At 37.5% G+C, this 72,089-nt stretch overlaps 4 protein-coding genes across 8 annotated transcripts in view; 3 read left to right on the forward strand and 1 right to left on the reverse strand.

Annotated features, from left to right (window-relative positions):
• Positions 1-2,442: 2,442 nt before the first annotated feature.
• On the forward strand, positions 2,443-15,091 carry LOC127424939 (guanine nucleotide-binding protein G(I)/G(S)/G(T) subunit beta-3-like). Of its 4 annotated transcripts, none has more exons than XM_051670508.1 (9): positions 2,443-2,536; positions 4,649-4,741; positions 5,049-5,194; positions 5,940-6,003; positions 8,100-8,256; positions 8,367-8,433; positions 10,572-10,773; positions 11,303-11,519; positions 14,219-15,091. In XM_051670508.1, the coding sequence occupies exons 2-9, from the start codon at positions 4,685-4,687 to the stop codon at positions 14,323-14,325; spliced, it is 1,017 nt and encodes a 338-aa protein (XP_051526468.1). In that variant the 5' UTR covers positions 2,443-2,536; positions 4,649-4,684; the 3' UTR covers positions 14,326-15,091. The 4 variants fall into 4 exon arrangements, with proteins under 4 accessions (XP_051526468.1, XP_051526469.1, XP_051526467.1 ...); XM_051670509.1 differs by having other exon boundaries at positions 2,467-2,536; positions 4,652-4,741; XM_051670507.1 differs by lacking the exon at positions 2,443-2,536 and adding an exon at positions 2,543-2,693.
• A 2,217-nt stretch (positions 15,092-17,308) lies between these two features.
• LOC127424941 (triosephosphate isomerase A) lies at positions 17,309-23,719 on the forward strand. Its single transcript, XM_051670511.1, has 7 exons — positions 17,309-17,499; positions 18,215-18,338; positions 18,429-18,513; positions 18,669-18,801; positions 19,773-19,858; positions 20,219-20,306; positions 23,305-23,719. The coding sequence occupies exons 1-7, from the start codon at positions 17,388-17,390 to the stop codon at positions 23,421-23,423; spliced, it is 747 nt and encodes a 248-aa protein (XP_051526471.1). The 5' UTR covers positions 17,309-17,387; the 3' UTR covers positions 23,424-23,719.
• Positions 23,720-27,024: 3,305 nt separating this feature from the next.
• On the reverse strand, positions 27,025-43,530 carry LOC127424938 (gamma-enolase-like). The gene is made up of 12 exons (XM_051670506.1): positions 43,457-43,530; positions 39,526-39,611; positions 39,233-39,328; positions 38,996-39,054; positions 36,010-36,079; positions 33,269-33,402; positions 32,890-33,112; positions 32,545-32,742; positions 30,497-30,698; positions 29,195-29,303; positions 29,040-29,098; positions 27,025-28,630 (listed from the first exon to the last, which is right to left on the reverse strand). Exons 2-12 carry the CDS (start codon positions 39,608-39,610, stop codon positions 28,561-28,563), a joined length of 1,305 nt encoding a protein of 434 aa, XP_051526466.1. The 5' UTR covers position 39,611; positions 43,457-43,530; the 3' UTR covers positions 27,025-28,560.
• Positions 43,531-55,220: 11,690 nt separating this feature from the next.
• LOC127424937 (chromodomain-helicase-DNA-binding protein 4-like) overlaps positions 55,221-72,089 on the forward strand; it is a 43,215-nt gene continuing 26,346 nt past the window's right edge. Inside the window, exons 1-10 of one of the 2 annotated variants that reach the window (XM_051670504.1) lie at positions 55,221-55,454; positions 55,851-55,979; positions 61,062-61,183; positions 62,136-62,363; positions 62,551-62,669; positions 65,870-66,132; positions 69,957-70,081; positions 70,332-70,467; positions 70,817-70,986; positions 71,792-72,028. In XM_051670504.1, coding sequence (XP_051526464.1) covers positions 55,925-55,979; positions 61,062-61,183; positions 62,136-62,363; positions 62,551-62,669; positions 65,870-66,132; positions 69,957-70,081; positions 70,332-70,467; positions 70,817-70,986; positions 71,792-72,028 — 1,455 coding nt within the window. In that variant the 5' untranslated portion in view covers positions 55,221-55,454; positions 55,851-55,924. The remainder of the gene's footprint in view (positions 55,455-55,850; positions 55,980-61,061; positions 61,184-62,135; positions 62,364-62,550; positions 62,670-65,869; positions 66,133-69,956; positions 70,082-70,331; positions 70,468-70,816; positions 70,987-71,791; positions 72,029-72,089) is intronic. The other variant, XM_051670505.1, reaches the window with a different exon arrangement.

Raw genomic sequence — 72,089 nt, forward strand, 5'->3', positions numbered from 1 at the left:
ATAAATGTAACATTGAATGAAAATTGTGTCCTAAATGACTATCTAGTGTTATTCTGTAGGTCATGTAGAGGAGGAAAATAAAGGGAGACAGATCAGATTAGTTCCTTAAGGTGCACTTGTGTTGTTCACTGTCATCTCTGACACAATTTCCTCAAGTATCATGAGCTCATACTTTTTTAGAAAAGTAGTGCATAATCAGTAAGCACAGGAAGGTCACTAATTAAAGCTGGTAAATCTTTCGCTAAAGGCCTAAATCAGGCTGCAGCCACGGTTATGAGCCCATTTAGTTAGCAAAAGGTTGTTGATGTGTAAAACTTGTCATAAACTTTGAATGAATGTTATATTCATATGTGTGCATGCTTGTGTGAAGTTGAATATTCATTTCCTGTTTTACACTTTACAGCAATTTTTGAAAGTTATTAAGAGCGTTGTCTTTTTAATTCAATGTTTAGATGTAGGCTAAAAGGCTAAGCTACTTAACCTTTTATAAAATCTCAGGCATAGAAGAAAAATCTGCAGATTTTAAGGTAAGACGGCCCTGGTGCCATAGACTAGCAGCTACCTAGAGCACGAGAAGATAAGCCCTTCTTGGCATGTTTACCTTGTGAATTTGATCCATCAGCTCTTCAGAGAATGGGCGTAAATGTTTGCATGAGCTATAGATAAAAAATTTAAAAAATCACAGGGTTTTACTGTAATTTTCAACATTGGTTCCTTTGGTTGTCAAATTTGGTTGAAGACATTTAGGATGTTCAAAATTACACTGAACACTTGTGTTTGCCCTGTACTGGGATCAGTCAGAACACTGAAAGGGTTCAGTTGGTTAAGGGTGTAAAAGATAACACATTAACAGTCCAAACCATCCCAAAATATTATATTTTATTCTCCTTTCCTTTAGCAATTGATCTGAACAGTGTGTTAATTGGTCTACTGTGAGTCCATGCTTCTGACTTTCCCCTAACAAAGCAAGTTTAGGTCTGTGCCCTAAATCCATTTATTTTAATTTTATTCTCCATATCATTATGAATTGTAAGCTAAACACTGACATACATGGAAAGTTTCCATTTATGCATTTGACCAAGGATGTACCAAAATATTAAAGATTCGTGGGGAAGAAATGTAAGAATGTAAGAATCAGTCATTGAAAAACCTTTATTGATCAACCACTATTCATAATATTGGGGGCATCACCTTCAGTGTCCTTTGCGATTACGGCTGTGCTCTAGGAGATCCAATAGAATATCACATTGGATCACTAACTTCACTTAAAAAGCATGCCTAGACAGTTCAGTTTTGCTTAAATTGCAATGTGAGATGTTAAAGACATTACTCAAGCCATTACTCAAAACAAAGACTGAGCCAAGACATACTGTTGTTAGCTCGGTGATAGAACGAACACTGACAACCCCAATTTGGCAGATGCTTTTACCCAAATCTTTCAGTATGTGTTGACCCTGAGAATCTGATCCATGACCTTGCTGTTGCTAGCACCATGCTTTACCATGGAACATAATTATAACACCACCATCTTATCTTTGGAACTTTCATCGGTTTCAACACTTTCATTCCTCTGTTCTCGGTGTCACCTGTGACGTCTGCTCCATGGATTCACCTGCTCTAATTCCTTAACGGGATTGCAGATTCCCCGGATATCCACTTAGAGTCTGATTAAGCGAGCTCAAATCATTAGCTCTGACAAACCAATTCAAACCCCCTCAAACCCAATGCCAAAACACAGGCCCCTTCTCCTTTAGCATGTATCAAACCACACCTTTAGCTTTGAAAAGTGATACTATTGGTCAAATGTGAACTTTGTCAGTTAGATGAAACATTGAATGGATTGCCACCTTAAAGTAATATATATGCCAAAATAAGGTTGATTTGCAAGAATGCTTCAATGTGAAGACCTTTCTCAAGCCACTAGCGAAAATTCTTCTATTTTGCATTTTTCAAACGTAATACATTTTTTAAATTACAAATTATATTGTCATCATATCAATTTGGTATGTTACCCTTTTACTTCAGTGACAGTATGCAGTCAAGCTGGCATAGACTTCGCAAGTTGCAGAAGGTGTGCAAAACCGATGTTTTGAGAATGTTCCAAAGAGCATCTTGTGTGCTTCAACGAAAGCAAAGAAATGTGACCATTGGTCAAAACATAGTCAATGTCACAAATTTGCTTACATTTGAGTTGTGACATAGAAATGGTGAAGAATCTTAAATATTCCTTCTGCATTTCACGTAACAACTGTGTTTTAAATGTTTAAAAATCCTAAAACTTTCCGTTGCTTTCTGCACTCACTCTTGTCGTTCGACACCATAACCTGATTTTCCATTCCAATTGGTTTACCTGTTCCTCTCTCTCTCTCTCTCTCTCTCTCTCTCTCTCTCTCTCTCTCTCTCTCTCTCTCTCTCTCACCCCTTTACCCTTTCTCTGTCCATCTTTGAGCTTATCCTTTCATCCCTGATATCCTTCATCCCCTGCAATCCTCATCTGTTCCTCTCTCGCGGAAGAAGAAAGAGAGAGTTTTCACAGGTAAGTTGCATCCAGTCTGTTGGGGGAGCGTGTGAGAGGCACAGAGAGATTGGAGAGTTGTCTTGTGGACTAAGAAATATAAAGACAGAAAAAAAAGGATTGTTTAGAGTGACTTCAGAGTTATAGAGAAGAAAAAAAAAACTTTCTGGTTAGAGAGGTGAGTTTTTTCCTGATCATCGATTGTAGTTTTTTGTTTGCATAAAAATTGTGAAATGCATTTCAAATAACCAACAAATACATACCTAAATGTTTGGTTTATTTATGCATTTCCGTGCATTCTGCATTCATAGAAAGTGAAAATACATTTTATGGACATCGCCACACCTTTATGGTAATGTACTTTTATTGATCAACTTGTAGCTTTTGTACCACACTACTATGAAAGGTTACTCTGCACCAACTTTTTAAGAGTTTAAATGCTCATTTTGATTTAAATGTTGGTATTTGAACCCTGGACAATCACACAACCAGTGCGTTCAGGAGGGCATGTTGAGGAATTGGAGGTCATTTCAGCTATTCTTTGATGCAGTCCTTTGGTCTTTATTTTCTGAACTGTTCTTATATTCTTTGTCAGATTAACAAATCCTTAAGCTGCTTTTTGGTGTGTAATCAAACAGACCTTCAAAATCTAGCATTCTTCAGGTCTCATCGTACATGTAGGTGTACATGTATCTTGAACACTTTCTTACCACAGAAAAGCTGTCACGTCAGAACATCCCCCAAGACACCCACCACATGTATGCCCTTTCCCTGTGTTTTTGTCTTTGATCTCTCTACCCCAGATCTCACCTGATCCTGCAGTAAAAGCAGTCGGTAATCGGATGTCAGGAGATTTTATACGCCTCCCCCATCAGCTCCTGCAGGGGCTTAGACTTCTAGCCCTCCTCTACATATATAACAAAGCAGTTGAATGAATGGAGATTACATAATATCTTGCAATGATTATATGACTAATTGATCATCAATTGCAAAATGAAAGGCTCGATTTTGAACACTACAAGTAAATTACTACAGAGAAGTAGGCAGTAGCAAGTTAACTGTGAATTAGGTTCATTTGGATCTCAGTAGCATGACAAGGGTGATAATTCCTTGTCATCTCCTCTGTCCTCCCATTGTGAGAGCAGCATTACTCAGATTTCAGGTTAATTAGACAAGGCCAGGCCTTGATTGGAGTCATTGTCAAGACTCAAGACTTTACCTAATGAGAGTTAGGTTTAGAGGTTGTTACCTTTCTTTATTTTATTAAATTGATGGATTTTCCAATTATGGGTGTTTTAAAATCATAAACTAAAGGCCACATCCACACTAATCCATTGTTTTCCAAAGTATGCAGTTATGGAGAGCGTTTTTGAAGGTTTCGTGTGTGGATGAGAGGCGTAAACATGGAAAATTGTTGCGATTTCAATCTAAAATGTGTTAGTGGCCGAAATGATACGTTTAGGTGCCATTTGAGACTTTATGTAGTCAAATACATGCTTCAGTAAATGCCTCTCAGCAATAGTTGGTTCATAAAATACTGTACTGATATACCCAAGCTATGTTGCTTACAGATAGCATGTTTAGCAGTTTCTAGCAAACATTATTGCACTGATTCTTTAGGGCATGGCTTATATAATTGCTTACTCATCTTTCCAATTTTCTAAACGAACAATGTTGTTGTTGGTTGTATAGTTTATTTTCGCTCTACAGCTTTTGCACAGTGCAAATTTGTATTTGATATAACAGTCTAACTGGTAAGCATGAATAACTTGAGATATCACTAAATTCACACTCAATGGATGGCCAATGAGTTGTTTACAATGGGCTAGAAGATTGGTTCAGTATAAAGTCAAAAGACGATTCATAAAAGTTGTAATTGCATTAAAGTTGTGTCTCAACTACTTTAATATCTGTACATCTTCAATATTATGACTTGAGTCTTGATTCCACATGTCTGATGATGTAATAGTCACACATATGGCCTAGTTCATGGCCTGTATCAGTCTGCCAGGTACTAATCCTTATCATATTTACAATTTATTCACGTAAATTGTATTCGATTATTCAACATTTTTCATTTTGCCTTTTTTTATTTTTATTTATTTGTCATTTTTATCTTCTGATTGCTTCCAGCAGTTGTGTTTGTAAGCAGCCCGATCAACAGCCGCCATGGGTGAAATGGAACAGATGAAAAAGGAGGCCGAAGCCTTGAAGACACAGATCGAGGTAAAGTTCTTATATACTGTATACTGGTGTAAAGTGCTTTTATACACTGAAACCAATAGTAAAAATTAATTAGATGCAATATGGGGTTCTGTAGCTCATCTGGTAGAGCTTGGCAACACCTTGGTCATGAGTTAAAATCCCTTCAGTGCATACCTTCAATGCATTATAAGTCACTTAGGATAAAAACATCTACCAAATGTACAAATGTAAATCTGATTGCAAATGCAATCACAATCTGTTACATTTGACCAGAGTAATAACATTAATTATAGTTAAAACTAATATAAAATATTTGTTCCCTCTCTAGGCTGCTCGCAAAGCAGTCCATGACACAGATATGGCTGCTGCCGCTGCTGGGGTGGCTCCTGCCCCTCGGGTCCAACTCAAGACCAGGAGAACACTGAAGGGACACCTGGCCAAAATCTACGCCATGCACTGGGCTACAGACAACAGGTAAGAATATCTTACCAGTTCGCTGTGCTTGGTCATGCTACACTGTGGATGTAATCAGTACTTTTTTGCCTCCAAAAGTCCTACCAAGTGAGAGTTACATTGTGAATACTAAGAAATTAAAACTATGATATAGTTGATGAGAAAGTGTAATACATGTATACTGGCTTTGTCATCAAAACATGATCTGCTAAACCAGGTTAAGAGCTCTTATACAGAAGTCAAACGCACCTTGTGGTCACCTTGAATTAGCTAATTCTTAGTTAGATCAATTAACAGAGTCAGTGGCCTGACTTAAGCCTCGCCATTTTCAAAAAGGTAGCCTACTCATCCATGTCTGGGATACACTAAGATTCAACTGCATTTGCAGTAATGTATTTATTAGATGTTAGCTTGGGAATAGCAACTTCTAAAAAGATTGACAGCACTGTGTGAATTATTTGTTGTGCCCAAAGTAGCTGACTATAATACATTGTGGCATGCATTAGAAATTGAAAGCCATCTATTAAAATACATGGATGACATTTTTGTTACAGTCCAAAAAATGTAAATAACTATAACAAGCGTATATACCTGAATTTTTGATTTCTAATGCAATGGTTGCAAACAAAACCAAGAAAATTATATACATTCGTTGTTGTATAATGTTGTACACATGCAGTTGTTATTTGTACAGCTTTATATCTAAAATCAGCTCACTAGATTTAGGTTTATTTTTGGCTAACCGTTTTTTCTTTGATGTCTTTAGGCTAATGGTCAGTGCATCACAGGATGGCAAACTCATTATCTGGGACTCTCACTCTGGTAACAAGGTGAGACTGACTGACTCAGATTCACTTTCAAGGGAAGATTTCAGGAATCATCATAATATACACTGGGGGCCAAAAAGGAAATTGGTACTTTTATTTACCAAAGTGGCATTCAATTGATCACAATGTATAATCAGGACATTAATAATGTGAAAAATTACTATTACAATTTGAAAAAATGTTCAGAACTTCTGAAACTACTTCAAAGTGTTCTCATCAAAAAATCCTCCACATGCAGCAATGACAGCTTTGCAGATCTTTGGCATTCTAGCTGTCAGTTTGTCCAGATACTCAGGTGACATTTCACCCCACACTTCCTGTAGCACTTGCCATAGATGCGGCTGTCTTGTCGGGCACTTCTCACGCACCTTACAGTCTAGCTGATCCCACAAATGCTCAATGGGGTTAAGATCCATAACACTCTTTTCCAATTATCTGTTGTCCAATGTCTGTGTTTCTTTGCCCAATCTAACCTTTTCTTTTTGTTTTTCTGTTTCAAAAGTGGCTTTTTCTTTGCAATTCTTCCCATAAGGCCTGCACCCCTGAGTCTTCTCTTTACTGTTGTTCATGAAACTGGTGTTGAGCGGGTAGAATTCAATGAAGCTGTCAGCTGAGGACATGTGAGGCATCTATTTCTCAGACTTGAGACTCTGATGTACTTATCCTCTTGTTTAGTTGTACATCTGGCCTTCCACATCTCATTCTGTCCTTGTTAGAGCCTGTTGTCTTTTGTCTTTGAAGATTGTAGTGTACACCTTTGTATGAAATCTTCAGTTTTTTGGCAGTTTCAAGCATTGTATAGTCTTCATTCTTCAAAACAATGATTGACTGATGAGTTTCTAGAGAAAGCTGTTTCTTATTTTGCCATTTTTGACCTAATATTGACCTTAAGACATGCCAGTCTATTGCATACTGTGGCAACTCAAAAACAAACACAAAGACAATGTTAAGCTTCATTTAACGAACCAAATAGCTTTCAACTGTGTTTGATATAATTTCTCAAGGATAAGGTGTTGGAGTGATGGCTGCTGGAAATGGTATTGATGCTGGCTACCACCCCTGGAGTCGCGAGTTCGAATCCAGTGTGTGCTGAGTGACTCCAGCCAGGTCTCCTAAGCAACCAAATTGGCCCAGTTGCTAGGGAAAGTAGAGTCACATGGAGTAACATCCTCGTGGTCACGATTAGTGGTTCTCACTCTAAATGGGGCGCGTGGTAAGTTGTGCATGGATTGCGGAGAGTAGCATGAGCCTCCCCTTCCTGTGAGTCTCCGCGGTGTCGTGCACAGCGAGCCACGTGATAATATGCGCGGATTGATGGTCTCAGAAGCGGAGGCAACTGAGACTTGTCCTCTGCCACCCGGATTGAGGTGAGTAACTGCACCACCACGAGGACCTACTAAGTAGTGGGAATAGGGCATTCCAAATTGGGAGAAAAGGGGATAAAAAAATTAAATTAAAATAAAAAAGTACTTTTTTCAAATAGTGATGGTGCTGTTTTTTACATCAGTAATGTCCTGATAATACTTTGTGATCAGTTGAATGCCACTTTGGTGAAATAAAGTACCAATTTCCTTCCGAAACAGCAAAATCTGTACATTATTCCAAACTTTTGGCCGCCAGTGAATGTATGCTATGCTATGCTAGCTAGGTAATTAGCTATAGCTATTTTTAGCTTTACATCACACTATCGCCTACTAAATTTGTAATCCACCTAATGAATGATTCCTATTTTAAGCTCCTCCAGTGATGTATTTGATTTGAATGTTTTTTTAGATATCCCTGTTTTATATAACTCCCTACTATACACCAAGATGATATCAAATATTCAAGATTGGGGGATTTAATGTTAAAGTTTACGATTTGGTCATTGAAAAACCCATATTGATTGACCACTATTCTGAATATGAATATTCTGAATATCTTCTCTATAGTTCTCTGTTCTCCTCTGTATATACAGGTAATGTAACCATCAATATATCATTTTTCGCTCTATTATCAAGATAAAATCCTCCATTTTAACAACATCATCTTAGCTAACTTCTAATCAAACACTTCCTGTTTACCTTCAAGGAAGCAATGAAATGTCCCTCTTTCTTCAGATCAATGCTATTCCTCTCAAGTCCTCATGGGTGATGACCTGCGCATACGCTCCTTCTGGAAACCTTGTGGCCAGTGGTGGTCTCGACAACATGTGTACTGTCTACAACTTGAAGACACCCGTAGTCAAGACTGTGAAAGAATTGGATGCTCACACAGGTTTAATATACAAGTCTTTAGAGAATTTTACTTTATTTTCTTGCATGCTTTGTAAGTAGTACTCTTGAAGATCTCTGTTATGTAATTAAGTTGCTCTCTATATTTTGTAGGTTACTTGTCCTGTGCACGCTTCCTAAGTGACAGTGATATTATCACTTCTTCTGGTGATACCACATGGTAAGTAGTAAAGCAACCCTTAGCATGTGACAAGTAGCATAGAACAGTGGTTTTCAACTGGTTGGTCGAGACCCAAAACACTACGGAATCCCTGAACCGCAAGGTGGAAAAAAAAATCACTACGTGAAACAAATTTCTTTGGTGTGTTAATGACTTCCTGAGCCTACTAAAAATGTCATACAAAAAACACAAATAAAATATCCGCAAAAAAAAAATCTCTAATTTTCTTTCTCTGAAATTGTTTTCTCCTTAAGAAGCAACACATGAGAAATAATTTTTTTCTTGCTAGCTAACAATTAGCATGTGGTACCAACCTCAGCCACAAGGTGCCACTATCAGTAAGCATGAAATCTTTTTCTGACAAGGTGACAGAATGTAGTGAATGTGGTGAAAGAGAGAAAAATCAGAGAAAAAATAAAGAAAAATACAATTTTCAGAGAAAAAAAAAAACATTTTAGAGAGGAAAAAAGTAGCCAGAGGAAAATAAAAATGGCAGATAATTTATTTTTTGTTTTAGGACATAAGGCACTAATACACCTAAAAACAAATGTGGAGTGTTTATTTGCACCCCGGTAAACAGCATCTGCCAAACATAGCAGCTATTTGCACCCCAATAGTCTAGTGGAACCGCTTTGCGCTTTGTCCCACTCTTTTTCCCATCCGATTTTCTGTTTCCATTCGTAATATTTCCTTTAATACTACTTAAAATAAGATAAAAAATTAATATAAATGTTGATTTCATCACAGTGATTTGGTCACGGTGAATGTAGGGGAGTGCAGAGAAGAGTTTGATCTGGAGGCGTGGCCTGTCGATCGTACTCGTTCCCACGGCTCGGCATCGCTTGTGTGTAGATTGCATTACTGTATTACTAATATTGTAGTAACCATGTTTTTTGGCAGAAACCATTATTTTAATGCAGTAATTAAAGTAATACAGTAATATGGTGGTAATATAGTAACCATTGTTAATTTTGTGTTTACTGTAAATTTACAAAAAATACCATGGCGAAACCATGGTTACTGTAGTAAAACCAAGGTTATTTTTTCTAAGGTACGGTTTAGGTTAGGTTTAGGGGTAGAGGTTTATGTAGTGTGTCTGTGGGACTCTAAATATACACAATAAACACACTGCGGTAATGCCCATAATGTATTTTGGTATTGAAATATGGGTGCAAATAGTATCTGACACTATTTGCACCTGGGTTGGGGTGCAAATAATATCTGCCATTATTTGCACTGGGGTGTAAATAGCAGATACCATTATTTGCACCAGGGTGCAAATAGCATCTGCCAAAAACAAAATCCCCTAGTGAACTTTTTTTTTTTTACCTTGCATTTCAGGGCTTCCGTAAAAAACTATGCTAAATGCTAAGCATGAAATGTAACTAATTATATAATCATGCATAGTTAGGTTAGTAAAATATACAGACTTATCAACTTTTAAATGGTGGGAAAAAGGCTGCCCATTTTTGTTGTTGATGCCAAAGACGTTGGCGTAAATTCATCTGTCACTTGGTAGAAGCTAGTCAGATTAGGCAGATGTCAACATGGCAAGGTTGCGTGGCCTGCACCCAATCAAACTTTTGGCACACTTTCATCTCTCATCTGACTGTAATATGGCTAATACTAATACAGTTTTTAGCCTAATGGTTGTTTCCATGTGTTAGGCTGGTAAATCACCCTTTTGCTATTACGAAATTGTCAATTTTCCTATTCAGTCGATGTTAATTCTTTTGTTAACTATTTTCCATATTGTTGGGCCAGTGTAGTTCATGGAAATTGAATAATTTCAGTGTTTGAGTTTAAGGACAGTTTTGTTTACTTTTGTATGATTAGCCATTTTGGTAGTGTTACCACTTGACAAAACCAGTTAAGATCCACTGGCACAGAATATGACTTGCATTGCAGTCTGTTTCTTAGCGTAACATACTGATTGCAATTTTTGGCTTTGCATTTAGCCAAGCAATTAAAGGGATAGTCAACCCAAAAATTTAAATTCTGAATGTTTATTCACACTATAAAAAAATCTAGTTTTATTTTTTATTTTTTTATTTTTTCAACATAACTCAGGTTCTGTCTTCTTTCTTATCCCCATCTTTCTCTCCTTGTTTATTTGTCTTTTCCCTCCTCTCTTCCAGTGCTCTGTGGGATATAGAGACTGGCAAGCAGAAAACAGTGTTCTTGAACCATATTGGTGACTGCATGTGTCTTTCACTGTCTCCGGACAATAATGCATTCATTTCTGGTGCTTGTGACTCTCTGGCCAAGCTGTGGGACATCAGAGACGGCCAGTGCAAGCAAACCTTCCAGGGTCACACCAGTGACATCAATGCCATTTCAGTGAGTTCATCAAATACATCTGTTTGATGTAATACAGAGAAACTGCAGAAGAGGGCATCACAGTTATTGTTATCTTTGGCTTTCCCTGAGGAGATTTAGGTTGCTTAGAGGTTGCTTAGAGGTCAGAAGACATAATGGAGTTGTAATTTATGTTTAAGTATCAACTTTGTCTCAGATGTTTCTCCTTAAATTTCTTAAGGGAGGTCAAAATACTGTGGATAGCATCAGATAATTTGTTCTGGGAAGAATTTGATGAGAAATAATGAAATCTCTGAGTTTTGATGGCAGATTTTAGTATCTTCTGATAGTCTCTCAATTTGAGATATTGTTAAGATCTTTTCTGAAGCTCTAGAGGAGACACCTGTGAGATTACTAGAGTGTTTTTCTCAGGAGTTACAATCTGAGAAACATGAGAATTAAGTAAAAGTCTTCATTTGCTTTCTATTTAATCTCACTATGTCTAGGTGAAACATTCATTGATAATGATATTAAAAAGATCTAATTTATGATGTTTATCCTTTTTCTTCAGTTCTTACCCAATGGTAATGCAGTTGTTACTGGCTCAGATGACTGCACATGCAAGATGTATGATATTCGCTCCGATCAGGAAGTGATCAGCTACCAGGATGCTCAGCTGAACAGCGGCGTTACATCACTGGCTCTGTCCATCTCCGGCCGTCTCATCTTTGCTGGTTATGATGACTTCAACTGCAATATCTGGGACTCGCTAAAGGGCGAGAAAGTGGGTGAGTTGGAAAAAAACAGAGCACGAAAAGTGGGATAGAGTGTTGATTAATCAAGCTAAAACAGAGTCTCTTTAAGGCTAGTCCATATACTTGGCAGCCATCTTGGCAACAGCCATATGTAGCCATAGAATATGTATGTAATAGATCGTATTCATATGACGTCACGACAAGCGCAATCGCCATCTTGTCTGGATGTTTCTCCCATTTGTATGTGTTCTTCTGTTCCATCTTGGCCCTTTTTCTTCTTTTTTTATTTTTTATTTTATCCCCTTTTCTCCCCAATTTGGCATGCCCACTTCCCACTGCTGACTAGGTCCTTGTGGTGGTGCGGTTACTCACCTCAATCCGGGTGGCGGAGGACAAGTTGCCTCCACTTCTGAGATAGTCAATCCGCGCATCTTATCACATGGCTCATTGTGCATGACACCGCGGAGACTCACAGCATGTGGAGGCTCATGCTATTCTCCACGATCCACGCACAACTTACCACGTGCCCCATTGAGAGTGAGGATCACTTAATCGCAACACCCCATGTGACTCTAATTTGGTTGCTTATGAGACCTGGCTGGAGTCACTCAGCACACCCTGGATTCGAACTCACGACTCCAGTGGTGGTAGTCAGCGTCAATATTCACTGAGCTACCCAGGCCCCCAATGAATTGATTCTTGAATTTACAACACTAGCATTCTGTACTTTGTTTACATAGAGCAGTCTGGACATGTAAGCTTGTTTTTAGGCTCTTATTTATTTAATACTCCAAAACTATTAAGTGTTTGACCATGTCTCATTTATTACATTTGTTTTCAAGTAGACAATGTTACATTCAAAGTAATACAAAACTTGGCTTGGTCTCATTTTTTAAGTCCGGAGTAAACACTCTCAGGTATTGTAAATAAAGCACCATGTATCAGCGAAAACAAAGCTATGAAACTATGAATAAAGTGACCCTTCTTGATTTATAAATATGATATGCTATGAAAGCATAAAATGACAACAAATATAAAAGTAATAATTACACAAGAAGTTTATTTAAGCCCGTTTTTCTTACAAATTGGAAGGATCCAATCCACAGTTAAGTTTATCTTCAATGTAACACCTTGGTGAAATATTATCCAGCATTTCTGTATAAACTTAAATGTTTTTGCAGTCACAATGTTTCAAAATTCTTTATCTTGTTGCTAACGGAGAAACACAGTGCTTTTATTTAGCAGTGTCTCCATCCATCATAGTTTGATGACCATGTTTGATGATGTAATCAAATACTATCTATAGACATGTAAAAGTACACCTCCTATTCACTAAAATGGGTGAAGACCGAAATATCCTAAACTGTTTTTAAAAATTACATTTACAAAATTACAATACAAAAAAAAATTATATTTACAGTCCTGATGACAATTTGTCGACAAGTACGTGTACGCAAATGCGAGTGCTTGGCCAACGCGCCGTCTGGTTGAACATGCCTAAAGTGCATTTTTGCGTTACTGTGGTAGTAACAAACCTCAAGGGGGTGATAGAGTTACGTTTCAAACGTCTGCGCCATTAAACTGGATGTGTTATTATGCAGGTAAATTAATATATTGACTCTGACTTACTTGCTCAGCAATATTCTCTACAAAGTGTTACTCCGCCATGACAGTAGTTGAATTAAAAGAGATAACTCACTATATAATCGGACAGTTCACACTAATGTCGGCTATAGCGCCCCTTGTGTCAACATTAAGACTGCAGCATGTAATTGCGTTGTGTTATGAATTGTGGTTTGACACATTTTGAAACGCAACAGTGCACAAAATTGAGCTTGCATAGCTTGAAGCATATTCGTTTACGTAGAGTATGTTTCAGCCTTCATTCACCATGGGTTCCCTCATGAATTTCCTTTTTTGAAGCTATTGTGTGCTTTTAAACCATAAGTTACTAAAAAGTACTGCATAAGTACTATAATGGTTCTCTGATTCACCATGCATGTAAGCACACAACACCTTTTGGAAGTTGTGGAACCCTTAAATGCCTAAAATGTGAATATTTAAACAGTGCCACTCTAGGTGAATATAGCAGAACAGGTTCTGATGGGTCACAGACTGGACTATTATTTTTTAAATTTTTTAGGGAATCAGAGGCGCTGGAATGCCGTTCCAAAGTCCTGGAAAGCCATTCCGAACTGTTCCGCCCCAGTTTAACTCCCGGTTATATTCCTTGTTTAGCAACTTAAAAAAACAACAAGAAACAGCTGTTTTCTGAATCCACATTTGAAGTTTGACTGTGTGTAATATGTGTTGTAGAACGCCTGTGAAGTAATGTTAACCACAGACCTTATTTTACTCATGAATTGAAAACTACTTAAAAACACTTTTGGAAAAATGTTGAAAATGTTGAATCCATTGGTTGAATATGCTAATTCTGCTCTGAGTTTAACAGCTGATGGTATCATAAATTTAGACTTTTTTAAAACTCAACGCAAAAGAAGTATTTTTCAGCTAATGCGCATTTTTTTTAAATAGAAGAAAAAATAAAAGAAAGAAAAATGCATGTGATGTCTGTCGAAAAGACTAGTGGCTTTTTTAACAGTAAAGTTAGACTTTCACTCCTACAGCCACCATATTGAGTGATGCAGTTTTTCAAGTCTACTTATAAATGTGCAAGCAGTAATTGGGCTATTAAAGTTCACATTCTTATTTATTCTATTTCTGTTTTTTAGGAGTGTTGTCTGGCCATGACAACAGGGTGAGCTGCACTGGAGTACCAGCTGACGGCATGTGCGTTTGCACTGGCTCATGGGACAGCTTCCTGAAGATCTGGAACTGAGCCGAACCTGGAGCAAAGATCAGGAGAGAATGAGAGAGAAAGAACTGGTAAAGACTGAGTGAGAGAAGATGGAATGAAATGGGGAAATTCCAAGCAACAATGAATCTCTTTATCTCACACAAATACATAAACATCCACCTGTATATGTGTGTGATTTCTGGACGACTGGATTTTATTAGAGTATATAAATGGAATATGTAATTGGACAAATATAACACAGGAAGACTGCATAAATGCGATCATAACATGTAATCACATAAATTAGTAACAAAGTCACACTGGAAATCAGTAAGTTGACTTGCAATAGGGGTTTATTGACAACATAAAAAAAATGAAATAAAAAAAACAAGAATTTAAAATATAGTATTTATTTGTCTGTTAAAACCCTCTACTATTAGATTTGTGTGTAGATTTCCATTTTCTAGATGCTATAATAGAATGCAGAGTAACTGTACAGTGATTTTTTGCAACACCCACACTGTCTTGACTGTCTGAGATCCAGTATTATGGCTCTTTGATGATGTTGGCAACAGTAACATGGCATACAGTGAAAATAAATTGATTTCTACGGACTTCCCTTTACCAAACTTCACAAAGCTCTCAATTTGACAAAATGAGGTTATACTAAGAGATACAATGTCTTTGAATCTGTATTTACTTCTTTCATCATTTAATAGGACTTTTACATAAACGAAAGTTCATGTTGAATATTGCAGTGGCTACTTGATACCTTTCTAATAAACATAGTGTTCTGCATTAAACAATATTTCTTGGTTTGTTGTGTTTTTATGCTGAGCTGTTGTTACTACAATAAATAGTGTTCAATAAATCAAAATGATTTTATACTGCATCAATAGCACTATTGATTGTTATTTCCCTTTAACAGTTAAGAATATATGAAGAATAGAAAGAGTTTGTGAAAAATCCAGTGGTTAAAATGAGAAATAGGCCCCCAAATTATGTTTTTTGTTAAGTTCAACAATGAATTTGATCTGGTTTTACTAATACTGAATTAGAATATCTCTATAAAGGTGCATTGCAACAACAGTCCAGCACTAGAGCGAATCTGTGTGAATATTTTTTAGTTATCCAGAATTTAATGTGTGGTCATGAAATGATAGTAGTATTCATCATAGTCTAAATGTAGCAACTTACAGGGCCTCAAATCACAGGCTTTTTAGCCTATGATTGTGAAGTCACATTGTAAACTTAATGCTGTTAAAGGAATATTTTGGGTTCGATTAAAGTCAGTTTCATGGACAGCATTTGTGGCATAATGTTGATTACCATAAAAATTAATTTTGACTTGTCTCTCCTTTTCTTAAAAATGAATAAATATAAATCAAGGTTACAGTGAGGCACTTACAACTTAAGTGAATGAGGCCAATCCGTAAACGTTAAAATACGGTTCAAAATTATAGCCACAAGACATAAACTATATGTGTGTTAAGATGATTTTATTGTTATAAAATTGCTAATTAAAGGTGCACTCAGTAACTTTAGTCTTTGTGTCATCTTGGACTTACACTGACACCTAGTGGCTTGGATGCAGCATCATTTAAAATCAATAGTTTTCAGTTTCAGATGCCATTGTAGAAATGTAGTATTCACAGTCAGCCATGATTACTTTAATCAATGAGTGAAAGTGTCAAATAACAGGACGGTTACTGAGATTAAGCGAGTAGTATTCGGCTGGTCATGTGATGCTAACATGGCAGCCCCCCTGTGTGGACCCTCTCCATGTGGAATAAAACAGCTTTTATAAGTTTACTGATATGACTGGAGTCTTCATTTTTTCTTCTCATGATTTCCTACATATATTGCAAATACACTGCAATTCATGTCTTTAGGAGTTTGGCTTTTTTTAATGAGGAAAAAATTACTGAGTGCACTTTTAACCTTTTCTGTGTAAAGATATTTCCAATTTTACAACTTTGTTGGTATGAAAACATAACTCCGTAAACCCTGTAATCCCACAAAAACGATGATTTAAACAATTTTACAGCTTAAATAATACACATGTTTTAACAGAATTATTCTAAGTGCTTTTCTAAGATTATAAGCTTCACATTTCTGCCTTTTTTCTTTTTTTCACTTAAGAAGGAGGACGTACACACTTACTCTAATCCACTTTCAATGGAGCTTTTCCAAGAGAAATGTCAACCAGACCTGAAGAATTGAAGACTGGTTATTGACTGTTAATGGCAAATGCCTGAGATTACCCTGCTTTGATATAGGACTGTTCACATAAGGTACAAAAAGCAGCTTTGGAACAATATGTGATATAATATTGAATTGAATAATATAAGCATCATAATACAAACATTCATGGTGAATTCCACAAGAAATTGTGTTAAATGTATTGATAAAACACTTCACACTGAAGTGTAAAAATGTATTAATATGATATTAATTTATGTTAATTCTAAGTCTTGGATTTCATATATAGAGAAGGTTTAATGCTGTAGAGTGATATTATGGACAAAAAAAGTAAGTAAATAATAGTAATATGTAGTTATGTGTATAGATATATCTATTTAACTATTGATTGATTGACAGAATATTTATATAAATATATTTATTTAAAAAAATTAAATATTTATTTCATTATTTATTTTTTTATTAACAGTCAGATCCGTGAGCCCATAGCAAAGCGATTCTAGTTAGTTTTATCTCATGAATATTAATTAGGCCATGGTGACGTTCTTCGGATTCCTTCTGCTTAGTTTTTGAATATTAAATAGGTTGTCCTGACGTTCCATGAAAATCGTCCTATGGTGAAAGCTCAAATCTTAAATATGAATTAGGCCGTGGTGACGTCCTTCGGATTCCTTCCGCTTAGTTTTTGAATATTAAATAGATTGTCCTGACGTTCCATGAAAATCGTCCTATAGTGAAAGCTCAAATCTTAAATATTAATTAGATTCTGCGACGTTCCGATGACGAAGGCTTGACTCATGAATATTAAGTTACAAGCCTTCGCCATAGTAGGTTTCGTAATTTCGCTATTAACGCAGTCTGTTTGTTTCCATCGTTTGGTTTGTCGCTCTGCAGCCGCAAAAATGTCACCAAGAAAATTCTTCGTCGGGGGAAACTGGAAAATGAACGGCGATAAAGAGACACTTGGCGAAATAATTATGACCTTGAACACGGCCAGTCTGAACGATGAAACAGGTCAATAGCATTTGTAATATAGTGATGGTTTGTTTGTTTGTTTGTTTGTTTGAGAGCGTGTTAAAGCAGACATTATTTTAGTCTTTCAATTTAACCGAGTGAAATGCTTGTCTAATGCATTGTGATATAATCGAGAAATAATAGACATTGTTGAGTCTCGATGCATCACGTGACATTTTAAATGGACGCAAGCTCGTGGTCATGAATGACTTTAATGTTTAATTTTTCTACATAGCATGTGACATTGTAAGACACTTGTATATGACACACACTGAAAACAAGGACATATCTTCAATTGGATTTTAATTTATTATTGCATGTCATCACAGTCATTTATTTTTTGCCAGAAGAAAGACAGATATACAGTATATTGAATATATAATATCCAAATAAAAATATGTAAAAAATATATATATATAATCAATATATATCATTATATAATATATTTACAATGAATTAGTCCCAAATATTGGGACTTTGCTGAATGCAAATATCTAATAAATTCAGAGGAAGGTAAAAAAATAACAAAGTACAGTAACAGTTTGCCCTAAAATGGACATTCTGTTATCATTTACTCACCCTCATGTTGTTCCAAACCTGTATGACTTCCATGGAACACAAAAGCTGATGTTCGGTAGAATGAGAGAGGGTGAGTAAATTATGACAAAATCATATCATATATCATCATAACAGTAGCTTGGTCTTCATTGTTTAGAGGTGGTGTGTGGAGCACCATCCATCTACCTTGATTATGTGAGATCTAAACTGGACCGGAGGATTGATGTGGCCGCCCAGAACTGCTATAAGGTACCCAAAGGAGCCTTCACTGGGGAGATCAGGTATTTTAGATGTCCTTCTTGCTGTATTTTATGAAGAATGATTTTTCACTGTCAAAATTAATTCTCTCATTTTGTCTTTCTCTGCTCTAGCCCAGCAATGATTAAAGACTGTGGAGTCGAATGGGTGATTCTGGGGCATTCCGAAAGACGTCATGTTTTTGGCGAGAGTGATGAGGTTCAGAATGAATTTTATTTGAATATAATCTAGGAATCAAAACCTTTTACCTTTGCTTTTTCGTATTCTGCATTCTACTGATTTTACTAGACAGAAATCTGCATTCAGCTGTGTCCTGTTTCTCTCTGATGGTTGTTTTGTGATGTCCTTTGCAGCTGATTGGTCAGAAAGTGGCTCATTGCCTAGAGAGTGATTTGGGCGTGATTGCCTGCATTGGGGAGAAACTGGAGGAGAGAGAGGCTGAAACCACTGAGGATGTGGTGTTTGCACAGACCAAAGTCATTGCAGGTCATTTACAGAAACACAAACCTAGACTGTTACGTCTATTAGTTTGTGGAGTCATCATGGTGCATTGTCAAAAGATATACTGAGCTACTTTATTTAGCAAATTTTTTTGTTGATGATTATCTGGAATGGTGGATTATTATTATTCATAACTAAAGAAGAGAATTCTGTGTTTTACATTGGTCTGTACATTGGTAAAAGTCACATTTGTAATGTTAAAGGAATAGTTCACCCAAAAATTTTAATTCTCTTTTAATATACTCACCCTCATGCCATCCCAGATGTGTATGACTTACTTTCATCTGCAGAACACAAACGAAGATTATTAGAAGAATATCTCAGCTCTGTAGGTCCATGCAATGCAAGTGAATGGTGATCAGAACTTTGAAGGTCTAAAAAGCATATAAAGACAGCATAAAAGTAATGCAAAATACTCCAGTGGTTAAATCAATGTCTTCAGAAGTGATATGACAGGTGTGGGTGAGAATCAGATCAATATTTAAGTCCTTTTTACTATAAATCCTCTCCTTGCCCAGTAGGTGGCGATATTCACAAAGAATGCCAATCGGCAAAAATAAAAGAAGAAAGTGAAAGTGGAGATTTATAGTAAAAAAGGACTTAAATATTGATCTGTTTCTCACCTACACTTATCATATCGATTCTGAAGACATGGATTTAACCACTGGAGTCGTATGGATTGCTTTTATGCTGCTTTTGTGCTTTTTGGAGCTTCAAAGTTGTGGCCACCATTCACTTACACTGTATGAACCAACAGAGCTGACATGTTCTTCTAAAAGTCTTTGTTTGTGTTCAGCAGAAGAAAGTCATACACTTCTGGGATGGCATAAGGGTGAGTAAATGATGAGAGAATTATACCGTTAAGTAAACCAATCTTTTTTATTAGGACATGCTCACTTCATATGATATAACCTATAAAATGCTTAATCTCAAGATGAATGTTTGGTTTGCTATAGACAATGTGAAGGACTGGGCTCGTGTGGTTCTAGCATATGAACCAGTGTGGGCCATTGGCACTGGCAGAACTGCCACACCTGATCAGGTAATACTGTGCTCAGAAAATCTAAACTACATTAATGGATTTTAAATCTGTCGTGATAACATCTCGGCTCCATTTCTTAGGTATGAAAAGTATCTGCAGCAAAGCATAAGTAATGATATGCAGACAAATCTAGATATTTATAGAAATATCATGCACAGACTTTTTATTTGTCATGGTTAAATGTCATGTCAAAGTATAAAAAGCAAACACATAATGGACTTTAGGTCATGCTGAGTTACATGTGTTTTATTTGGTATTGCAACAGGCTAATGGCAAACAATTACAAATCTGCATCAGTATTTTAATTTTAAAAAGTTCCTGTATGTGTTCAAATATATTAGTTTGGACTGTTTGCTGTAGGCCCAGGAGGTTCATGAGAAACTGAGAGGATGGCTGAGAGCGAATGTGTCAGAAGCAGTAGCAGACTCTGTGCGCATCATCTATGGAGGTTAGTGTGATCAGAGAGAACATCCTTTTGTCTATTTAGTTTCACCAGATAGAGATCATCTACTTTTTTGCCATAAGTACCTCTTCATCGATACAAACCAAAGATGTGTACCAAGATGTGTAAAGATGTAACATTATGTAACGTTATCATTAGGACTGTCAATTTAATGCATTCATTTAGTGTGATTAATTCTAGAAAAAATAACACATAACAAAAATGTACGCAATTAATAATGTCCCAGGACCATAATATAGAATATTCCTACCATTGGAGCAATTCAAGCTTGAAGTACCATCTGTTTTCAGCAGGGGGCATTAAGTGAAACTCCAGCTGTATAGGCAACGTGCAGCTGTACAGAGAACAAATCTGCAGTCTTGCCTGACACTAGCGATAGTACAAGATGAGAACACATCGTTCAAAAACTCTGAATTCCAAATGCATGGATCTCGAGATGTGAGAGACTCGTGTTTTTCAAAGTTTCCAAGACACAACAACCTAAAAACTCTGTGTTTATGCCACAACGCAACCAAAGTGAGACACACCATCAGTGTCCGTTTGACGCATGTGAACATTGAGGTGTCTTTAGGAAAGCCCTTATAATAAATCTATCTCGGGCTGTCGGCCAGTGATAGGCTTATCCTTAATCATGTGGAAATAAACAGTATATTGCCTTCTAAAGCCATTTTTTGTATCGTCTGATCAATGCTTTACTCGTATGCCATAATAATTTAATGCATTTTAATTATCTGAATTATTATATTTATACATATCATAATTGTAATTATTTAAATATAACTATAATCATTTAATCATTATATATTGAATGATTGCTATTTTTGGGCCTTTCTCAGAATATATTTATATATTTAATTAATTTAAGTGATTAATTGAATCGATTCAATTCCGATTCATTTGGGTGTATTTCATATATAATGTCTGTTTTGATTAGATACGAAAGAAATTCTCCCAGCTAAAGCTGTTAATTATACATGGGACTTTCTACATTGGTCTATTAAGAGATTCATTCTTAAAAATGTATTTCATTATTATTTTTTATTTTTTTAGCTTTTAGCTATTTTAGCTTAAAAATGTACAAATTCCATTTATTCTGTTAGTAAATATGATGTCTTGAAATTGCATATATTATATTGCATATATATTTATATATATACTGTATTGTTACATGTTTATTGTTTACATGCGTAATTTGTACTATTTACAAGCATTTACACTGGCGGGCAAAAGTTTTGAATAATGTACAGATTTTGCTGTTTCAGAAGGAAATTGGTACTTTAATTCACCAAAGTGGCATTCAACGGATCACAAAGTATAGTCAGGACATTACTGATGTAAAAAACAGCAACATCACTATTTGAAAAAAGTCATTTTGATCAAATCTAGACAGCAGTCATCACTCCAACACCTTATCCTTGAGTAATCATGCTAAATTGCTAATTTGGTGCTAGAAAATCACTTGCCATTATATCAAACACAGTTAAAAGCTATTTGGTTCATTAAATGAAGCTTAACATTGTCTTTGTGTTTGATTTTGAGTTGCCACAGTATGCAATAGACTGGCATGTCTTAAGGTCAATATTAGGTCAAAAATGGCAAAAAAGAAACAGCTTTCTGTAGAAACTCATCAGTCAATCATTGTTTTGAGGAATGAAGGCTATACAATGCTTGAAATTGCCAAAAAAACTGAAGATTTCATACAAAGGTGTACACTACAGTCTTCGAAGTCAAAGGACAACTGGCTCTAACAAGGACAGAAAGAGATGTGGAAGGCCAGATGTACAACTAAACAAGAGGATAAGTACATCAGAGTCTCTAGTTTGAGAAATAGACATCTCACATGTCCTCATGGGAAGAATTGCAAAGAAAAAGCCACTTTTGAAACAGAAAATCAAAAAGAAAAGGTTAGAGTGGGCAAAGAAACACAGACATTGGACAACAGATAATTGGAAAAGAGTGTTATGGATCTTAATCCCATTGAGCTTTTGTGGGATCAGCTAGACTGTAAGGTGCGTGAGAAGTGCCCGACAAGACAGCCACATCTATGGCAAGTGCTACAGGAAGTGTGGGGTGAAATGTCACCTGAGTATCTGGACAAACTGACAGCTAGAATGCCAAAGATCTGCAAAGCTTTTATTGCTGCACATGGATGATTTTTTGATGAGAACTCTTTGAAGTAGAACATTTTTTTTCAAATCGTAATAGTAATTTTTCACATTATTAATGTTCTGACTATACATTGTGATCAGTTGAATGCCACTTTGGTGAATAAAAGTACCAATTTCTTTCCATAAGAGCAAAATCTGTACATTATTCCAAACTTTTGGCCACCAGTGTATATTGAAGTTTTAAAGCGGTACTGTCTATGGCGGCAAGTGTTTTAATTGTGTGTACTCAGAGGCTCAAATTAACGAAAGTGGAGTGGCACGGATTCTTTACTACATCAGTGCACTTTGTGATTAGAATTATGTGTCTTTTTTGTTGTTTTCAACAACTGACTGTAAAGAACAGAAAGGATATTTAAAGAGACATTATTCAATGATAAATGGATTGTGTCTTTGGACATACATGGAACGAGTCAAACCAAACCACTCGTTATACAATAGGAGCATCTCGGTGCTTAAAGATCCATCTTGGGATTTAAAAAACTGAGATCAGGATTGTTCAAATGAAGATCGTGATTAAAATTTGTACCCATCCCTAATCCCTATTATTTTTATTTAAAGCCATACATTTTGTTTTATAGGTTCAACATAATGTAGCAAAATCCCTCCGGTTGGGAATCACTGATCTAGATTAATGGTGTCGATCAGTGATCAACTAATATACCAAGAAAATGATTTCTTTATCATGTAAATGAGTCATAAATCGTAATGGGTACCTCATATTTATATTGACTATTTTTTTAAGTTAAGATAAAAATACCTTGCTTTTAAATGTGATTCTTGCCGTTATCCAACTGATTTATCTTCACATTTCATAGGCTCTGTTACTGGGGGAAACTGCAAAGAGCTTGCAGCCCAGGCTGATGTTGATGGCTTCCTGGTTGGAGGTGCTTCCCTCAAGCCTGAGTTTGTTGACATCATTAATGCCTGTTCATAGAGATATTCAACCACTTCGATTGTCCAACTATTGCTGCCGCTCTGCACAATCAATATTTACCAGCTTCCACTTTTTGTCATTCCAAAAGGTTTGAAAGATCTTGTTACAAAAGTGTGTGGTTTTACTGCTTTTACTCACCTACTTGGCAAATGCTTGTGTTGGTTGGGTTGTTGGACTGGAATATGAAAGGGATAGTTCACCCAATAATGAAAATTCTCTCATTATTCACTTACCCTGATGCCATCCCAGATGTGTATGACTGTCTGTCTTCAGCAGAACACAAATGAAGATTTTTAGAAGAAAATAGAGCTCTGTCAGGTCCTTATAATGGAAGTTCATGGGTGCCAGCACTTTGACGGTCCAAAAGTAACATTTAGTCAGCATAAAAGTAATCCACACGACTCCAGTCGATCAATGAATGGCTTCTGAAGCGAATTGATAGGTTTAAGAAACAAGTCAATAATTAAAAGGTTTTAACTTTACATCGGCGCTTCCATCCAGGGTTCTGATGCTGTTTGAAATGGCCGAACTCTCGCGTGACTTTCGTTCTGCTGTTGTAAATAAGTGCCGCTTCTGAATTCTCTTACGTCACGCTTCGCGTCAGCTGCTGGCAGGAAGCACTTTTTAAAAGTTAATAACCTTTTAATGATTGATTTATTTTTTACACAAACATATCGATTTGCTTCAGAAGACATTCATTGATCGACTGGAGTTGCTTGGATTACTTTTATGCTGACTAAATATGACTTTTGGACCGTCAAAGTGCTGGCACCCATTTACTTCCATTATAAGGACCTGACAGAGCTCTATCTTCTTCTAAAAATCTTAATTTGTGTTCTGCTGAAGAAAGACAGTCCTACACATCTGGGATGGTATCAGGGTATGTAAATAATGAAAGAATTTTCACTTGGGTGAACTATTCCTTTAACATCCTCTCCTTTCCAACTTAATATGTGGTAGTATAAAGAACGTTTGGGCTGTTTAGTTCTTATTTGCTGCTGTATTTGAGCAATCTACCATGTATTGTCTTATGCACTTACAAAAGCACTTATTGTAGTCTAATGAACTAAATATTCCACCTTGATTAACATAAAAGACCAGCATTGTATGCTTTACTGAGTTTGTAGTGACTAGTTTGTAAGACTACCTTGCTAGAAAATGCAAACTTATTTGTACCATCCAGTGGCTTTTCTCCTGCAATAAAGACGGCTGTTATTCTGCTTTTCTCGCTGAAATAAATGTGTATACCTGGAATACCTGGAAGTCTAGATAATCACCTAAATGTAAGTTTAAGTCATTATTCAAGTAATATTTCAAAACCTTTTTGCATCACCACTGATCTATTTGCAATTTCTGTTTTCAGTCTAAACATTGTAAAACAGGAAACAAAATGTACCATGTTGACTAATGCATATGAGATATTAGTATATTACAAAAATATGTTGGTACCTCTACTAGTGAGGATATTTCAGTAGTTTGTTATACGTTTGTACAGGTTTACTGTTTGGCGGAAACTCATGAAAATGTGTGGCAAATTTCACCCCAAAAACAAAAGAGTACATATAGTATCCGTATATATATATACATATATATATATATATATATATTATATACATACAGTATATTGCATAAAGCAAAAACAAAAATGTCATTGCGTGTATAAAATTGGAAGGTATTTAGTCATGCACGTATGCATGTATATTTATTGTTAAAATATATATAAAGAATATTTCATTGTATCCATGTGTAACTTATTTTTATGGTTTTGGGGTGAACTATGAGCTGGACATGATCCTATTCATGAGATTCACATAGGTGCAGATAACATTTCATTTCAACTTGTATGAAAGATTGATTTCATTGGCTAAAAAGCATTTCTATCATACTTTTCTGAGGTAATTGACCAAATAAGAATTAGTAAAACCCATTAAAACACTCAAATCTTATACCTTAATCTTTAATAATTGAGCATCTGTTCTCTAATTGGCGAAAAGCCCATTTAAACGTCATTCACTGTCTTTAAAGAACAGAAAAGACACACCGGGACTCGACATTGACTAAAGTAATGAGAGCTTTATTTTCATAACATTATTTAATGGTAGGCTTGTCAGATATTTCTTTTTTATCTGCATCTTTCTTTCTTTTCCTTTTTCCCCCACCACAATAATGAAGAAAATGGTGAGGAGATAGTCACGTGAGGGGAACATTTCAGGTAAGAGGGAACAAGCCAAGTCATAACCATAAGAAGGGAAAAGAGGTGATGGAGAGAGTGAGACAGATGAAAATGACAAGAAAGGAAGAAATACAGAATTTAAGTCCATGGTGGCAGAGAATAAGGAGTCGTGTGCGTTGGGGTTGAGACTTTGCTACACAAATGTGAATAAGTGAGTGTGTTTGTCTCTGTTGGTGTAAGAATGTCTGTCTATCTGTCTAGTTTTTGAGTGAGATGTGTCATTGTGAGTTTATTTATATCTCTTCAGTGGTGCTTAAAGCTGTTCCTGAAGACTAAATATGTATTTTTGCACCCACTATTTCTTTCTAACTCTTCAGTCTCTTTTTCTTTCACTAGTGGATTTATTTATTCAAATGTGAATGGTAAAATGTGTCATTCCTGCACCCCTAGTGGTGGCAAACAGAATTGCAAAAATAATGTTTGTTTCCACACAGTTTTCACAGAACTCTTTTTTGCTTCAAATCAAAGATTGTAATGTTGTGATTCACCTTGGAGCTGGTTGGTTTGGTTCATGGCTTACAGCTCTTTTATAAAGGTTTTTATGAGAACCCTAAGGAAAAAATGAATGGGAAAAATACTTCCAGAACCCAGATGGCTGAAAAGGTGGGTGGGCACTATTGCGCTCTATTCATCGGACAAACAGCTAGTCCCGCCCCCAAACTCACACTATTGGTTGAGCCAGAAGTTTACGGGTCGCTCATAAAATAGCTACTTATGGCTTACTTAAAGTTGTCTTGTGTCTGCAAATTAAACTAGGATACAAGTATTTTTAACATTAAAAAATTACACACTTCAGTTTTAATGGAATAGTTCACCCAAAACTGAAAATTCTTTCATCATTTACTCACCCTCATGACATCCCAGATGTATATGACTATTTCTTCTGCTGAAGACAAACAAAGATTTTTAGAGGACAATCTCAGCTCTTTAGGTTCATACAATGCAAGTGAATGGTGGACAGAGCTTTGAAGGTCCAAAAAGCATATAAAAGCAGCATAAAAGTAATCCATACTCCAGTGGTTAAATCTAAATCTTCAGAAGCGATATGATAGGTGTGGATGAGAAACAGATCAATATTTCAATAAGTCTTTTTTTACTATAAATCTCCACTTTCACGTTCACTTCCACATTCTTCTTTTGATTTTGTTGATCCACATTCATCGTGCTTATCGCCACCTACTGGGCAGGGAGGAGAATTTATAGTAAAAAGGAATTAAATATTAATCAGTTTCTCACCCACACATGTCATATCACTTCTGAAGACATGGATTTATCCACTGGAGTCTTATGGATTACTTTTATGCTGCTTTTATGCGCTTTTTGGACCTTCAAAGTTCTGGCCACCATTCACTTGCATTGTATGGACCTACAGAGCTGAAATATTATTTTAAAAATCTTCGTTTGTGTTCAGCAGAAGAAAGAAAGTCATACACATCTGAAATGGCATGCGGGTGAGTAAATGATGAGAGAAATTTCATTTTTGAGTGAACTATCCCTTTAAGATAGAGATCCAGGGAGAAAGAAATGAGATTTTAAGATTTTAAGAGCCATTGCATGAGAAAATCAGGCAGATTTATGAAGATGGGGATTTAGCACAATCTATTCATATTTAGTTATTAGAATCTATGGGAATTTATGTTTAATCCTTCAGAACAATATTTTTTATTTATCTGGCCAATAAGGACCTATTTTGGATCCTCCATCAAATTAGATATATAATAATTTATGAACATGATGAACGTTCAGTGTGTCTGGTTTTGCTTAAAATATCAAATCACCTTTATGGAGAGAAAACATCTACACATACTGATCTGAGAAATTTCATTTTGAATATTCTAATAGGAGTAAAACTTTACATTTTTAGCAACTCTGCCCTTATGTTCCCTTGATATTTTGTATCTTTGTAGCATCTAAAAAGCTGTTGCCTATGTTTTTTATTTTATTTGGCCAAATTTGGATTTGCTTCTTTTGAGCTTTGAAAAAAGGCTCCTTTTTCTCAGCATGTTTTTAGGTCAGAGAGAGACCCCAATAACAGCAATTGAGAGAGAGCATTCTTACAGAAAAAAAGCATCTAATGCCCTGGGCAAATTACTTAGTAAACGGAGTAAAACGCTGGACCCTCATATAGCCAACAAGACTGTCAGTGTTACTAACCACCTCATAATTTTCCATATTACACTCCCACTGATGCTTCACCTTGCATATGTGCATAAATAATAAGTATGCAAATGTTCCACACCAAATGGCCCCAAATCAAAATATCTGCATATTTTTCTACTTTCCATTTTCCATAATCTATATATTTTTGCCTAATTCTCATGCAATGAACCGTAAAAATGTCCTTTAGTTTCTTTAGTGTGGCGAGTCAACTTAGACATTTTTTTTTTTTTCATTTATGTACATATATTTCACAATCTAAATTTAAGCTTAAACTGGATTTTAAGATGTTTACACCTGATTTAAATAAATCTCTCTCTGCTTGTACTCCATTTATGTCAATTCTCTTTTTAGACATCAAAGTCATTGCCTTGCTAAATTCAAGGTCTATTTTCCCCTAAAGTCCCTGTATCCATGTAATCATACGCATGCATGTTCACCCTGTGCACATGGTTTGCTCGTCAAGGAATTCAGTATCTCTTGTGCATCATGTCGGTCTGTCCAGGATCCACTGTGCATAATATTGGTCTTTTAAAGCCTGTCCTCAGTCCAGGTCAGTTTACATATATGTTTTAAGTGTTTGAGTAAGTCATTATATGTATACCAGTGCAAATAGTGCCATTTTGATGCATTCTAGGTTATCTCGCAGGAAGTCGGGGGTATTCAGTCAGTCAGTTCAGTGCAGTACATACTCTGTTTGTCAGTTATTGTTTTGATTTTTGTGATTTCTGTGCAGTAATGTCAGTCTCACAGAGCACTAGGGTTTCTGAAATTGTGCCCAGCAAATCGAGCCTGATCTCCCAGTTCCTCTTCAATCCTACGAGGCAGAAAAGAGACAGATTGGCAGAGATGGACATGGATTAATAACCGAGCTCAGAAGGGGAGAGGAAGAATGATAGACAGAGAGCAAGAAGACTGTAATTAGCAATGGTAATCTTGTCTCATTATTGGTTCCTTGAAACTGGGATTTTTCTGTACAACAGTTATTGTGCAAGCAGAATGCACTTACAATGTAAGTGTAAGGGGCAAGGCAGGTTTCAAAGCAGTAATATGGAGCTCATATTTATTTTAAAGCACCTACATTAATTAGTCTGTTTCAATATGTGTGTTATTTGAGCTGTGAAGCTGTCAGATTTGTAAGCACAGCAAGTGCCACTTTGTGGATTCATTAGTTTTATTTTTATCAATGTATTGATAATGAATAGCATGTTTGATTGCTCTCTTGCCTCATAAGTTGATTGTATTTGGCGAGGCGCTCAGATCTACAAGGAGCTCCCGTCTTTATCTGGAAAAAAAGAGAGACAGAGGGAGTTACAGTTTGACCAAATGAATAAATAAATTCACAGCTTTAGGCAGTGTGTGTGTGTTTGAGTTTGTGTACCTGTCCAGTGCAGAGCCCCACCACTAGGTCAGCGATGAAAGTGTCCTCAGTCTCCCCTGAGCGATGGCTCACCATTACACCCCATCCATTGGCCTGTGCGAGCTTACATCTACGAAACATATGTATAAGCTGTATAAAATGAAATGCTTCTAGAACTTTAATTTTCACAGAAAACTCTTGCCAATGGACCTTAGTCAGGGTAGATGCTGAATTTTACGCAACATTTGACGCATATGATAATGAGGCTGTGAGGGATAGAAGCACAGTCTGTTTGAAACGCTGTACTTTTGTGTACCTTGGTGTCGATCATTTAATTAAAGGTGCGCTAGGTAAATTTTTTTCAATGCAAGTGAATAGTGATCAGGCCTTTAAAGATCCAAAAGGGAGATGAAGTCAGCATAAAAGTAATCCATCAGACTCCAGTGGTTCAATCCATGTCTTCTGAAGCGATCCAGTTGGTTTGGGGTGAGAACAGACCAAAATATAACTCCTTTCTCACTGTACATCTTGACAGCGTTTTCCTTGGTGATCGTGATTTCAAGCTCAATTACACTTTCTATATCTGTCGTTCGGAGATCAGTTTGTGCCTAGAGACTGCAATGTCAAGACAGTCTCAGCAGTGAGTTATATTTCGGTCTGTCCTCACCCAAAACCAACTGGATAGCTTCAGAAGACATTGATTAAACCACTGGAGTTGTGTGGATTACACTTGAATTGTATGGAGCTGCAGTGCTGAAATATACTTCTAAAAATCTTTGTTTGTGTTCAGCATAAGAAAGAAAGTCATACACACCTGGGATGGCATGAGTGTGAGTAAATGATGAGAGAATTCTCATTTTGGGGTGAACTATCCCTTCAATGCTTTTTTCTAGTGTGCAAAATACACAGAAAAACATGGATTATAAGATTGAACTGTAGGTCTATCTCTTACAGCCTCATTTTCGTTAGCGTATAGTAAGTTACCCTATAGTAAGTTCTATAGTAAAGTTGTCGCCTAAAGGCCAAAGTACATCGGTATGTCTCGTGCACAGTGTGTGTGACACAAATTTCTTAATCAAAATAGTAAGTGCGGCGTGTCCTCATGCAGCCTAGTTTTTCTAGACATGCGGACAGACTTTGTGTCGACACCGCATACGCCTGCCATTGACTGTGCTAAAAGAGTATCACAATGCAGTCATAGTGCAGCTCGTGGTCAAAAGTGATTACTTGAAAGGCTGAGTGCTAGACGCAAGATGGAACGGCACATGACGAATGTGTTCTGTTGGCATGTCTAGGCCTGTATGATTTGTGTCTTTTACTCACGCCTGGATGGCCTCTGTAACGGTGCCAATTTGATTGACTTTCAGGAGCAGACAATTACAGGCACGATCTTCTGCAGCTTTCTCTATCCTCTTTGGGTTTGTCACGGTCAGGTCATCTCCCACAATCTGGACCCCGATGGAACCTGTAATGTTTGTCCAGGCGGGCCAGTCATCCTGATCGAACGGGTCCTCAATGGACACCACTATTTAATTAAAGGAAAGACAGAAATGAAAGATGACAGAATTTCAGGCACAATGCAAGTTTTAAAATTGAAATTAAGAAGTTTGTGACACATTACTAAAATGTGCTGTAACAGCACCAGTGTCAGAAATAAAATTTTACATTAAGGGTAAATATTTGCCCCTGGATTAAATTTTCTGGGGCGTTGTTTTATTTTTTACACCTTTAACCATTTTTAACCATTAAAAACCATCTGTGTCTCATCCCTTTATGTTAAATACTTTAATTTCAGGGATGCAAACTCTTGAGAGATGAAAAAGGTGAGAAAGTAGGTGTATCGGGGGTATTTTATTTTTATTTTTTTGTGATTTGTTTGGTGTATTTAAAGCTTTTTTTTTTTTTAAGTGTATAAGTGTAAGGGACCCATTTCAAGTGATTCTAACAAGTAAATAAAAGTTAAAAATGAAAAATGTTACCAAACTATTTGGACAAATAAGCTTTAAAAAGGTGACTTTAGCCAAAAGGTGAGTAGTTTATTGAGTTCATTAATACAGATTCTCAAGACTGAGAATTTATTATCTCTTTTCCTGAGAATTAAACCCTTAATTCATATTTTGCCATAATCTGTATAACAAGGACTATAATAGAATATTAAGAACTGTATCAGATGTTACAAATAAAAAAACAGAAAAATCCATTACAAGGAAATTTTAGCATTTTTGTCATATTTGGTGGCATTTTTGCCCCGACTAAATTTCAGACCCTGCATGGCATGTTCTGGGATAAATAAAACTAGTTCTGTAGCATCTTGCGGCATGTTGCTGATTACCACAAAAATAATTTTGACTTGGTCCTCAGTTTGTAAAACAAGTAAAAATTGTGTTTACGGAAATGCACATACAATGGAAATCATTCCAGCAACATGATCACATGAGAAATCGACATATTGCTCCCGAAAGTTCTTGTGCTCTGAAATCAACCCCATTCAGCCCAATTTCTGACCAGTGGCATACTCAGATGTTTTTGCATCAATTCAGGTGTGATCGCATTTCCATCTAGCGCTACAATAGCCCACAAGCAACCTCCAAGACACAGGTTTTAGTCCCGTGGAAACCAGGAAGTTATCACGTTCTTGTGAACGATGATAAGTGTGCTTTGGAGGTTGCATTTTTGCTCTAAAATTGTGATTTTATTCTACTGATGGTTAGGTTTAAGGCTGGGGTTTGGGTTAGGAGGTAGAATTAATAAAATATGGATTCTTGTTGAATGTATTACATAATTTACAACTGAAAATACAATTCGCTTTTGGCACCAATCTGTGGACATTTCCCCCAGAAAGTGAAGCTCACACGTGCCCATACATTCAACAACACTTCCAGCTTCGGCCACAAGGGGCAGTGATTCGAATTTCGGTAAGCACAGATCAATTTAAGCAGCAAAACCTTCGAATTCACAGTGCTGTGATCAATCTGATTCCAGAGGACATAAAACCGGAAATCTGAAGGTTATATTTTTGTTACAGCACTTATAATACATTCCTATGTACATAAATGTGTGCAATTTGACCTGTAAAGTTGTCTGAATCGTCCTTTTGCAGTGGGACTACATTTCTGGGTGGATGAACTTCTGATTATGCGTTACCAACTTAATTCCTTTGGGTAGAGTTTGCTCTGTTTAAAGAGTGCTTGTCGGATAGTTACACCATGTCCTTTTCAGGGATTGTTGTGTAGATATCATACAACATTAACCAGGATTACCAGTTGTATTTAAATCAGAATACTGCTATTACTAAAGACCTTAAGTTGCATGTCAAACTACTGAAATGTTTCGTCATTTCATATCCTAAAGTTTTTCGAAGTACAGTTTACCTGGGTAGTCATTGACAAACGTCTGGTAGATCTCTAAAAGCTCATCGCTGGTAATGTGTCTGTTGGCATCTGGGGGCGACTTGAAGTCCAGGTCATACTTTCCATCACAGTAGAACTCAGAGGCGGCTACATCCATACCGATCACAACTTTGTCTGTGAAACCGGCCTTGTCTATAGCAGTTTTTATCAACTCCAGTGCTGTGGGCGAAGAATAGAGAATCCAACAAAACATATATGTGGATACATTTATTATGATTCAAGTGCATTTCAAACAAGGTGATAAAGCTTTTACAGGAGGCTTATGTAACACTGTCTGAAACCATTATCACACACACATAAACACACCTTCACTGTTCTCCAGGATGTTTGGAGCAAAACCTCCCTCATCACCAACATTGGTGGCATCTTGGCCATACTTCTCCTTGATAACACCTTTCAGTGTCTGGTAGAGCTCAGCTCCAACACGCAGTGCATCACGGAATGACTCCGCACCTACAGGAAGTACCATGAATTCTTGCATGGCAAGCTTGTTTCCAGCATGAGAGCCTCCATTTATTACATTAAACGCCTGAATAGATAATAGACAAATGGATGGAAGAGATATACTTAGCCATTATATTTGACTTTTCACATAGATAATCAATATAAAAAAACCTATAGATTAACTTTGTAATGCTTTGTAATAAATTCATGCAGCTGCAAATTGCATGATGAATTTTCTTACAGGAACCGGCAGCACTAGTTCTGTGTTTCCTGCCAGATCAGCAATATGACGGTACAGGGGGATGCCCTTTTCTGCCGCACCAGCCTTGCAGATGGCTAATGACACTCCCAGGATGGCATTAGCACCAAACTGGGCTGTGGACAAAATGACCAGATCAAAATTTTAATAGCAAACTAAACTCAAACATTTTTTAATAGCAAACTAATTTGTCATAAAAACAACAGTAACCATTTACAATAAGGTTCCATTTTTTTAACATTAGTTAATACATTAGGTATTATGAACTAACAATAAACAATGTATTTTTTACAGCATTTATTAATCTTTGTTAATGCTAGTTAATAAAAATACAATCGTTCATTGTTAGTTCATGTCTGAGTAGTTCATCGTGCATTAACTAATGTTAACATATACAAATTTTGATTTTAAAAAGGTATATGTTGAAATCAAAATTAATCAAGGATAATAAATGCTGTAAAAGATTGTTTATTTTTAGTTCATGTGAGCTAATTTTGTTGATTGATGTTAACAAATGGAACCTTATTGTAAAGCTTTACCAAAACAACAAATTTGAACTTAAAAGTTACACCATGACTTGTTTTAAAGTCAACACGAAATGGCATTCACAAAGCATTTTACTTTTGTAATGCATTGAAAAAAATATATTTTGTGGTTAAGTAAATATAGCAGAGATGATTAAGTACTTTCTATAATTGAATAAGTTAGTTTAAATGTGAACTTGAAAATATGAAGTAAATTTTACATTTCTATTTAAATTAAAACATGTCAAAATTAATGCTGTAAATATCATCAATGATTGTTTGTTATCTTTACAATGCGTAAATACATCATGTATCAGTCTTGTAGTAGAAAACCTTGTCATATTTATTTGCTAATGTTTCGAAGCATGCACTGGGCTTGAATAATTAATGAGATTTCATGGTTTCACTCTTTGCAAGTTTATTTACACTGTTTTTATTGTTGATTTTGCTGTCACGTTTGGTAACTTCTTGTTCTGTGCAGAGCTAGAAATTCACACTCCAAATTGTTATTCACTTTCGGTATTGAACTCCTAACTCTATATTAGTGTGATTCACTCTTAAAAAGTGTTATAGTAGCACTGTTTAGAGTTTAGTCTTAAACACTACCAGAGTTAAAACACTAAGGTAGAGTAAAATCCTTAACACTGGCAAGAGTGTAAATTTAACTCTGAACAGTGAGAATTATATAAACACTGACATAGTGTTAAAATAACACTACTAGAGTTGATTTAACACTGGTGTTTTACTCACTCAAGTGTTAGATTTACACTTATTGGAGTTATTAAATCAACTCCATGAGAGTTTAATATTCAACTCTGAGGCAGTGTTAATTTATGAACACTTATAAAAGTGTTAATTTAACTCTGGCCAGTGAGAAATATATAAACACTAAGGAAGTGTTAAAATGAACTCTCACAGAGTCAGTTTTGCCGTTTAGTCTGAAGTTCATTTTGTACAAAAAACTACCTGTTCATGATAAAAAAAAAAATGACCTTTTTGGGGCCTGGGTAGCTCAGCGAGTAAAGACGTTGACTACCACCCCTGGAGTCGCATGTTTGAATCCAGGGCGTGCTGACTCCAGCCAGGTCTCCTAAGCAACCAAATGACCTGGTTGCTAGGGAGGGTAGAGTCACATGGGGTAACCTCCTTGTGGTTCTCGCTCTCGGTGGGGCACGTGGTGAGTTGTGTGTGGATGCCACAGAGAATAGCGTGAAGCCTCCACACTCGCCATGTCTCCGCGATAACGCGCTCAACAAGCCACGTGATAAGATGTGCGGATTGACGGTCTCAGACATGGAGGCAACTGAGATTCGTCCTCCACCACCCGGATTGAGGCGAGTCACTACGCCACCACGAGGACTTAGAGCGTATTGGGAATTGGGCATTCCAAATTGGGGAGAAAAGGGGAGAAAATCACACACACACAAAAAAGACCTTTTTGCTTGTGACCGTCCTTATGTTTTGTGCACCAAAGTGTTGAGGTCTGTGCGCACAGCACTATATCTTGTTTCTATGGCCTGTAATGCAAAGCGATGTTGTCTAATAGAGAACATAGCGTGCATTTAGCTTCCCTGTGGAAGTCTTCTGTATGTCGTGTGATTATAAGCAAAGTCCAAAACGTGAAAAGTTCTAATTAATTGTTCGTTTAATTTGACTAAAAGTACATCAGATTTGTAAGTAAAAGTTACTGTATTAACTGAAATGTTTAAGTTACATTTACTCACTTCAATCAATTTTATGTTATTAAGTTAAGTAGAACACTGTGTGCAAAAACTTAAAATTATGTAAATCTTACTAGTCAATTGTTTCAGTGTGTGATGTATTTCTGAGTGAAATAGTATATTCAACAAGACAAACAGAGGGGCGGGATTTCTGGAATTGATTGGATCGTGAAACGTTTCTACACTAGAGGTGGTTTGAGGGCAAGCTTTGAAAAATAAGAGGGACTGGCAACATCAGCCGAAAAGGACATTTGTTTCAGTGGCGGAGCAAGATTACAAACATGTTTTTTCTTTGGAATCACATGCACAGATATAGTGTTATCAATAAGACCGGGAATGTGTGTTAAGAGAGTAAATGGGGATTTTAATTCTATGTATTTCAACTTACTCATTACTAATTATTTTCTCTTTTATTAACTTTTTTAGGGGTTTATTGGGATATCTGATCAATAATTGAACAAGTAAGAGAGAAACTCACATTTGTTCTCTGTGCCGTCCATTTCTATCATCATGTTGTCCAGTTTCTCTTGTTCCACCACACTGATCTCCTAAAGTTCACATTATGAAGAGAAAACTGCCCTAGTTAATACAATACTGCTGCTCGATGAATATGTTGTCTAACTATAAACCCTGCTGTTGTAAAATAATAACCTGGTTTATTTCAAATGATCATCAAATAAAATTAAGAAAGAAATAAATATAAAGCATATACACATATCAATGCTAATAAGCCTGAATAACACAAATAAGTGAAGCTTTTGCAGAGTAGATTTTCAAATTCAAATTTTAGACATGGAGTTTTAAACATGACGGTAAGTCTTTGTAATTAAAAAAAGGGAGCATGGGAATGAAAAACGAAAAAATGGACTGTGTAGATCAGAATGAAAATCAAGACCTGGATAATAGGAGATTTTGTGTCTCTGGCTTTTGTTGATGTGTAGCAGTGGGACCTGCTTTAAAATCTCCTGTTATAAGTAAATGGGTGTAAAATATGAAAAGAACAATGATAGATAAAAAGTACAATGGTGGGATCTGATTCTGATCCCATCCGATCGGAATCTGATCTGTAAAACAAACAAACAATCAAGCAAACAAGCAAACACATAAAAAATAATTAAATCAACAAATGCTTAAGTAAACTGTGCTGACTTTAAAGGAATATTCCGGGTTCAATACAAGTTAAGCTCATTCGACAGCATTTGTGGCATAATGTTGATTAAAACAAAAAATTATTTTGACTCATCCCTGCTTTTCTTCATAAAATGCAAAAATCGAGGCTACAGTGAGGCACTTACAATGGAAGTGAATGCGGCTAATTTTTGGGAAGTTTAAAGGCAGAAATGTGAATCTTGTCATTTTATAAAAGCACTTACATTAATTCCTATGTTAAAATGTATTATTTGAGCTGTAAAATTGTTTAAATCGTCATTTTTATGGTCGTATTAGGGTTTATGGTGTTACGTCATCATGGCAACGAAGTTGTAAAATTTGATATAACTTCACACAGAAAAGGTAGGTAAACGATTTCATCACACTAAAATAATGTTAACCTGCACCTTGTTTAAGTCTTGTGGCTGTATTTTAACGTTTACGGATTGGCCCCATTCACTTCCTTTATAAATGCCTCACTGTAACCTTGATTTTTGCTTTTTTAAAGATTACAAAATCATTTTTGTAGTAATCAACATTATGCCACAAATGCTGTTGATTGAGCTTAACTTGTATTGAACCCGGAATATTCCTGTAGGTTTGAAAATTTAAATGGAAAATTATTGGGAAGGTGGTGACATACATCTGGAGACGGAACTGAAAAGAAATGAAAACAATAACAGATAGGAGGTCAGAATTGATGTAAATCATTATATAAACAGCTTTAAATAATAAACTTGTTGTAGTCACATTGATTTTAAAGGAATATTTCAAGTTAATTTCTATCGACAGCATCTGCATTTAAATTATCGCCAAGAATAAATGAGTGCAAGCATTTCTGTCATACCTTTTTACAAACAATAATTATTTTCTGTAGTAATCGACAGCATACCAGAATACTCCCTTAAGTGACCAGAGGTTTGCAGTGGACCATAATGCTAACACAGAGTATAACCACTGAAATTATACCACAGAAATGATTATTTAAAAGTAGAAAATAAGTACAGTATATCATATATTGTATATATACCATATATTTTGTATATATAGTACAATACATCTGGCACTACAATATACATAATGATGGTACTATTTTTATTTAATTTTTTTTCCCCTTTTCTCCCCAATTTGGAGTGCCCAATTCCCACTACTTAGTAGGTCTTCATGGTGGCGCGGTTACTTACCTCAATCCGGGTGGTGGAGGACAAGTCTCAGCTGCCTCCGCTTCTGAGACGGTCAATCTGCGCATCTTATCACATGGCTTGTTGTGCATGTCACCACAGAGACTCACAGCATGTGGAGGCTCATGCTACTCTCTGCGATCCACGCACAACTTACCACGCACCCCACTGAGAGTGAGAACCACTAATCACGACCACAAGGAGGTTACCCCATGTGACTCTACTCTCCCTAGCAACCGGGCCAATTTGATTGCTTAGGAGACTTGGCTGGAGTCACTCAGCACGCCCTGGATTCAAACTCACGACTCCAGGGGTGGTAGTCAGCGTCACTTCTCGCTGAACTACCCAGGCCCCCGCAATGATGGTACTATTAATAATATAATGCATAGCAGAGTGACTCCAGCCAGGTCTCCTAAGCAACCAGATTGGCCCGGTTTCTAGGGAGGGTGGAGTCACATGGTGTAACCTCCTTGTGGTCGTGATTAGTGGTTCTTGCTCTCAATGGGGCGTGTGGTGAGTTGTGCGTGGATCACGGAGAATAGCATGAGCCTCCACATGCTGTGAGTCTCCGCAGTGTCATGCACAGTACGTGATAAAATGCGCGGACTGACGGTCTAAGAAGCGGAGGCAACTGAGACTTGTCCTCCACCACCCGGACTGAGGTGAGTAACTGCGCCACCACGAGGACCTACTAAGTAGTGGGAATTGGGCATTCCAAATTGGGAGAAAAAGTGGATTAAAAAAAAAAGATAAAGAAAAAAGAATATAATGCATAGTACATATATTTATATAGATATTTTAGAAATAACTGATAGTCAGAATATTCTAACTCCTTTCAGGAAATGAAAAGTTTTAGTTAGAATTCTTCACATTAATGGCAGTTACCATCACTTGTGGTGGGATTTTTGTTTTTAATGTAACCTGCAAATGATTTGCATTTGTTTTTAAATTTCACTGACTCCCATGTGTTGCATTCAACACATAACATTTCTCATCATAATTCAGACGAATCTTTACAAGATGTAAGCAATTAAACCCATACAATATTGCAGTCTACTCTCATTGCCTTGTTGGATGAAATGTACTTATCTTGTTATTCGTTATAAATAAAATATTTAAAAAAAGTCCACTTACAGATGCAATGATGGCTGGCCCAAGAGTGTCATTAATGTGACCAACAGCCTTCAGTACACCTTAAAGCAATATAACACAAATAAAGAACAGGTCAAGATACGTAAAATGGAATATAAAAGACAAACTTATTGCAAAAGTCTTTAAAAGAACAATCTACTGTGTTCTAATTAATCCAATGTATTATAAAGTAAAGATTAATGGAGTAAAGGTAATGACAGAACACCTCTGATTTCTCACCTTTGCCCTTGTAGCGGCTTTTGTCTCCATCTCTAAGTTCCAGAGCTTCATAGATACCTGTAGATGCTCCACTGGGCACAGCAGCCCTGAACAGACCTGTAAATAGTATGTTCCATTTTTAAAATGGATATTTATCTAGGAATTTAAACATATCAACATTGTGGTTCACAAAAAATTTTTCCTGTTTTAAATGCATTCTGCTGTTAAAATTATAAGATGAATTTCTGTTTGGTTGAATCTTCCCAAAGCAATCTAGCCATAGCTTGTTGTAATGAGGCACTCTATTGATTCACCTTTGTCAGTTCTCAGGTCCACCTCTACTGTAGGGTTTCCCCGAGAGTCCAGGATTTCCCTGGCAACGATGCTCACAATGGACATCCTTAAAGGTAGATGGAAAGAGAGAGAGAGCAAGAGAATCTCTTTGGTCTTTAATTATTAATGGTTACACTGCATAGAAGCTGTGTGCCAGTGTTTGACATCTCATGGGTCATGGCACCATTTTAATTGACTTTGCATTAGTAAAAGTGAAACCAGAATGCTTTGAAACAGAGCTCAAAAATTTAAAGTGAGCTAGGCCTCAAGTGAAAGCATTGTTCTACCTACATTTTCCATTCATCTTCATTAGCGCATCCAAAGGCCTTCTCGTTTGCAACATCATATATGTGCTCTTGTTTCTATATTGGCATCCTGTAGCTACCAGATTTACATTTCAATTATTGTTCCTGGCCCTTTGGTGCAGTCAAAATTTGGTCCCAATGTTACCTACAAAACTTGCTTATAACATACACCACCAGTATGACCCTATGGGACCTCAACATGTTGCTATGTTCCTGCAGCTTGACATCGTCCCCAATCTGCCAGGTTACTGCAAGCAGAATCTCCCATCAGACATCTTTGCATCAGTTCAAATGTGGGCGTTACTAATAGCGCTTTGCGCGAGCAGCCTCAGAGACACGGGTTCTGGTCGCACCAAAACCAGGAAGTAATTGCGTTCACATAATCAGTGATGAGCGTGATTCGCATGTTGCATCTTCCCTTTAGATTACATTTTTATTTCACTGACGGCTAGGTTTAGGGTTGGGGTTTGGGTTAGTGCGTATGGTTAATAAAATGTATTCCTGGGGGGCCTGGGTAGCCCTCAGTGGTAAAATACGCTGGCTACCACCCCTGAAGTTCGCTAGTTCGAACTGCTGAGTAGACTCCAGCCAGGTCTCCTAAGCAACCAAATTGGCCCGGTTGCTAGATAGGGTAGAGTCACATGGGGTAACCACCTCGTGGTCGCTATAATGTGGTTCGTTCTTGGTTGGGCGCATGGCGAGTTGTGCGTGGTTGCCGTGGTGGATGGCGTGAAGCCTCCACACGTGCTATGTCTCCGTGGCAACGCGCTCAACAAGCCACGTGATAAGATGCGCGGGTTGATGGTCTCAGACGCGGAGGCAACACAAATCACTACGCGACCACGAGGACTTAAAAGCGCATTGGGAATTGGGCATTCCAAATTGGGAAAAAAAGGGAAGAAAAAAAAATCAAATGTATTCCTGTTTGACTGTATTACATAATTTACGACTTAAAATACAACTCGCTTTTGGCTCCACTCTGTGGACATTTTACACGTTTAAGTTAAGCTCCATCCACTGCATTTGTGGCATAATGTTGAGTATTTTGACTTGCCACTTGAGGCACTTACAATGGAAGTGAATGGGGCAGTACATTAACATTAAAATACACACTGTTTCAGAAGTATAGCTACAAGACATAAACATCACATGTGTTAACACAATTTTAGTGTGATATAATCAGGGATTTATCTGCGATACTGCATTTTACCAGATTACAAGATTTACTGGTGTTAGAGAGTCATTGTAGGATATTACTTACACAGTTATAATTAATATAATACAGTTAATAAGTGAGTTTATCGCACTAAAATCATGTTAAAACACATTTTATATTTCTTGTGGCTATACTTTTGAAATGTTTATTCACTGGCCCCAGATTTTTGCTTTTTTTAATAAGCGAGCAATTATTTGTGGTAATTAACATTATGCCGCAAATGTTGTTGATTGATTTTAACTTGTACACTGCAAGAAAATCTTAATATAGTAGCTGTATTTTGGAACATGGGAGCTGGTCCAAGCTGGTCTTGAGCTGGTCCAAGCAGGTTCATAGCTGGTTCATAGCTATAACACCAGCTTGACCATCTTGAGCTGGTATGACCAGCTGGTAGCTGGTCCAAGATGGCCTTGGACCAGCCAAAGACCAATCTGAACCAGCTAATGAGTAGCTTGGACCAGCTAGAAACCAGCTACCATGTTCCAAAACACAGCTACCACCTTAAGCTGGTATTTCCAGCAGGGTATTGAACCCGGAACATTCCTTTAAACAATATTCCAGTTTCAATGCAAGTTAAGCTCAATCAACAGCATTTGTGGCATAATGCTGATTAAGAAATAATTTCAATGGAAAATAAATTTGACTCGTCCCTCCTTTTCTTAAAAAAAAGCAAAAATCTAAGTTACAATGTGGCACTTACAATGGAAGTGAATGGGGCCAATGTTTTGAGGTTTTAAGGCAGAAATGTAAAGCTTATAATGTTATAAAAGCACTTATAATTAATTCTTCTGTTAAAACTTGTGTATTAGGGTTTGCTGACATTACACCGTCATGGCAATGAAGTAGTAAAAACGGCTATAACTTTACACAGAAAATGTTAGTAAGTGATTTTATCACACTCAAGTCGTGTTAACATGCCTATTGTTTACGTCTTGTGGCTATACTTTTGAAACAGTGAGTATATTAATGTTTACGGATTGGCCCCATTCACATTCCATTGTAAGTGCCTCACTGAAAGGAGGAAAAGGAGGGGCAAGTCAAAATGAATTTTTGTGGTGATCAATATTATGCCACAAATGCTGTCGAGTGATCTTAACTTGTATTGAACCCGAAATATTCCTTTAACATAATTTACTTTACACCAACACATTAGGAGTACCAATCAATTTGGGAGGCCTTTAAAATTAGGACTGTTTTTCTGGAACATTCAGTACTATCGTCCTTACCAATACGAGAAAAGCTTTGAAAGCAAAATGCTATCTTCTCAGATGCCTCATAGCTAATTAAAAACCAGAACACGTAAATTGCATTATATATATGCTGTGACAAATACAGGCACACTTGTCACCTTGCTAATGCAATGCACATCTCACGGTCCTGCATAGCCCATCGGCATTCAGACCAAGTAGGAGGGGCTTTAGTTATAACATTAGTACTGGCATGAATGCCCTCAGGTATGGCAGTCTGACCAGCCCATTTTGGCTGTGATTCAAATCATGACTGTAAATCTAAATCTGGACGATGCTAATTTATATCGTGTCAATGTGGGACTGCAGCACAGTACTGTCAGCAGAAATAAAGAGCGTCAAAATGAGCGAGAATCAGGGGGAGGTTGGGGGGTGTTGTCAGGGGAGGGGTGGGGTGGATAGCGCAGAAAGTGGTGTGATGGGGCAAGAAAAAGATACATAATTTAACATGCCTTTGAAGAAACAAAGAGAAGATTTCTTAAATGGAGGCAGAGAGGTTGCGAGCACATAGCGGGAACGGTTTCAGTCTAATGGAGGGTGATGTTCACAGGAAATTAGAACAATTTGTTCTACTGATATATACATATATTCACACATACAGTAGCACAGACATATAGTGTGGGATCTGCCCAATCATAAGCAAGAAAGCACTATTCCCTAAATTTACATTACACATCAATTTCCGTAAAGCATCCGTGTATAATGTCACAGGCACTGTCTCTTCACATAAGAGCATCTCTGGATTGACATGCCCTACTCCATGGTACAAAACAGCAGCTATGTCTTGACATAATCAGCTACTGAAATCTGAATTCCTTTCTAAACAAAAACACTATTGCAGTTTGACAGTTCTGGGATATCAAATCTTATGAATTAAAGCAGGTTATCAAGATTTATTACTAATTTGACTGTAAAAGCATGCACACAATTGAGGTGACACAATGATAACAATGACACAAGTTACTCAGCAAACCCAACAGCAGTTATATCCCCAAACAGTCTAACCCTTGTAGCGTTATTTATTGTCTTAAGGCATATTAATGAACTCTCTGAATCTGCATTAAGGATGCAGAGGTCGGCACAAGACACGGAAAGCTGCCAAAAGGAAGAAAAAATACAGAATAAAGGATTTATGCATGATTACCTGCCGTCAGAGTGTGTAGCCTTGCAAGAGGCAAGCTCGAAAGTGTTGAACTGCAGAAGAGAGAGAGAGAGAGAGAGAGAGAGAGAGAGAGGGAGAGACTGAAGCAGAGGGAAAACAGAGCAAGGGTGGGTGGAAGCAAGAATGAGAGGGAGATGAGAGGAGAGGAGAAACAGAGGGGGAGGGGATGAAAGGATGAGTCAGAAGAAGATGCTTAGTGTTAGAGAGGAGAGAGAGAGAAAGAGAGAGAGAGAGAGAGGAGGAGGAGGATGAGTAAGTCAAGGCGACTGATTAATAAGAGGGAACGGGGAACTCAGGAAGAGGAGGGGAGACAACAAACCCAGGGTGCTGCAATGTTCCTCTGTGCTTTGCTGGTAAAAATAGATAGAGGGATTGGTTAGAAGATCAAAATCCTGCACAGTGTTAGAAGGGAATGCAAAGCTTATGATAAATATTAAAATAGTGTTTGAGTGAAGATCTTACAGCACACAACTGCTCATTTTCTACACAATTTGTGTGTGTGTGTGTGTGTGTGTGTGTGTGTGTGTGTGTGTGTATATATATATATATATATATATATATATATATATATATAATAAGGGGTGCCAAACAGGAAATAATTATATAAATACTGAATACATAGTAATAAATCAGAATGTATAGTTATAAATCGGAATATATAATTGTAAATCTGAATATATAGTTATAAATCCAAATATGTAATTGTAAATATATAGTTATAAATCTTAATATATAATTATTAATCAGAATATAGTTATAAATCTGAATATATAATTAGAAATATGAATAAATAGTTATACATTAGAATATATTAATTATTAATCTGAATATATAATTGTTAATCTGATTAGGTAATTATAAATCTGAATATATATTTGTAAATTAGAATATATAGTGATAAATCAGAATATATAATTATAAACTTGAATATGTAGTAAAAAATCTGAATATGTATTTGTAAACCTGAATATAAATGTATACATCAGAATATATAATTGTAAATCAGAATATAAAGTTATAAATCTGAATGTATAATTTTATTAATCTAATTTAAATCTGAATATATTGTTATTAATCTGAATATATAATCGTAAATCTGATTATGTAGTTATAATCTAAATAAATATTTGTAAATCAGAATATTTAGTTCTAAATCTGAATATATAGTTATAAATCAGAATATTTCACTGTAAACCTGAAAATATAATTATCAATATATATTTGAAAATCAGAATATATAATCTGAATATATAGGTATAAATGTCAAGGTTTTGGGGAGAGGTAAGGACCCAAACACAGAGTAAAAAATCAAAAATACTTTATTAATAAAAATAATCAAAATCCCACAAGGGGGAAAACAAACAGCCCCGAAGGGGACAAAAGTAATCCAGGGAATCGGGCAGAGGGAAAACGAGGAACAGGACCAACCGGACCTCACTGAAACCAGGAAGTGACAGGATGACTGGAATGCAGAAGAACATACACAAGTACTGACTAGAGAACAAAACAAGACGAACTGAAACTGGACAGCAAACACGAGACTAAAATGGGGAGAGAAAGAGGGTTAATCCAGGGCAGGTGTAAACAATGAAACAATAATGAGCAAACAAGGAGTCAGGTGTGACGTCAGACCGAGAAGCACATGGCGCTCTAGAAACAGTAACAAAGCCACGTGTTCTCACAAGCAGGCAAAACAACCGATTAGCATGAGCGCACATCGCCAAGACAATGAGGTGATACACTCATGCCAATCGACAAGACGAGAGCAGACAATTGTGTGAGAGTTCGGCCACACACACACCCGACACCTTACCGAAGTGACCGAACCTCAGCACAAGAGATAGACAAGGAGTATGAATGTCAGGGTCCTGGAACCAAACTAGACAGGAATGCAGGACCCAGACACCAGACATGAAATACAACAGACAGAAGAGCACGCAGCCGGGAATAAAACAGGAACCACACGTACGAAGACAGACATGGGCGGATAATGCCACGGCCCTGTTAGACCAAAACCCAGACTGACAGAGAGACAGTACCGTGACAGTACAACCCCCCCCCCAAAGGGACACCACCTAGCATCTCAAAACGGGAACATCAAACAAGACACCAAACACACTGAAACAAATACTAACACAGAACAGAAAGCACAGAGAGGGAGGGAGCGCTGGCAGCGACTGGGGAGCGGACTCTGTGGCCGGGAGCGCTGGCAGAGACTGGGGAGCGGCCTCCATGGCCGGGAGCGCTGGCAGCGACTGGGGAACAGGAGCCCTTCTCCTCCTCTCCCGGATGGCCGGGAGCACAGCTGTGGGAGCGGCCATCATGACCGAGGACGCTGGCTCTGGGACGGACGAGGCTTCAGGCGCTGGATTTGGGACGGACTAGGCTTCAGGCACTGGCTCTGGGACGGACGAGGCTTCAGGCGCTGGCTCTGTACACACTGTACAGACTGACAGAGAGACAGGACCGTGACAATAAATCTGAATATATAATTGTAAATCTGAATATATAGATATAAAACTGAATGTATAGTTATAAATCTGAATATGTCATTGTAAATCCGAATATATAATTATAAATCTGAATATATAATTGTAAATCTGAATATACTGTATAGTTAAAAATTCTGAATATATTGATATAATTCTGAATATATAGTTGTAAATCTGAATATTTATAAACCCTGAATGTATCATAATAAATATGAATATATAAATCCTGAATATATATAGTATGCTGAAAGACACACTCATTTATTATTATTATTTTGATACAAAATGTGTGATTGTATTTCTGTGAGTGAGTATGAGTCAGTTTATGAGACCAACACATAAAAAGTGAGAGATAAACTGTGATTACACTGCTTATTATAATGAGATTATGTTTTTCAGAGAAATGGGTTGCAATGATTTTAACATTACATATACCTCACCTCTTGGCCAGTCAACTTGTGCTATATTGCAGTGGTTCTTTTAATTTAATTGCAACTGTATTTTCAAGAGATAAATTAGCAGCAATTTCTTCCTTAATCAACGTCTCTAGTTTTGGTTTCACTAACAAGAAAAGGATTTGAACTAAAAAATGTCACATAGTCATGCATTTGACATGAGACCGATGGCTGGTTATAAAACAATAGAGGAATGTTAAAAAACACCCAACCCAAAGTACATTTTCCATTCATGTATCCTATCAGGACACAAAAATAACAATGACACATCATATCACAGACAAATCAACAGTAAATTTTCTTTCAATGGGTCTCTTGAATCACTATAATGTGACTGAGATATTATACATTTCACATATATTATAGCTAGAGTCAACTCACTTTTGTCTCCAAGCTATTGAAAATTGTTTTTAAATAAATGACATTAAATAATATGATTGCCAATAAACTGCGAAGGTCAATATCTGCCTATGAAGGGCAATAATTTAACAACGTTGTAGCACCTAATCAGTGAGCTCTACCTGAATGGATACAACAAAAAAAAGAGGTATCTGTCTGTAGTTCTTGGAACTTCCATAATCAGAACCGGATAGCTCATATGACATCAGCTGTTATTAGATGTCTGTGAGCTTTGGATTTGCGAGACTGTATTGTCCACTGGACGCTGAATAGTTTACTTTTTTCTGATTTTTTTTTTTTTTTTAGTAATGCAAACGTCTCTTTTCGGTGACATTTGCCATTGATATCTTTCTTTAACCTTTTTGCTTTTTCTTTCTTATTGTCTTTTTGTTGGTTGGAAGAAATATGGTGGAGTACCTCCAGGAGGCTGAGATGTCAAGGCCTTATTCCCCTACATCCTACACTCAGCAAAACAGGCCTGCACCATTTAAAATTCTTATTTTAATGTAATTAATTTATGAATTTTATTCATTCCTTACCTAAAGATTTTTCCAGTAATAGACACTAGAATTATAAGTAACATTTAAAGGTATACAAGGTCCATACAATGCAACTGAATGGTGACCAAAACTCTGAAGCTCCAAAAAGCACATAAATGCAGCATAAAAGTAATTCATATGGGTCCAGTGGTTAAATGACTGTGAAAGAGAAAGCAAGAAACACATCAATATTTAAGTCCTTTTTTTTTTTTTTTTTAACAATAAATCTTTCACATCTAAAAGTCACACATGGCACCTGTTTAGTTTTTCTTTCAGATGTGAAAGTGGAGATTTAGAAAGCATTTTGATCTGTTTCTCACCCACATCTATCATATCAATTTTGAAGACATGAATTTAACCACTGGAGTCTTATGGATTACTTCTATGTTGCCCTTATGTACTTTTTGGAGCTTCAAAGTTCTGGCCACTATTCACTTGCAAAGAATGGACCAGCAGAGCTGAAATATTATTCTGAACAAAAACAAACAATTTTAGAAGGAGAAGAAAGGCATACAGATGTGGGATGAGGTTGAGTAATGAGAGATTTTTAATTTTTGGGTGAACTCTCTTTTTAATAATATAATGGATGTTTAAGGTTAATGCCTAGTGTATTTAACATTATTTATAAATATTACTTTATTGTTCTACATGCTGTTTATAAAAACATTTGTAAAGTAGTTTAAATGTACTTATTGCATGTATTTATATTCATCCAAAAATAAAGGAGCTACCATGTTTACACATTTGCTTATGGTGTGGATTATTTTACAATATTTTTTAAGGATAAAACAATCTGAAAATATTAACCCACTTATGACATTCCTGTAAAAATGAACCAGCATTTGGGTTGAATGAATAACCCATTTGTTGGGTTAAAATGAACAACCCAGCTGGGTTAGTTTGGCCCAACATGTGTGCTGTCCCATATTTAAACAGCGGCTGGCAGGGCCGGAGTGGCAATCGGGAAGATCGGGAGAATTCCCGGTGGGCCGGTCAAAAAATTGGGCCGCATGTTGATTGATAAACTTTCATCATATGTCTCATAACAATTGCCAACAATCCGTAACATCCGGTATTTAAACGATCAGAATTGCTTTCCGTATTATAGCAGACGCAGTCTGTATTTTATCATCTCACACATAACAAATGAGAGAGTATCCTGTGAAATGAAACTGATGGGAAGGATCACAGAAGATCCATCGAGAACAGATAGGCTACTAATAGCTGAATGGATGAATGTGCTTCAGATAGCCTAAAAGATCATCACAAGTTTAATACTGACTGCAGTCTCACAATCTCAATCAATTAATCTCTGAAATCCTCTTCCCTAGCAGTGCAGAATGATAATAGCATAATTATGTTTTGTCACAAAATAACAGAATACTTAAAGTAAATGAATACAGATGCAACAGCACGACACGGTATGAAAATAATGGGACTTTACAGCTCTCAAAAGATTAAACTCAACGAAACAAACTGCACAGAATGCCTTCAATGTTGTATCATGCGATAAAACCCTCTTAAAGAGACAGTAACCATTTAGCCTTTGTCCTGAACATTTACATTCCAAGTAAAAGAAAAGTACAAATGTGTTATTTTTAGTCTTTTATTTCACTCTTATCATTGTAAAATGGCACGTTTTTGAATGGCATGTAAAAATGTAAAAACAATCACTCAAACTTAATTGTATTACTGGATCTGTTGCTATTTTAATGATCTAAAATACAAAGCACTGACCATTTAAAGTGTGAGCCTGTACATCTTGAAAGAGTTATAAACATTTACAGTTCTATAGTGTTATTATGTGCCTAGATAGTCTTTAAAATAAACTTAGTCCACCCAAAAATGAAATTTCTCTCATCATTTACTCACCCTCATGCCATCCCAGATGTGTATGACTTTCTGTCTTCTGCTGAACACAAATTAAGCTTTTTAGAAGAATTTCTCAGTTCTGTTGGTCCTTTCAATGCAACTGAATGGTGATCAGAACTCAGAAGGTACAAAAATCCCATAAATGCAGCATAAAAGTAATCCATACAACTACAGTGGTTTAATCTATGTCTTCAGAAGCGATATGATAGGTGTGGGTGAGAAACAGATCAACATTAAAAAAGTATTATTATTATTATTTTTACTATAAATTCTCCTCCCTGCCCAGTATGGGGCGATATGCTTATGTAAATCACCAAAAACAGAAGAAGAACTCTTAAGAGAGAAGAGTGCTTATGAAAGTGAAAGTGGAGATTTATCTAAACATCTTCATTCATGTTCTGCAAAAGAAAGTCATACACATCTGGGATGACATGAGGGTGAGGAAATGTCCCTTTAACATTCACTTATTTTTACAACACATACAATGATGTCTTATGACAAAGTGAAAATCTTAGTGAATGCCGTATGTGGTATAATGACATGGAGAGCTTAAATAATTTTCAAGTAATTACATATATTGCACATTTTTGCTGTGATCTTGTTTTATTGTTATCATCTTCACCTCCAACCCCCCTTTTGGGTGTGGGCTGACTTGGACATGACATCCTGGGCTGAATATGAATCCCGCTCCGGCCCTGGAGGCTGGGCTAAAAACAACCCAATTTGGGTTATTTTTAACCCAGCATTTTTTAGAGTGTATTAATAATAAAACCAGATATTTAAAAAAAATAAAAATAAATAAAAATAAAAAAAACACACACAATCTTAAAATGTTTAGGTCTGCTGGGATTTGCATTTAGCAGGCTTTCCTCACTTTTACCATGGTTACACAGCTCCTGTACACTGGGAGTAGAAATATACACACTCATCATCTCAACAGTCAACCACCAGAGGTCGGTATCAGCACATCCCTGATTTATTGTGACAGTGGCAGCGACTAGTACACCCAGAAATGAAAATTCTCTCATCATATACTCACGCTCATGCCATCCCAGATGTGTATGACTTTCTTTCTTCTGCAGAACACAAACGAAGATATTTAGAGGAATATCTCAGCTCTGTAGTTCCATACAATGCAAGTGAATGATGACCAAAGCTTTGAAGCTCCACAAATCACATAAAGGCAGCATAAAAGTAATCCATAAGACTTCAGTGGTTTAATCCATGTCTTCTGAAGCAATCCAATCGGTTTTGGGTGAGAACCGATCAAAATGTAACTCCTTTTTCATAAAGGAAAAAATATTTTCAAGATGACATATCTTGACATCAGCATATGCTTGCCGATCATGATTCCTAGCACCATCTAGCGTTCTGCATATGCATCAAGTACTAGGAAGTGTAATCTATCTTGAAATCATGATTGTGTCTAGAGACTGCAATGGCAAGATGTACAGTGAAGGAGTATATTTTGGTTAATATGTTGGTCTGTTCTCACCCAAAATCGATTAGATTGCTTCAGAAGACATTGATTAAACCACTGGAGACTTATGGATTACTTTTATGCTGCCTTTGTGCTTTTTGGACCTTCAAAGTTTTAGTCACCATTCACTTGCATTGTATGGACCAACAGAGCTGAAATGTTCTTCTAAAAATCTTTGTTTGTGTTCTGCAGAAAAAAGAAAGCATACACATCTAGGATGGCATGAGGGTGAGTAAATGATGAGAGATTTTTCATTTTTGGGTGAACTTACCCTTTAATTATTCTAGTTAACTGTTTATCTTGAAAATATTCACTTATGTCTACAGATATTTTCTGTCTTTAACACTACATTTTGTTTCTTGTCTGTATTTGATTCATTGTGTTATGGATCCCTTGCTTGTATTTTTGAGTTTATGACTCAATTTTGTCTTCTGACATTTTGATCGTAGTTGAATGGATTGTGTTATTATCTGAATAAACATCATGCAAATTAATCCTAACCCTCTTTGTTGGATTGCTATGTTAGAGGTTGCCAACATAACCAATGGTCTTGTGCTAGAAGGTTAAAAATGGGCAAATTTCTTAATCACACCTGGAAGGAAAGAGCTGCATAAGGCAGCTTGGTTATTTCTCCTGTAATCACTGATTTGCCGTAGGTGGTTTTTGAAGTGATTCTATATTTTAACGGTTCTGTAGACTCTTTTCAGACGTTATTCTGTCACTAGTGACATTAAAAGCTTTGAGAACAGAATGTTTTCAACATCATCCAAGTACTTACTGATGTAGCCAATGGCAGATGATCCATACTAAGTCGGAAGGTGCGCTTTTCCAAATTGCATACTTCTCTACTATTCTATGCCATTGTGTGAGTAGTATATTCACTCTGAAAATGCAACAAAAACAAAAGAACTATGAGTACCTGGATGATGTACTTCTTCAACCGAAAAAATGGAGTGTGGAATGTTGGACACTTCATGCACTCAGTGCTCACGGCTTGCCCTACGTAGCTGAAGGGGCAGGGTTGCATTGCAGCGACCTTTACTTGACAAAACAAGTGTAATTAATGGTGAATGTGGCAACTAATGAAACTTCTGTGAAGACAGCACCTTGCAAATGTGTGTTGCATGCTTTACCATTACATTTCCCATGCTGTGTGAATATGTACATTGTTTTAGATAAAAGTATTGAACTAAGTTTGGCTAACGTGCTAAAGCTAGCGGCAACGCATCGCATGTGTTTAAAATGTCACTTCCATCAGCTGAAAAACAGCAAATGCATTTGCGAAGTAAAAAAAAAAAAATGTAGTGTTCCATTTGGGACGATACTTCATTTTGAAAATTCATACACTACATGGCTGAGCGCATAGTGTGTAGTGTAAATGCACAGTGTGTCATTTAGGACACAGCTCAAATCAACGTATCCTATCCTTAGTACAATATGTTCCTAATAAAGTGCCCGACGTGGTTTCCTGCTGTTGTAGCCCATCCAATTCAAGGTTCGATGTGTTGTGCAATCTAAGATGCTATTCTGCTCACTACAATTGTACAGAGTGGTTATCTGAGTTACCGTAGCCTTTCTGTCAGCTCAAACCAGTCTGGCCATTCTCCGTCGACCTCTCTCATCAACAAGGCGTTTCCATACCCAGAACTGCCGCTCAGTGGATGTTTTTTTTATTTTGGCACCATTCTGAGTAAATTGTAGAGGCTGTGAACATTAACTGAAGCTCCTGACCTGTATCTGCATGATTTTATACATTGCACTGTTGCCACACGATTGGCTGGTTAGATAATCGTATGATTAAGTAGGTGAACAGGTGTACCTTATTAAGTTCTCAGTGAGTGTAAATCATTTCAGTTAGAGTTATTCAGCAATACTGTTTTCATTAGCATGACATTGATTGACAGGCTGTTTGAATTTTTAATTTTCATTAAAAAATGTGCTTTTGTGATACAAATATATTCCACAAGAAGATATGTCTTTGTATTATTGGAGATATATATTCAATTGATCCAGACAAATGACAGTGAAGTTATGGCTGACCCAGTGCACCAAATAAATCTTATTCATTCATGAACAAATTATAGTTCAAGGCCGCTGAAATCCCATTTATTATTAAAGAGTGATGATTTGACCTCATTTCAAATGTTTCCATTGGCAACGGTTTGATTGGGACGGGTTGGGGGGAAAATGCTCATTAGAATATTGAAATATAATATTATGCGGTTTTCCCTCCCTTGATGGCACTGCAAGTATGATCAATAATTATAGATGAAAATGACTGTCAAAAACAGAATTAAACTTCTTTAGATTTTTAAGGTGGGTCAATAAAGCAAGGCGATGCATTCAAAATTATATTCATTGTTTATTTAGAGAAATTCAAACGTCATCTGTGTGATCAAATTAATTGGTTGCTATGCTCATGCATTGTGGGGGTTGGGAATATGATGATATAGACGAGGCAGATGTGGGGACAATACAGCAAATGTATACTGAATGTGTCGAGCTGATACCGTCCATGCTGGGTCCCTTTAGGGCAAACTACTTCCCTTTTTCTTGATGTTTAGCATAGACTCGTTAAATGCCTGTTAAACACGATGTTGGCTAATTAAACAGCCAGCTGAATGATGACGTCAACAGTTAATGTCACAAATATGTTCCTTTAAAGCTATTTCAGTAGTTCCAGGAATACAAATGAACTCGACAGCAAGAAGAAAACAATTTATGATGACAACATTATGAATAGTATTTGGTTCAGACTGAAATTAATGGATGTTGGTGGGGGGAGGGCTAGTCATCGGGCATATTATGGGATGTCTGGGCCATTAGGGAGGGGGAGGGTGTCACACTCAGGACTGTTAAATTTTGTGTCTGTTTATTTAGACTATTTATCAAGCTTTTTTGGTAGAGGTTTCCCCTGAGAGAGTATAAAGACTTTTATTATAATGTGACACTAAGATCACCACATCTAACTATTTACAAGGCCATCTGAACCTTTAACTTCAAGGTACTGAGAACTGTCATTCAACGCCTACCATACGTTCAAAGGGCAAAGTGAGTGATTTGTTAAACAATCCAGCACATTCCCTGGAATTGGAGGCTTATTAGTTTGTATGCTTGTCTGGTTGATTTCCATATTCCCAACTTCCTTTATGTCTAGTTCATCAGTAGACATCTCTGATGGTATCCATATGTGGTCCTTTCACTCGGTTATGGAGTCACATTTTGAGCAGTAAGTGTGTGGGGGAGGGAGGGCACTGGCGGAGAGCGTAAAAGAGTATTATGGTATCCATTTTAGTATGCATTGTAATCTGAAACCCCTCCCTCCCACCCACCCACCCCCCAAAAACACAGACATAAGCGCAGAAACCCAGAACACCTCTTTCTTGCATATCTCCATGACAACTGCCAGCACAGGAAGAATATTATGGTCTGTGTTTTCTTTTGGCTGAGACATTATTACTGGATATTTGGTGCTTTGGAGTGTGGAGGAGGGGTACGCCTGAGTGGGTTGTCATGACAACCACCTTTATATTTTTTGATATGTAATTATAGTCTATGGTGCCTACCACTCCCATCCCTCGAAGAAATGACATATATATATCTATACACAGTATACATATGTACAAATACATATGTAGTGTGTGCATGTACAAACTTGCATGGTGTTGGACTGTATGAGTGACAAGGTCTTTTACAGTTTTTAATTTCACTGCTCTACTTGTTGGTTAGTGTAATATTTGAACATGGAGAAACCCAAGTTGAATGATAATGTGGTGAAAATGGTGAAAAAGCAATGGAGGACAAAATACAATACTCATGTTTCGTTGCGGCCAGTCTACTATGACTTTGTTGGACAAGGCCTTATTTGATCACATCCCAGCATGTGAATGGCTTTTTAGGCCCTTAAACAGCTGCGTTATCAATGTGAAACTAAAACTTGAGTGCAGAGCAGCTTTGAATGTGGCCTTGAACCCAAAACATGTATACCTATACCTTAGGTTATTCATGCTATTATCTGCCGGTTTGGCTCTTGTTTTGGACCCCAAAGCAAGCTTAAGAGGCATGTGGTAGAACGCAGTTGCATGCTAAAATGACTTGAGGCCTGAAACACAGTAACTTTTATAGGAGCCGTGCAAGTTTTGATTATGTATGCCATTTTATATGCTTCCTAATGGCTACTGTACTCATGGTCTATATACAGAATAATAATAAGGAACTGGTCCACGTTCCTTCTTTTTTCAGAGTTATGGTTATTGTGGGATGTCAGTGACTATGCTCATTATTATTATTATGGGATGTTAACAGGGTTGGGAGGGGGTTGCTGTCTCCATGACAACGGTTGCTAAGGGCATGGTGGAATGGGGAAGAGAGGGTTTGATGTGTGTGTGTGATGGGGGGGTTATTATGGTCTGTATGTTGCAAGGTAACTATGCAGTGGGGGGAGGGGTGAATGTCTGTATGTATCTGTATGTGTGAATATGGGGAGGGAGATTATTATGGGATGTCTGGCCCCTGATCTCTTTGTGTCTATGCAAAGGGTGTAAGTGGCAGAGGGAGAAACTGCGCCGCTGTGTGCATCCTGCAGCTAAGAAATAAATAACCCAGATATACTTTTTGCTACCTTTTCAGTAGAAACTGGGAAATTTACTAATTGTATTTAACTGAAAAGGAGCCATTCCACGTGGAGACATCTTGGATTGCATTAGCTGCACCTCTGTGTAATTGAAAAGGAGAACAAGTTGTGTGAGTACACTTTTTTTGTTGTTGCATTAATTATGTTTGTGTTTACATAAATCGTTTTATGTACACACCTGAAAGGAAGTATCAAATGAACCCTAAAAAGTTATGGAGACCTCGTTTGTAACATGCCGGCTCAGTTTCATTTTTGCTGGTTAGCATCACTAGCCTGCTTAGCTGATTACTGTTTGCCAATTAGATGTCCATAACTAAGCATTTTAAAAGTTTAAAGATACTTCACAACTTGCGCCAAACCAAAAAGGGTATTTAAGCACCACTACTTCGATATATTTGCTTGCTTTTCGGGTTTTGCCATTGACTGACCAATATGATCAGCATGCTACCGTGACTATTAACTTCCGTTTTTATTGTTCTTTTATTTTCTGCCTCCCCCGGCTTCAGGAAGGCACCAGAGGAGGACAAAATCGGCACACAAGCGTCCCCAAACCCCTCTAGCTTGTGGAAGTATCATCGATATGTCCGGCAGTGAGGACGAAAGAGATGATTTTGAACATCGGCCAATCATGCAAGGTAAAACATTCACGGATACTGACGCTACTCATCCGTGAAACTCAACACGGTTCGGCGGTTGTGTTGTTGATATTGTCTTTTGTTGACGTGAATAAAACCTAGATGCATTTAATGCATCAAACGTATGATTTGCGTGGTATTTTATGGAGTTTACTGGAGTAAAACTAACGGGATGCACGAGACCAGTTTTTCGATCAACCGGCGGCTAGTCGGCTAAGTAAACAACACGCTGAGTTGTTTTGGGATATTTGCGTTTGTGCAAAGCTTTCAGGGGTAAATTGTCACTTAAATACACAAGTCGCCTCATACATTTGGATATTATTGCATCGACGTTTTTCAGTCAGTGGTTCGTGTTGCCGGGTTTTTACATGGCTCACCGTTGACCAACCGGCAAAACCGAATAATATGACTTAAAATGAGTCAAATATAATATATAACATTAATTTAAACGCCATCGGTTGCACTGATGTTGCAAGCAATATTGATGGTGTTTTGTTGTGTTGTGGTACAGGCATCGGTGCATCGCGGCCTACCGGTACCAGTCGCGTGCGCGTTTGAGCTTGACGCCTGAAGATCTTCAATGCGTTCACTCTCATTTCGCGGGGTATCGGCCTGTAGTATGCACGCTCAAAGAAATCGAGGTTGCCTCCTAAACAATGGCCTGTGTACGTTGTAAGTTAAATATTTTGTTTTTGCGCATCAGTTTGCTTGTGCAGGAGTCGGATGTGACGCCAGTTTTACAGGGAAATGTCTTAAGGTGGGCTTTGCCCAGGCATTCAATGTGCTTTGTTTTTTTATGGGGCCAAAATACTCTTGCATTTATGTCTACATGGTGTTTGAATGTTTTTTGGCCTCGCAAATCATTGAAGCCAGTATATAAGATTAATTTCAATCACACATCTAATGTTAGACCACTATATTGGTCAGGCCAAGTTACTGGCTTCGGCCGTTGAATAACCACAGTGTTTGAAGCCATTTTCAATGGACTATTTTTAACATTTATTTGTGAATTGAATACATTTTGTGTAAAAACTGTTCATTTATGCTATTTTGTTTACTTATTGAATTGTGATGTATATGTCTGCATTATGTACTGGCCTTCAGCCACTGCTCTCAAGATATCGACCATTAAAAGACCATATTGGTCGACAATAGAGCTGTTCAGCTTGTAGTCCAAAAACCCAGAAGAGAATTTGCCATGGGTTCCCTATGGGTTTTTTGAATGGGGGGTTTTCAACTTCTGAGTAAAAAAAGGCCTGTGGTAAACATTACTTGACGTTACGTGGACATGTTGTTCTACAACATAAATTAAACACTTTCATACCTCAAGTGTGAATTTTGAAGCCAAAGTGAGTTGCATAATTAACACACACACAAAAAAAAGAACACAGCGACTTCAAAATTCACGTTTGAGGTAAGTGTGTAGTTTATGTTGTGGAACAAAACGTCCACGTATCGTCATGTCGTAATGTTTACCACAGACCTTCTTTTACTCAGAAGATGAAAAAACCCATTGGAAAATCCAGAGGGAACCCATGGTGAATTAGTCCTGGGTTTGCCTACAAATTGACGTCACTGCTGAAAAGCTCTATTAGTCATGCTAGTATAATCGTTTAATCTTAACATATTCAGTGCAAAGTTTGGCAACTCAATTGCCACATTTCCACTATCGGGCCAGTGTGAGCCAGGGCTATCAACTGGCCAATAGCCTCGAGCCGTAAGACCAAAATTGATCTACATTCCCACCATCGGGACAATAGCCCTGCTACATTGCCCTAAAACCCGCCCTTATTCTGCGTTCCATTCCATGTCGGATGCGGGATATTCCGACTTTATATATCTGATCTCCGACAATAAATTCATTCCATTGCCAGATGCTCGGAAGATGACATGACAACTGCAACGCTCCCATTAGCTTAGCAGAACTTTGACTGTCACCAGAGACTTCTCCTAGCAACCCAAATGATAAGCAATGCTGCAACAGGAGTATTTGTGCGGCAGGTGTTTAATTGTCAAAAGAGGGTACAATTTACCATGTTTTGTACACCTGTCTCTACAAATGTTTGTTAAACAAACTTTAATATCATGCAATATCGGAACTTTGACCCATTGATCAATATTATTTAATAAAAGTGAATGTTTATCACTAATTTTTTACATCTTTCTGGGTGCCAACATGTTTGTGTGACGTCATGCACCTGTATCTCAGTGAAATTGGAGTTGTAGATTTCTGCAAAAGTGTCCAAGTTGGAAGTTCAACTTCAAGTGGCATTCCATTGCACTTTTCATAGTAGGAAGATGGAAATTCCGACAGTCTGATTTGAATGAAACGTGGGATTAAAACGCCTCTCTGGTGCCAACGTCACACACCCCACCCATTTCACATGCAAGAGGGAAGCTCATGCCGAGGTATCAGACCATGGAGACTAGCTAGTCCTCAAAATGAACATTGTGGAGACTGAAGCTGCTCTTTGTTTGCTTATTTTGGTCTTTGCTTGGTGGAAAGCGAGTCCTGGCTCAGCGAAACTCCGCCTTTGACATTGACCCCGCCTCAGTCCCCATTTTGCCTTCTTTGGCCCAAGGGTAATTGGCGGGCCAAAAGCGCTTAGCCATTGGCCCAGAGGAAGCACCAAGGAGACACAATGAAGCCCCTGAAGTGATAGTAGGAACACAACTGGCACAATAGTGGAAACACGGCTGATGAGGCTATGTGGTACCTGGAGGGAAAGCCAGTGTATTGTCTTTCTTAACAAAATCTGAGCCAAATCCATTAAGATATTTTAAAGTACTGTTGTCCAATAGAATATGTAGAGCTAGTAAAATCTTGCAACTTCCAAAGTATACAGGTGCATCTCAATAAATTAGAATGTCGTGGAAAAGTTCATTTATTTCAGTAATTCAACTCAAATTGTGAAACTCGTGTATTAAATAAATTCAGTGCACACAGACTGTAGTTGTTTAAGTCTTTGGTTCTTTTAATTGTGATGATTTTGACTCACATTTAACAAAAACCCACCAATTCACTATCTCAAAAAATTAGAATACATCATAAGACCAATAAAAAAAAACATTTTTAGTGAATTGTTGGCCTTCTGGAAAGTATGTTCATTTACTGTATATGTACTCAATACTTGGTAGGGGCTCCTTTTGCTTTAATTACTGCCTCAATTCGGCGTGGCATGGAGGTGATCAGTTTGTGGCACTGCTGTGGTGGTATGGAAGCCCAGGTTTCTTTGACAGTGGCCTTCAGCTCATCTGCATTTTTTGGTCTCTTGTTTCTCATTTTCCTCTTGACAATACCCCATAGATTCTCTATGGGGTTCAGGTCTGGTGAGTTTGCTGGCCAGTCAAGCACACCAACACCATGGTCATTTAACCAGGTCATCCTGCTGGAAAATGAAATCAGCATCTTTAAAAAGCTGGTCAGCAGAAGGAAGCCTGAAGTGCTCCAAAATATCTTGGTAAACGGGTGCAGTGACTTTGGTTTTCAAAAAACACAATGGACCAACACCAGCAGATGACATTGCACCCCAAATCATCACAGACTGTGGAAACTTAACACTGGACTTCAAGCAACTTGGGCTATGAGCTTCTCCACCCTTCCTCCAGACTCTAGGACCTTAGTTTCCAAATGAAATACAAAACTTGCTCTCATCTGAAAAGAGGACTTTGGACCACTGGGCAACAGTCCAGTTCTTCTTCTCCTTAGCCCAGGTAAGACGCCTCTGACGTTGTCTGTGGTTCAGGAGTGGCTTAACAAGAGGAATACGACAACTGTAGCCAAATTCCTTGACACGTCTGTGTGTGGTGACTCTTGATGCCTTGACCCCAGCCTCAGGCCATTCCTTGTGAAGTTCACCCAAATTCTTGAATCGATTTTGCTTGACAATCATAAGGCTGCGGTTCTCTCGGTTGGTTGTGCATCTTTTTCTTCCACACTTTTTCCTTCCACTCAACTTTCTGTTTACATGCTTGGATACATCACTCTGTGAACAGCCAGCTTCTTTGGCAATGAATGTTTGTGGCTTACCCTCCTTGTGAAGGGTGTCAATGATTGTCTTCTGGACAACTGTCAGATCAGCAGTCTTCCCCATGATTGTGTAGCCTAGTGAACCAAACTGAGAGACCATTTTGAAGGCTCAGGAAACCTTTGCAGGCGTTTTGAGTTGATTAGCTGATTGGCATGTAACCATATTCTAATTTGTTGAGATAGTGAATTGGTGGGTTTTTGTTAAATGTGAGCCAAAATCATCACAATTAAAAGAACCAAAGACTTAAACTACTTCAGTCTGTGTGCATTGAATTTATTTAATACATGAGTTTCACAATTTGAGTTGAATTACTGAAATAAATGAACTTTTCCACGACATTCTAATTTATTGAGATGCACCTGTATGTGGTGTTAAAGGTTGTGCCAAATACAACCAAGGGAAATGGCCAAAGAGTAAATTTTTTTCTCAGGTTTCCCATTTGCGATTCGGTTACAGAAAGCTGCCCACCACGTGACTGTCCTGTAATAACCAGGAACACACAGAATCCATGTCCACAGAACTTGGCAGAGTTGCCTACACAGTTCTACACATTCCCCGGCCCTGTACATTTTATTAAATATTTCGGCTAATTGTTGTGCTTTAAGCACTTGAATTATGAATTCCACAAAATTCAGCAGATTTTTCACCTAAAATCAGCTCAGGAAGTCGGCACATTCTGCCTGTTCTGGAAATAAACTATAAGTAAAATTGCTCTTGTTTACCATTAGCAATTCCATGAAAAAAGCTGCCACATGACTGTCTTGTGTCACTATTACTGTATCTGATGGTGAGTTTCATCTCGCTTATCAGTAATTCTGTGCCATTTTACAATTTCCTATAATACAGTATATTGCCTTCAACTTTCAAATTATTTCTAAATGACTAATATATCGCAATCCTATTGCAAGATTAAAAGTTAAAGTCACTGAATGACGGCATTGATGATCGATTGAATTTGTTAAATTGACTTGCAGTTCTGCATCAGACTAAATTCGTAAATGCTCCTATATGGTGAAGTGACAAAGTGAAATGATTCAAATTTGTTCTACAGACGAGGACGATCTGGATGAGGAGTTGTCAGAGAATGAAGCCCCAAAGGTGAAGAAGAAGAAGAAAGCCAAAAAAAGTAACCGTGAGAGCAAAGGCAGCAAGAAAAATCGCTCCCGCAGAGAGGTGATGGCTTTTCTATAAGTGTTTGTGCACAGTACCTCTGAGAATGCAGTATTCGCTGCCCCCCCCCCCACAAACAATGTCTTAATGGAAAACGCAGATATTTAGTTGGCGTAGCAAATGGGATATCATGTCTTAATAACTGCTAACATCAGAGTTACACAATTCAATTTTTTTAACAACCGAATCCTGAACGTACTGCTTCATTAATGGAATCTGCAGCTATTACTTTCAAAAGACTGAGAGCTTTTGTTTTTGTTACAAAGCCTTGTTGTTAACTGCTCAAATTTTCATTTGGGCTGTTTAATTTAATGCTTTCCTGATTAACTGGTCTAGTGACCTCCTTTACTGAACTTGTAGATGGGGTTTATGACTTCAAAGACTGGCTGAATCATTGAGTTCATCGATTGCAGCCAGTGGTTGCTGTGCACAAGGATCCCAAATACACATGGACATCAATGTAAAATCTCTTTGGTCCAAAATCCTGCTCTTCATAACTGTACATTAAACATTACATCTCTTCTCATTGGCAGTATATATATATATATATATATATTAGTCTTCATCTATCTATCCAACAACACATGACCATGATTAATTTAATATGTGAATGACATCAGCGGAGGAAGTAGTTTATCTGAACATGCATGCGCACACTACAAAAGCCAGTTGTGGTCCAATGCTGTATTAAGCCGAGCTACAATCACATTATCTAGCTCTGGTAGTCCGACTTCACAAAAATTAATGTGGTACAATTTCAGTTGGACTAAAGCATTTACAATTTAACTCTTAAAGTGCATGTAAACGTACTGATGGTCTGTCCATGCTTGTTGCATCATGCTTGATTAGGAAAAGAAGAATTTTTTTTTTGTTGCATAATTGGAATTCGTAAAGCACCCAGAAGCGATTTAAAAGAATGATGCATCCATTTCAAAATATCCTGTGTGTCCTCCAGGATATTGGCATCAGTTCTCCAGAGCCAGGAGATGGCCCTGATCTGGATGATGGTGAAGAAGACCGCTCAGACAGTGAGGGGAGTGACTACACACCAGGCAAAAAAAAGAAGAAGAAAGGTAGCACTGCAAAGGACAAGAAAAGAAGCAGCTCTGGTGCCGACAGAAGCTTAGCTGCCTCAAAACGGAGGGAACCTGAAGAAGAGGACGACGACGACGATGATGATTCGGTAGGCAATATGAGAAGCTACAGGTTCTCTTAAATATTTTTTTGTAACAGTGCATGTGCTCTCTTGAAAATAAATGCCACTTGCTTTGATATTTTGTTATTTAATGCAATTATACATGGCTTAAATTCATGTAATGTATGAACATAAATGTATTTGAACGTGCATATACATCTGAACTGATTTGAAGGAGCCAAAGTCCTCGTCTCAACTGCTGGATACCTGGGGGATGGAGGACATTGATCATGTCTTCACGGAGGAGGACTATAAAACTCTGACTAACTATAAGGCCTTCAGCCAGTTTGTCAGGTATGATTATATTACGAATATCAATTGACTAATCTGAACAGTCTGTACTATTTTTACCACATGCTTGTTTTCGTGTGCATCAAATTGAATATGACGTCTATTTCTCTGACTAAGGTTTAGAAGTTGCATTCCTAACTGCTGTGTCAACAATTTAGAGGCCTGCATGCTAAAAATAGGTGCTGGTAGATTCAATATTGTTGGCGCTGCTACTGTGTGGTAAAACAGATTTAGAGGCAGTTCATACTTGCGTTTAAAAAAAGGCTAGACGCATTGCAACGAATGGAACAAAATACAGGTGTCTTGAGAGTTGAAATTCCTTTAACTTGACATGTCTTAAACGTGGCGCAACGATCAAAAACTTCAGTCTTAATGCATATTGACATAGAAAAATATTTAAAGGGTTCATGACGTGAGGAATCAAATTTTCCTTGATCTTTTGACATATAAGAGGTCATTCTACTATAAAAACACACTGTAGGTTTGAGAACTCAACTTTCTCCTCAATAGAAAAAGAGCGTTTATTTAAACCAAGCTGGAAAAACAGCTCATTTTTAAATTTGTGGATTTTGTGGCATCACAAGGGCCAATATGTCAGCAAAAGACGCCTCTACAACAAGACATCAATGCCCACTTTTACAATGTCGCACCCTTGGCCCGCCCACTGGCAGTCAGACAGGTGAAGAGGAGAAAGATGGGCCTCATCTGTCATGGGAGATTCATCTACACCAAAGTGTACTTTCACAGGACACCTTCCTTAAAGGTGCAATATGTAACAATTTTCATGTTATATTCGCCTTTTTTTTTTTTGCCAATGTGTGAACGGCTTGTAACGCAACTTAAAAAATGAGTCCTTCCCGGACTTCCTAGGTTGCCTATTAAAGCCTGTAGACTGATTTTCATGCGAAGGGAGCCGGTCGCTTTTGCCGGGAAAATCCAAAGGATGTGATGTTTATGTGCACTCCTGAGAACCTTGCCTCAGTGCTTCTCTTCCGCTATTCAACAACGACAACAAAGTGCAACACTAGGTAACGTTATCTTAGAGATGGAATCCAGCAAACGGTCGACTCCCAGCACAACACCGACTCCTACACAAACTCAAGAGTAAGCCAAAAAACAACAAAATAAAAAAAACATTTATCTACTGAATCCAGTCTGGCTAAGCGGGAGCATGATCGCGATCGAGCGAAAACTAGAGTGAACATTGGCATAGCATTTGATTCCTGGAGGGACCTTCGTTTGGTTTTGGGGATCAAAACCGACTCTGAATTGGCATTCTTTTTATTAGACAGGTAAGCTTCCATAACTTCAAAGCATGTGAAATATAGTGCCATAAGGATTGATCTGTGTAATTTTAGCTAACTTGACCTTGCCTGCTAACGCTGACGAATTGCAAGCTACCTTGCTTTGTAACTTTCAAATAATTTCAACGATCTTCTCTTTATACTAAAAGTCAGGTATGCTGATTCACAGTAACTGACATAAACAATGTTAATCTTTTATTATTCAGCAAGGTAAACTACAATAACACATGAAATGAATGCTGGACAATGTTCAAGATAATGCAAAAAGACCCATTCATTAGTGTAACGTAACTTGGTTATACAGAAAATATATACAATTTATTATTATAAAACAATAGCACATCAATATATATCAAAATGTCAGTTGTGATGGAATCACATCAATACTGAATTGTGTCAACATATTTATAATGTACAGTCTATTTTATAAACAGCTACTGTCATCATCCACCAAATTTAGCTAACAGCTATTGATAAAGCTGGCTAGCTATCTAACGCCGACATAGGCTATCGTATAAATGCAGACAATGTTTCATGCAAAGAAAAGTGTCAGACCTATATCCACACTTTGTTTTAGCCCCGTTCCAGCACTGGAGAGTCAAATATAATATACAGTCTCAAAGTTTGTATTAAAACAATCATAACTGTGTAATATTAATTATGCTATCTCATCTGTCAGCATGATGCCGGTTAATCACGTTCAGTCTCTTTGTACGTTATGTCATTGTTTTGGTCGACGCTCGCTTGCTTGCGTCCCTATGGAGTGTGTGCATGAGCACGAGCAACAGGTAGCTGGCTGCAGTTCACTTAACGGCAACATGTCATTAATAACAAGGGTTTCTGAATCTTACATACTGCACCTTTAAAGTTTTTCTACATAAAGCAGTTTGTCATGTTTTTACATGTTTAAGTATTATCATGCATCTCGTGCCACTTTTAAAAGATGCAATGTCAAGTTATAACTCTTAAAGGAGACCCCCATTCTGTGTCCATCTGTTTTGAGTTTAAACACATCCTGGATGGGTTTTTGCACCCATCTGCCTTATTTTTAAACATGCACTAGATGGACATTTTGAATTGTTTTGATGTGTTTCCGGCGATATGCGCCATGATTTAAGAGCGGTTCGAACACAGTTCTGGTCCATTCCACTTCTACTTTTGGGTCAATTCAGCATAGATTGCTTGTGAACCAGTCACAACATGATTCAAGCTTTGCAAAGGAGCTGTTATTGAAAGATGGGACAGTTAAAAACACTACGTAAGTAACGAATTCCATTCAGGAATGTTTCAAATGTCATGACTGTTTGGTGTGAACAGTTTAATATATTCGGATGCAGTGTGTTGGGTGTGCTTTGTGTAAACCCTGAAATTTAGTTTTATAATGTTGTGGAGCTTGTGCCGATAGAGCTTGAAACATCTATGGCTGTGTATTCTAGGGGCTGCACGATGTAAGCCAGTCAACATTGGGCGATAACATTGAAGTTTAAAGTAGGCCAAAACCGAGCGTTTCAGAGGGCCAGAGACAAGGTGGAAAATGATACTGTTTTACTAAATTATTATTGTTTTGGTGCCAAAAAAACTTTACTAACATTATCACTGGACCTCAGGAAGATAATTATATATATATATATATATATATATATATATATATATATATATATATATATATATAAAAAATAGAGTATGTCATGACCCCTTTAAAATAACAGGCCCATACGGCCCGTAAGGTTTTTGCATGACCTTCCATGATGACAGGGTATGAAGCATAATCGTTGTAAGATTGTGCATGTAAACATGTTCAATGAGAGCAGCATAACATGGGGAATAATGCCAAGTTAGTGATGTGAAGAGATTTTGCCCATGATCATGCTCTGTTTTTTCACCCCCATTATCTGACAGGCCCCTGATTGCTGCCAAAAATCCCAAAATTGCTGTTTCCAAAATGATGATGGTTCTGGGAGCAAAGTGGCGGGAGTTCAGCACTAACAATCCTCTGAAGGGCTCGGCCGCTGCCACCACGGCCCTGGTGGCTGCTTCTGCGGCTGCAATGGTAGACGTCCCTGCAGCAGCCGAATCTCCACCTGCGGCACCTGCAGCCCAACTCAGTGCTGAGTCTGCTCCAGCGGCTCCCATACGCAAAGCCAAGACTAAAGAGGGCAAGGGTGAGTGGGGGGAAAAAAATGTAGTGATTTAAAGAGTATGTAATCCAGATTTTTAAGGTGTTTTTCAGATGTTTACATAGATCGCAGTTAAAATGCTTAAGAGAACTCAATGCTGCAATTATGCACACAAACATCTCAGCAACGCACATGTGCTTAATAGGGGTGGGTAAAAATATAGATTTTCCGATTGCATCACGAGCTTCATTTGAACAATATCGATTCATAAATCTCAAAATCAGTCTTTTTCTCTATGCGGTGCCCTCCGCTTCAATGAGCGGAAATCACTCACATTTGCAACCAAATTTCACGCTATGCGACTAAAAATGTATACAGGTGCATCTCAATAAATTAGAATGTTGTGGAAAAGTTCATTTATTTCAGTAATTCTACTCAAATTGTGAAACTCGTGTATTAAATAAATTCAATGCACACAGACTGAAGTAGTTTAAGTCTTTGGTTCTTTTAATTGTGATGATTTTGGCTCACATTTAACAAAAACCCACCAATTCACTATCTCAAAAAATTAGAATACATCATAAGACCAATTAAAAAAACATTTTTAGTGAATTGTTGGCCTTCTGGAAAGTATGTTCATTTACTGTATATGTACTCAATACTTGGTAGGGGCTCCTTTTGCTTTAATTACTGCCTCAATTCAGCGTGGCATGGAGGCGATCAGTTTGTGGCACTGCTGAGGTGGTATGGAAGCCCAGGTTTCTTTGACAGTGGCCTTCAGCTCATCTGCATTTTTTGGTCTCTTGTTTCTCATTTTCCTCTTGACAATACCCCATAGATTCTCTATGGGGTTCAGGTCTGGTGAGTTTGCTGGCCAGTCAAGCACACCAACACCATGGTCATTTAACCAACTTTTGGTGCTTTTGGCAGTGTGGGCAGGTGCCAAATCCTGCTGGAAAATGAAATCAGCATCTTTAAAAAGCTGGTCAGCAGAAGGAAGCATGAAGTGCTCCAAAATTTCTTGGTAAACGGGTGCAGTGACTTTGGTTTTCAAAAAACACAATGGACCAACACCAGCAGATGACATTGCACCCCAAATCATCACAGACTGTGGAAACTTAACACTGGACTTCAAGCAACTTGGGCTATGAGCTTCTCCACCCTTCCTCCAGACTCTAGGACCTTGGTTTCCAAATGAAATACAAAACTTGCTCTCATCTGAAAAGAGGACTTTGGACCACTGGGCAACAGTCCAGTTCTTCTTCTCCTTAGCTCAGGTAAGACGTTCAGGAGTGGCTTAACAAGAGGAATACAACAACTGTAGCCAAATTCCTTGACACGTCTGTGTGTGGTGGCTCTTGATGCCTTGACCCCAGCCTCAGTCCATTCCTTGTGAAGTTCACCCAAATTCTTGAATCGATTTTGCTTGACAATCCTCATAAGGCTGTGGTTCTCTCGGTTGGTTGTGCATCTTTTTCTTCCACACTTTTTCCTTCCACTCAACTTTCTGTTAACATGCTTGGATACAGCACTCTGTGAACAGCCAGCTTCTTTGACAATGAATGTTTGTGGCTTACCCTCCTTGTGAAGGGTGTCAATGATTGTCTTCTGGACAACTGTCAGATCAGCAGTCTTCCCCATGATTGTGCAGCCTAGTGAACCAAACTGAGAGACCATTTTGAAGGCTCAGGAAACCTTTGCAGGTGTTTTGAGTTGATTAGCTGATTGGCATGTCACCATATTCTAATTTTTTGAGATAGTGAATTGGTGGGTTTTTGTTAAATGTGAGCCAAAATCATCACAATTAAAAGAACCAAAGACTTAAACTACTTCAGTCTGTGTGCATTGAATTTATTTAATACACGAGTTTCACAATTTGAGTTGAATTACTGAAATAAATGAACTTTTCCATGACATTCTAATTTATTGAGATGCACCTGTATATTTGGCAGCTGACTGGTAATTGTTTAGATTTCACTCACCAGTGGATGAATTGTGTAGTATAGTGGTGGAGTATTCAGCAACGAGATCCTTTCACTGCGTGTTGAGAGTAAAAGATGTTCCGTTTTATGTGTGTCCAAAGACGAGATATTCGCAACCCATTTGAATAATGTCTCTTAATTCCCTTTCCGTTCTTTACAGTCAGTTGTTGATCATAAACAAAAAAAGAAACATTTAATTCTAATCAGCATAGCATAGACTCGAATAGCTTTATCTCATCTTTCTTATTAACATGCGCTTTTTTAAAGATGCTGTCTGCAGAAATGCAAGATTCCCTTAAAGAGACAGACAGGTTTTGTTATGCAATTAAACAATAAAAATGTAACAAAATATATGCAATATAGTATTATATTTATTGATTAAATACATTGATTTGTTCATTTTTAAAAAGCTAAAATATGACCAAAATAATGAAAAACCATTTAATATAAAAACTAACCCCATTTAATATATATAATTAGTTACATTAATATTTTCATATTGTACCAAGTAAGAAGACCCCCTGTATAATTCACAGATTAGCTGGGAGCGAATTTATTTCATATGTAAGCAAAAGGGATATTATAACTGAAATATACCTACAGTTGTGCTCAAAAGTTTGCATACCCTGGCAGAAATTGTGAAATTTTGGCATTGATTTTGACCAAGCCACGGTCAGGTAGACCAAGAAAGATTTCAGCCACAACTGCCAGAAGAATTGTTCAGGATACAAAGAAAAACCCACAGGTAACCTCAGGAGAAATATAGGCTGCACTAGAAAAAGATGGTGTGGTTGTTTCAAGGAGCACAATACGACGATACTTGAACAAAAATGAGCTGCATGGTCGAGTTGCCAGAAAGAAGCCTTTACTGCACCAATGCCACAAAAAAGCCCGGTTACAATATGCACGACAACACCTTGACACGCCTCACAGCTTCTGGCACACTGTAATTTGGAGTGACGAGACCAAAATAGAGCTTTACGGTCACAACCATAAGCGCTATGTTTGGAAAGGGGTCAATGTGCTCCTTGAAACAACCACACTGTCTTTTTCCAGAGCAGCCTGTATTTCTCCTGAGGTTACCTGTGGGTTTTTCTTCGTATCCCGAACAATTCTTCTGGCAGTTGTGGCTGAAATCTTTCTTGGTCTACCTGACCGTGGCTTGGTATCAAGAGATCCCCGAATTTTCTACTTTTAAAATAAGTGATTGAACAGTACTGACTGGCATTTTCAAGGCTTTGGATATCTTTTTATATCCTTTTCCATCTTTATAAAGTTCCATTACCTTGTTACGCAGGTCTTTTGACAGTTCTTTTCTACTCCCCATGGCTCAGTATCTAGCCTGCTCAGTGCATCCACGTGAGAGCTAACAAACTCATTGACTATTTATACACAGACACTAATTACAATTTAAAAAGCCACAGGTGTGGGAAATTCACCTTTAATTGCCATTTAAACCTGTGTGTGTCACCTTGTGTGTATGTAACAAGGCCAAACATTTAAGGGTATGTAAACTTTTGATCAGGGCCATTTGGGTGATTTCTGTTATCATTATGATTTAAAAAGGAGCCAAACAACTATGTGATAATAAATGGCTTCATATGATCACTATCCTTAAATAAAAGACATTTTTGCATGATCAGTCATATTTTCAAAATCAGTGCCAAAATTTCACAATTTCTGCCAGGGTATGCAAACGTTTGAGCATAACTGTATATAAATTTATATGAATCGAAATTGAAATCGAATGGAGACCTTGTGAATCGGAATCGAATCGGGAAATCTGTATCAATACCCTGCTGCTTAATGGGTTTTTATTTACGTATGATGATGTAGGATTTCTATGCCATTTTGTTGTTTGCCAAAAAGTAAAGTCCTGTGTTTCAGGTCCAAATGCTCGCAGGAAGCCCAAGCCCGCCCCCAAACCTCAGGAGAAAAAGGTGAAGACCAAGAAGGTTGCTCCTCTGAAGATCAAATTAGGCGGCTTCAACAGCAAGAGGAAACGATCATCTGTAAGAACCTCTGCTTTGTCAACCCTTTCCCTTTTTTACTTGCCTTCAAAATTGTCCTCTAACCTTTTCCATTAGCAAAGTTTGTTCTTGGTTCTCATGTTTTTAATTTTAGATGTAGCAACTCACTATGTCATTCTCTGGTCATTCCATGAGCAATGGAATTGCAACATATTTCTCTCTGCTTCTTATATATAGCCATTTTCAATTGTTTCAAAATCGTTTTTTTTTTTTTTTTTTTTTTTATATATAGAGTGAAGAGGATGATGTTGATGTGGACAGTGATTTTGATGATGGCAGTATGAACAGTGTGTCCGTGTCAAATGGATCCAACAGCCGCAGTAGTCGCAGCAGCGCTAAAAAGAAGCCCAAAAAGAAGACGAAAAAGGGTGAGGATCTCTTTTTCCTTGCAACTGTGAAAAAGCTAGTCGGAGTTTTAGCCTTTTAATAGGCCAAGACAACACCTTGTGACTCACTCTTTATGTCTGTGTCATTATCCCTTTGAGAAAAATCAAATAAGGGGTAGTTTTTCCAAAGTCACATTTAAAAGAATCAGTTTTCAGCCCAGTGTGTCCAGAAATGTTCAGTTTCGGTGCATCACTAAAGTGATGTATGTAGTCAACTTCAGGTGTAAACTGTATATCTCGGCTGACCACTTAAGGTTGGATCAACCAAGACAGATGTTAATTTCAGGTGTAAACATCCTCCTTTTAAGCACACACTCTCTTTCTCTGCTAGGAGATGAGGATGGTGATGGCTACGAGACGGATCATCAGGACTACTGCGAGGTCTGTCAGCAGGGAGGAGAGATCATTCTCTGTGACACCTGTCCACGAGCATATCACATGGTCTGTTTGGACCCTGATATGGAAAAGGCACCAGAAGGCACCTGGAGCTGCCCACACTGTGTGAGTGTCTTCCTGCGATGAACTAGGACAGTAATAGTTGAAAAAGAAAGGACCTGATCAATCTGATCTATGTTTAGTGGGGCTGTGAGTATATTTAGTGTTTTCTAAAGTCCCTTGAGGAGAGATTTGAGCACTGCCTGGCACAGATATCGGAGATAGATGATGCACAGTGATGTTATCCTCATTAAAGCTACACTATGTAAGATTTGTTTTTTGTTATTAATGAAATTGTTCATTTCCGAGGAAGTACACCAACAATCCATCTTCCAAACCATGTTTTTGCCTTACCCTGATTTACTATGATAAGCCTATAACAATGATTTCTATTTTAAAGCTGTCGGGACGGATTTGGTGGGAAATTGCATACTTCCGTCATTCATCCGAACGTGTTTACGTCATATAAAGAATATAAGGTCCAGCTACTACACTCTAGCATTATTGTGGCGAGTTTTGCATAGGCAAGCAACACACATTTTCGTCTGCGTTTAACTAAACTAAATGCAAATATCTAGTTGTTTTAATTTGTTTGAACCAACTTTAGTCCTCATGAGTTGTTTCGAGCCAACCTTTATCTGGCTTTTTGGCAAATAAGCACCACCAAGCAATTTGAGTATGCACACTGTCCCCACCAGGCTACGTCTCGGATGAAAACCAACCATCTTGAATGCTGATCACATAATCAGATTTTAACATTGCAAACTATGCCCTGATGTTTATTTGTTTTCACAGTAAGCACTCTGCTAAGCTACTTAAGTTTTTGCTATAATTGTAATCAGCGTAATGAAATGATCTCTTCCTCTCTCAGGAGAAGATGGGGATCCAATGGGAGGCTCGTGAGGATGCATCAGACGGTGAGGAGGATAACGAGGCAGAAGGTGGCGAGGCAGAAGAGGACGATCATCACATGGAGTTCTGCAGAGTGTGTAAGGATGGTGGAGAGCTTTTGTGCTGTGACTCCTGCCCCTCCTCGTACCACATCCACTGTCTCAACCCACCCCTGCCTGAGATACCCAACGGAGAATGGATCTGCCCACGCTGCACTGTGAGTCAATCATTTACTGGTTTTAACTTGTATGGAGGCTTCAAGGTGCACTTAAAGTATC

The sequence above is a fragment of the Myxocyprinus asiaticus genome, chromosome 34 (assembly GCF_019703515.2).
Source record: "Myxocyprinus asiaticus isolate MX2 ecotype Aquarium Trade chromosome 34, UBuf_Myxa_2, whole genome shotgun sequence".
NCBI classification, from domain to species: Eukaryota; Metazoa; Chordata; class Actinopteri; order Cypriniformes; family Catostomidae; genus Myxocyprinus; species Myxocyprinus asiaticus.

What these genes read in the sequence shown, in the direction of transcription:
- LOC127424938 (XM_051670506.1), bottom strand. Translation starts at nt 39,610, where the DNA reads ATGTCCATTGTGAGCATCGTTGCCAGGGAAATCCTGGACTCTCGGGGA. An exon ending in AAGCCGCTACAAGGGCAAAG is followed by an intron (nt 39,055 to 39,232) that starts GTGAGAAATCAG and finishes TATTGCTTTAAG; the next exon opens with GTGTACTGAAGGCTGTTGGT. An exon ending in CATCCTGGAGAACAGTGAAG is followed by an intron (nt 32,743 to 32,889) that starts GTGTGTTTATGT and finishes CTTCGCCCACAG; the next exon opens with CACTGGAGTTGATAAAAACT.
- LOC127424941 (XM_051670511.1), top strand. Translation starts at nt 17,388, where the DNA reads ATGTCACCAAGAAAATTCTTCGTCGGGGGAAACTGGAAAATGAACGGC. An exon ending in GCCTTCACTGGGGAGATCAG is followed by an intron (nt 18,339 to 18,428) that starts GTATTTTAGATG and finishes TCTCTGCTCTAG; the next exon opens with CCCAGCAATGATTAAAGACT. An exon ending in TGTGCGCATCATCTATGGAG is followed by an intron (nt 20,307 to 23,304) that starts GTTAGTGTGATC and finishes CACATTTCATAG; the next exon opens with GCTCTGTTACTGGGGGAAAC.
- LOC127424939 (XM_051670508.1), top strand. Translation starts at nt 4,685, where the DNA reads ATGGGTGAAATGGAACAGATGAAAAAGGAGGCCGAAGCCTTGAAGACA. An exon ending in ACTCTCACTCTGGTAACAAG is followed by an intron (nt 6,004 to 8,099) that starts GTGAGACTGACT and finishes CTCTTTCTTCAG; the next exon opens with ATCAATGCTATTCCTCTCAA. An exon ending in GTGACATCAATGCCATTTCA is followed by an intron (nt 10,774 to 11,302) that starts GTGAGTTCATCA and finishes CTTTTTCTTCAG; the next exon opens with TTCTTACCCAATGGTAATGC.